The sequence below is a fragment of the Jaculus jaculus genome, chromosome 19 (genome assembly GCF_020740685.1).
Source record: "Jaculus jaculus isolate mJacJac1 chromosome 19, mJacJac1.mat.Y.cur, whole genome shotgun sequence".
In the NCBI taxonomy this organism is placed as follows: domain Eukaryota; kingdom Metazoa; phylum Chordata; class Mammalia; order Rodentia; family Dipodidae; genus Jaculus; species Jaculus jaculus.
This window is the reverse complement of record NC_059120.1, coordinates 37865828-37926775: the sequence shown is the minus strand read 5'-3', so window position 1 is coordinate 37926775 and position 60948 is coordinate 37865828. Positions and strand designations below refer to the sequence as shown.

Sequence of the window (60948 nt, the reverse complement as noted above, 5' to 3'; positions counted from 1 at the left end):
GTCTTGCTGTAGCTCAAGCTGACTTAGAATTCACTGGGTAGTCTCAGGGTGGCCTCATACAGTGATCCTACCTCTACCTCCTAAGTACTTGGATTAAAGGCATGCGCCACCATGCCCAGCTATTATTTGATTTTTCAGTGACTGCCATCCTGATTGGAGAAAAGTAGAATCTCATAGTTATTTTAATTTGCATTTCTCTGATAGTTAAGGATGTTGAACATTTTCTTAGGTGAGTATTACCCATTTGTATTTCTTTTATTTTTTTTGTTTTGTTTTGTTTTTTCGAGGTAGAGTCTCACTCTAGCTCAGGCTGACCTGGAATTCACTATGTAGTCTCAGGGTGGACTTGAACTCACGGTGATCCTCCTACCTCTGCCTCCCGAGGGCTGGGATTAAAGACATGCGCCACCACGCCCAGCCTTAATTTATTTTTTATTATTTTATTTATTTATTATTACTATTTTGGTTTTTCAAGGTAGGGTCTCACTTTGGTCCAGGTTAACCTGGAATTAACTATGTAGTCTCAGGTTGGCCTCGAACTCACAGCTATCCTCCTACCTCTGCCTCCCAAGTGCTGGGAGTAAAGGTGTGCGCCATCATGTCTGGCTATTTTATTTTTTTATTAACAACTTCCATGATTGTAAAAAATATCCCATGGTAATGCCCTCCCTCCTCCCCCCCCACTTTCCCCTTTGATTTATTTATTTATTTATTTATTTTTATTTGAGAGTGACAGACACAGAGAGAAAAACAGATAGAGGGAGAGAGAGAGAATGGGCGTGCCAGGACTTCCAGCCTCTGCAAACGAACTCCAGATGCGTGCGCCCCCTTGTGCATCTGGTTAACGTGGGACCTGGGGAACCGAGCCTCGAACCGGGGTCCTTAGGCTTCACAGGCAAGCACTTAACCGCTAAGCCATCTCTCCAGCCCCCACTCTCCCCTTTGAAACTCCATTCTCTCTTTTTTTTTTTTTTTTGGTTTTTCAAGGTAGGGTCTCACTCTGGTCCAGGCTGACCTGGAATTCACTATGTAGTCTCAGGGTGGCCTTGAACTCATGGTGATCCTCCTACCTCTGCCTCCCGAGTGCTGGGATTAAAGGCGTGCGCCACCACGCCCGGCTATTGAAACTCCATTCTCTATCATATCTCCTCTCCCTCTCTGTCAGTCTCTTTTATTTTGATGTCATGATCTTTTCCTCCTGTTATAATGGTCTTGTGTAGGTGTTGTCAGGAACTGTGAGGTCATGGATATCCAGATCATTTTGTGTCTGGAGGGAGCATGTTGTATGGAGTCCTACCCTTCCTTTGGCTCTGACATTCTTTCTACCACCTTTTCCATAATGGACCCCGAGCCTTGGAAGGTGTGATACAGATATTGCAGTGCTGAGCACTCCTGTCACTTCTTTCTAGCATCATGGTGCCTTTTGAGTCATCCCAAGGTCACTGCCCTCTGAAAAGAGAAGGTTCTCTACCAAAAGTGAGAGTAGCATTAATATATGGGTATGAACATTAATAGAAGTGCTTACTGGGCAGTTTGATGAGCATAGTATATACATTTAGCCAGAAAGCAGCATATGTTACACCCCTAGGGCTCATGAGTACCCCTGTTTTAGGTTTTCAGTATCAGTGATATATTTCCTCCCATGTGGCAGGCCTCCAGTCCAATTAGAGGGCAGTTGGTTTCCACTATGACAGACATGCCTCTATTGCACCAGTTGGCTCATTTGGCCTGGCTGGCCAAATATTTACAATCATTCTTTTTAAATCTTTCTCAGACATTTCCTCTAACTCGTTCTCACTGGAGGTCATTTCTGATGCACTAATACTTTTAGGTGGATTTATATCGTCTTGCTTTTTAGTGTTTCTTGTGTTATAATGTATATATTTTTGCATCTTAGATTAAGTTAATGCTTGGATTTTCTAGCTAGCTGGGTATTCATAGCTGTATCAATTGATTTGATGTTATATATCTTCAGGGTAGGAGCTTAAGGTGTTAGGTGTGGCTTTTAAGACTCTCAGCATATCTACAAATGTGTTCCTAGGGGTTGAGTTTCCCTGCTATGGGAGTATTCAAGCAGGCTGAGTGGAATAAAATACAGGTAGATTCTAAAAGTTAACTAAACACTGTACCCATTCAATCAAAAACAGCCCCAAGTATGTATGCCAGAGTAGTTATTATAACAACCAGATCCTCTATCAACATAGAGGTTACGATTTCTGGTCTGTTGAGGGATCCAAGTCAGCTTGTGACCAAGTGAGACCCTTCCCTGGTGCAATCCCAGTGTTGCAGTCCGGTTCGCATTGCTGGTAGAAATCACCCAACCAAGAGCAGCTTCTGGGAAAAAGAGATTTATTTTGGCTTACAGGCTCGAGGGGAAGCTCCACGATGGCAGGGGAAATCGATGGCATGAGCAGAAGGTGGGCATCACCCCCTGGCCAACATAAGATGGACCACAGCAACAGGAGGGTGTGCCAAACACTGGCAAGGGGAAACTGGCTTTAATACCCATAAGCCCGCCCTCAACAATACACTCCCTCCAGGAGGCATTAATTCCCAAATATGCATCAGCTGGGAACCTAGCATTCAGAACACCTAAGTTTATGGGGGACACCTGAATCAAACCACCACATTCTGCCCCTGGCCCCCATAAACTGATATCCATACATGATGTAAAATACAATGCATTCAGTCTGACTTTAAAAGTCCCCATAGCTTTTATCAATTCCAATGATGTTCATACATCCCCATAGTTCAAGATCTTTTAACTGAGCCTTAATACCAAAAAATAACCTCAAAAAACCCATAATGACACAGAATAAATATTCACACCGCAAAAGATGGCATTGGGCATATTAAAGAAACATTCAACCAATGCAAGATTTGAAACAACCAGGGCAAATTTCAAACTCTGTAGCTTCAAGTCCAGCAACTCTAGCCAGTGACAAATCTTCAAGTCCGATAATTCTAACCAGCAACAAGTCTCTGGCATTCCAATTCCGCCCCTCCAGCTAGGCTACTCACAGTCCTGGAAAACTTCATTGGGGCCGGCAGCTCCTCGGCAGCCATCTCATGGTCCCGGCATCTCCACTGGGTCTCCACTGCAAGCCACGGTTCATCCTCATGGCCCCATGGGGTCTCTATGCAGGTAACCAGCAAACCCGCTTCACACTGCCCATGGCCGTTTCCAAAACACAAGACCGTGTTGCAAACTCAATGACCCTCTTTCCAGCATTTCTTATACTCCACGATACCAGGTAGGTGCCAATTTGTTAATCCAGGGGGGAATAAAGCAGACTTTGAAGAACAGGACACTCCTTGAGCACTCAGGCCCCTTCAAAAGAGTCTATATTCTTCTTGTTGCCCCAGCACAGGTCAGCTAGCCCAGTCTCAAATGTTGTAATCTCTCAGTTGCAGCTGAACAGGCAAGAGTTCACCCAAAGATTTTTCTTTCTGTGCCATATCCCTCTGCACACACCAGTTCATTTCTACGCAAAGCAACCCTGCACAATTTCTCAGGACATGGGCACAAGAGCAAGCTTCTCACACAAACTGCTAGCCCAGTCCAGGCACAGCTCTTTCTCACCCTCATAAGCCAAACCTCACAGTCCATAGTTGTTACTGCCTTTAGGTCTTTCAGCTCTGACCAGGATAGACCATCAAGCTGTACTTACAGCACTGCAAGGCATCTCTTAGGCCAAGGTTTCAAATCCTTCCACATTCCTCTTGAAAATCAGCTCCAAAAGACCAAAGCCACATAGTCAGGTGTCTAGCAGCAATCCCACTCCTCGGTACCACTTTACTGTTGCAGTCCGGTTCGCATTGCTGGTAGAAATCACCCAACCAAGAGCAGCTTCTGGGAAAAAGAGGTTTATTTGGCTTACAGGCTCGAGGGGAAGCTCCACGATGGCAGGGGAAATCGAAGGCATGAGCAGAAGGTGGGCATCACCCCCTGGCCAACATAAGATGGACCACAGCAACAGGAGGGTGTGCCAAACACTGGCAAGGGGAAACTGGCTTTAATACCCATAAGCCCGCCCCCAACAATACACTCCCTCCAGGAGGCATTAATTCCCAAATATGCATCAGCTGGGAACCTAGCATTCAGAACGCCTAAGTTTATGGGGGACACCTGAATCAAACCACCACACCCAGTTACCTTGGATGATTTTGGTCTCAGTCAAGTTGCTGCCTGGGTTGTCGGGCTGCTGTTCTGATTTCTGGAGCTGGCACTGGCTTTTCCTGCGGGGCAAACTAAGCCTGGCAACTGTGGCCCTGTAGATCAGCACCCCTGCTGCTGGAACTGCTACTGCTAAAGGTGCCTCTGCTGGGTCTGTCAGCAGCTGAAGCTGCTGCTGCTGGGCCCACCGCTGCTGCTGCCTCTGCTGCTGCTGCTGCTGTAGCTGCCACTTCTGGACCCACTGCCGCTGCTGCCACTGAAGCTGCTGCTGCTGGGTCTGCTGCTGCTGGGGCCGCTGGTACCGGTGCTGGAGCCGCTGATGTTGCTCCCAGACTCTGCTCCTGCTTGGGTCCCGCTGTCGGCTCAAGTTGGCGTGGCCGGGTCCCGGGACCGCTGCTCTGTTCGCCGGAGCTGGGCTCAGGCGGTAGGGGAGGGGAAGGAGCCGCAGCTGCTCTGGTTCTCTTTCTGCTCCAAGTGTCCTTCTACCTCACAGTCTGCTCCTCCGCTGCTCGCTGCCGCTCTCCCCTCACGTTTCCCGAGTTGCGGAGAGCGCGGTGTGAGGGGAAGCGCCCGCACCTGGCTTTTCCTGCGGCTGGAGCTGAGCCTGGCGGCTTTCTGGTGCACTGCTGCCGTGGTTGGTGGAGCTGCCAGGGGCCGCTTTTGCCGGCCTGTGCGGGCTCTGGTGCTCTGGATCTCTCCTACTTCTTTGCTGCTGCTTCAATTTCCTATATACCTCACTTTTTAGTAAAAGTGTGTATTTTACTGAGTTTTTTTGGTCTCCCCCCCCCCCAGGCTTCTTTGGCATGGTACCTACACTGCCATCTTAACCTGAAGTCCCTAGCTGGCCAAATATAAGGCTTGCAGTGTCCACTGTTGAGTATCTTCACTGGTGTTTTCTCTTTCTCCCATTGAACTGCATGCAGAATGGCTTCTTTCACCTTTCTGTCAGTTGGTCTACATGGAGGAGGTTATCTTTAGTTCCTGTAGGATTTCTCAGTGGCTTTGCAGCCCAAGTATGTGGAATCTTTAGCAGTAGGGTCTTACCACCTATTCCTGGTGGGAAACCAAGGGCCTTGGCAATCATTTGTATGTCTTCCTTTGAGAATTGCCTCATCAGTTCTAAACCCCATTTTTTGAGTGGATTTTTTTGTTGTTGTTGTTGCTTAGTTTGAGTTCTGTGTAGATTCTAGATATTAGTCCTCTGTTAGTGATATAGCTGGCAAAGATTTTCTCCCATTCTGTTGGCTCTGTTCATGGTGTTTGTTTGTACAAAAGGTTTTTGGTTTCATGAGATCCCACTGGGTGAGTGAGTGGTCGTTTAATTTCATGGGTTACTGGGATATTGTTCAGGAAGTCTTTTATCACTCCTATATCATGAAGAATTCCCTCTATTTTTTCATCCAGTGAGAGTTTCTAGACTTATATGTGGGTCTTTAATCCATTTGGAGTTGATTTTTGTGCATGGTAAAAGGAGCAGGTCTAGTTTCATTTTTCTCCATGTGGTTATCTAATTTGTGCAACACCCTTTGTTGAAGATGCTGTCTTTTCTCCAGTCTACATTGTTGTCTCCTTTATTAAAAACCAAGTAGCTCTAGTTATTTGAACTAAGGTCCAGGTCTTCAATTCTGTTCCATTGGTTTATATGTCTGTTTCTAATGCTAGTTCCATGCTGTTTTTGTTACTATGGCTTTGCACTATAGCTTAGATCAGGTATGGCAATACCTCCAGAGCTGTTTCCTTTGCTGAGGATATTTTTGGGTATCTGGGGCCGTGTGTTGTTGCACATGAATTTTAAGAATACTTTCTGTCTGTGAAGAATGATGCTGGGATTTAAAAATTCTGTTTTAAAATATTTTTATTCATGCTGGGCCTGGCGGCACATGTCTTTAATCCCAGGATTTGGAAGGGAGAGGTAGAAGGATCACCATGAGTTCAAGGCCACTGTGGTAGTGTGAATAGATGGCCCACAATATATTCAGTTCTTTATTATTTGCAGATTGCATTTGCAGTTACCTGGCTGGAGGCAATATCACTGGGTGGCTCTTAAGGTGTGGTGGTGGGTTTCAGATTTCAATCTAAAGATATGCACAGTGTGCCTAGCTGGAGTTCCTGAAGTGTGTTGTGCTGTGTGGCTTTTGGCTTATACTTCTCTCTCTGCTTGGTCCTGTGAAGGCAGGCCAGCTTCTTCTGCCATTTATGGAACTTCTCCTGGATCTGTAGGCTTCAATAAATATACCTTCCTCCATAACTGTGTCTGGTCTGAAAGTTCATCTCAGTAAACCTGAAGCTGTCTGCTACAGCTGCCCTAAGACTACACAGTGAATTCCACATCAGCCTGTACTAGAGTGAAATTCTCCCTCAAAAAATAAATTTTTTTAAAATTTGTTTGCAAGCAGAGAGAGATAGAAAGGAGGGGGGGGGGGAAGGGAGGGAGGGAGGGAGGGAGAATGGGTACACTAAGGCTTCCTACCACTGTAAACAAACTCCAGATGCATTCACCACTATGCATCTGGCTTTATGTGGGTAGTGGAAAATTTAACCCAGATCATTAAGCTTTGCAGGCAAGTGCCTTAACCACTAAGCCATCTCTCCAGCCTGATGCTAGGATTTTCATTGGTATTGCATTTAATCTGTATATTGCTTTTGGTAGAATTGCCTTTTTTTTTTTTTTTTTTTTTGGTTTTTCTAGGTAGGGTCTTACTGTAGCCCAGGCTGACCTGGAATTCACTATGTAGTCTCAGGGTGGCCTTGAACTCATGGTGATCCTCCTACCTCTGCCTCCCAAGTGCTGAGATTAAAGGCATGAGCCACCACGCCCAGCACTCCTTTTTTTTTTTTTTTTTTGAATGCATCCTAGTAATGGATGTTTTAGTGGAATGTTTCTAATCCAAAGCATAAGTAACCACAAAGTTAAATCAGAAAAAATCTTATTATGTTTTGGTTTGTTTTGAGGTAGGGTTTCACTGTAGTCCAGGCTGATCTGGAATTCACTATGTAGTCTCAGGATGGCCTCAAACTCATGGTGATCCTCCTACCTCTGCCTCCCAAGTGCTGGGTTTAAAAGCGTGAGCCACCACACCCGGCTCAGAAAAGAACTTTTGAATGGCATGTTATAATGAACTGGCCAACAGTGATCATCAACTAGTACTACTTACAATGATCAGCACATGCAAGAGACTGAGAAAGTAACCCTATGCTGTCTACTTGCCAGACATGAGCCATGTTTAATTCTTTCTATCGGCACTAGTCTTCCCACACACGTTACTTTTTACTTGGAAGAAACAGCTCTTCCTTCTTCACATTCGGAGCAAAGTATAGCAACTTCAGTAGAGATAATCACAATGTTATGTTAGGAAGGCTTATTCCTCAAAATGTAGTTAAAGGATGTCCAAATCTTGAGCATGATCAACCTCAATGGCTTTCTTGACATCTAACTTGGCTTCCCCGTGGCCTTGCTATGGTTCATCCAGAGAGGTCAAGGCCTCGTTTGTTTCATTTGCAAAAGTCTTTCATACTGTATCCTCCTCCTCGTGAAAATTCAGACTTTTTGTAACTTGTTTCACTTTTTTTCTCTCTCTCCAATAGCTGTGTTCTCTTTCTGGCAGCTTTTTTACTTTAGTATTCCTTTTGATTTTCAATGTAGAAAATGTCCTTAATCTGTTCTTCACTGATAATTTCAACAGATTCAGGAAAGCTCTACCTGGTGCTCTCTGACTACCATTCATTATAAAAAGTACGCCATTCTGTTCGACTTCCACGGTTTCCATCAGAAGTTCAATTGCCTTTTTGTTCCCGATTCTTCTCACTACTCAGGCTATCAGATCTTTCCTGTAACCTGAAAGAAATTTCATCAGCCACTTTCTCTTGAGAATTTTCCTCTGATCTCAAATCAACCTTTATAGTTCACTTCTAGTCTGTCCCCTAGACTGTCCTTGACGAGGTGTTTCTGTTTGAGATGCCCTTGCCTATTCTCTTCTTCATTTGATTTTTGGTTTTCTGTCACCAAGCGTATATTCACCTAGCTCTTTGTCTAATTCTTATTTTTTAATTTTTTTGTTTATTTTTATTTATTTGAGAGCAACAGGCAGAGCGAGAAAGGCAGAGAGAGAGAGTGAGAGAGAATGAGCACGCCAGGGCCCCCTTGTGCATCTGACTAACGTGGGTCCTGGGGAATTGAGCCTCGAACCGGAGTCCTTAGGCTTCACAGGCAAGCGCTTAACTGCTAAGCCATCTCTCCAGCCCTGTCTAATTCTTCTGTACACTCTTGATATTCCCTCTTAAGTTTCTTGGCAAGCATATAGTTTCAGGATTCAGATTGCCTGCTTTTGTCAATATCGCCCTCCATCCCCAAGATGCCATGCTCAGTGGCTACTGTATCTTGATTTTGTTCCTGCAGCATAGCACCCCATATGTTGTTCCTCTTCTTTTCTCCAGCAGCAGCTGGTTTCAGAATGTTCTGGCCAAACTGGAAAGGCTCTGGTTTGGGGGAATTAAGGCATTCCTGCCTCTTGTGTTTCCAAAGAGAGCAATCTTCATTTGAATCAGAAAAACTCTCTTGCCCTGAATCCACACTTGAACAGTCTTATGTGACACGGGCAGGGGCTGCTGCTGTTCTCTGGGATAGCCTCTAGCGTCTTCCGCTCCTGCTGCTTTCAGAACTTGCAGCCGTCTATTGCTGGGTACCACCTCCATGTTGGAATCCAGGTCTGAAAGCTGCTCATCTTCCATATCACCAGCTCCCAGCGACACCTAGAACTGCCATTTTCACAATATGAGCATGGAAGGTCTTTCCGCCTTCCCATGTCTTCTTCAGTTTCTTTCTTGAGTGTTTTCTTGTCTTCCTTATATAGGTCTTTCTCTTCTTTGGTTAGTGCTATTCCAAGGTATATTGATTTTTTTTGTGTGACTACTTTAAAAAGGACAGTCTCACTGATGTCTTTTTCTGTATATTTGTCTTTTGCACATAGGAAGGCTATTGATTTTTGTGAATTTTTTTTTATCCTGCCATTTTTCTGAAGGAATTTATCACCTTTAGAAGTTTTAGGTAGAGTCTTTTGGGTCACTTATGTACAGTGTCATGTAATTTACAAATAGGGCTAGTTTGACTGCTTTCTTTCCAATTTATATCCCTTTTCTTTCTTTCTCCTGTCTTACTGCTTGGGCTAGGAGGTCTAGTACTGTGTTGAAGAGCAGTGGTGAGAGTGGGCACCCCTTGTCTTGTTCTCAGTCTTTTTTTTTTTTTTTTTTTTTTTGGTTTTTCGAGGTAGGGTCTCACTCTGGCTCAGGCTGACCTGGAATTCACTATGTAGTCTCAGGGTGGCCTCGAACTCTCAGCGATCCTCCTACCTCTGCCTCCCGAGTGCTGGGATTAAAGGCGTGCGCCACCACGCCCGGCTTGTTCTCAGTCTTAATGGGAACTCCTTGAGTTTTTTCCCATTAAGTTTGATTTGAGCTTTGTATATAGCCTTTATTGTGTTAAGATATAATCCCTCCATGCCTAGCCTCTCCAGTTTTGATCATGAAGTGGTATTGTAATTTTTGTTTTGTTTTGTATTGTTTTTGTCATTCAAGGTAGGGTCTCACTCTGGTCCAGGCTGACCTGGAATTCACTATGTAGTCTCAGGGTGGCCTCGAACTCACAGTGATCCTCCTACCTCTGCCTCCAGAGTGCTGGGATTAAAGGTGTGCACCACCACCCCTGGCTCATGAAGTGGTATTGAATTTTGTTGAAGGCCTTCTCTGCATTGACTGAAATGATCATATGGTTCTTGTGCTTAGGATTACTTATGTGGAGCTGGGCATAGAGCTTGGGCTAGAGTGAGACCCTACCTCAAAAAAACAAAACAAAACAACAACAACAACAAAAAAAAAAAAAAAAAAAAAGGAAAGAAAAGAAAAGAAAAAAATACTTATGTGAGGCTGGAGAGGTGGCTTAGTGGTTAAGGCGTTTGCCTGCAAAAGCCTAAGGACTGTGATTAGATTCCTCAGTACCTACATAAGCCAGATATACAAGGGGGTGCATACATCTGGAGTACTTTTGCAGTGGCTAAAGGCCCTGACATGACCATTTACACACATACTGAATCTCAAATAAATTTTTAAAAATTAAGATTATTTATGTGGTACATTATGTTAATTGATTTCCACATGTTGAGCCATCCCTGTATCCTTGAGATGAAGCCTACTTGATTGAGGTAGATAATGCTTTTAAAGGGTTGAACTCAGTTTGCAAGGATTTTGTTAAGATTTTTGCATCCAAGTTCATCAGGAATATAAGCCTATAGTTTTCTTTTTTGTTGTATCTCTGTCTGGCTTTGGTATTGGGGTGATGCTAGCTTTATAGAAAGATTTGGAGAGAATTCCCTGTTCTCCAATTATATTAAAAAGTTTGAAAAAAAAAAAAAGTTTGAAGCCAGGCATGGTGGCACACACCTTTAATCCCAGCACTTGGGAGGCAGAGGTAGGAGGATCACCGTGAGTTCGAGGCCACCCTGAGACTCCATAGTGAATTCCAGGAGAGCCTGAGCTACAGTGAGACCCTACCTTGAAAAACCAAAAAACAAAAAAAAAAAAGTTTGATAAACTAGGTGTGGTGGCATACAGCTTTAATTCCAGCCCTCAGGAGGCAGAGGTAGGAGGATTGCTGTGAGTTCAAGGTCACCCTGAGAATACAGAGTGAATTCCAGGTCAGCCTGGTACTACAGTGAGACCCTACCTCAAAACACACACACAAAAAAACAACAAACAAAAAGCTTGATTAAAAAAAAAAATGGTTTAAGCCAGGCCTGGTGGTGCATGCCTTTAATCCCAGCATTCGGGAGGCAGAGCTAGGAGAATTGTGAGTTTGAGGCCACCCTGAGAGTACATAATGAATTCCAGATCAGCCTGTGTTAGAGTGAGACCCTACCTTAAAAAAAACAAAACAAGAGCCGGGCGTGGTGGCGCACACCTTTAATCCCAGCACTTGGGAGGCAGAGGTAGGAGGATCACTGGAGAGTTCAAGGCCACCCTGAGACTACATAGTTAATTCCAGGTCAGCCTGTACCAGAGTGAGACCCTACCTCGAAAAACCAAAAACAAAAAATGTTTAAATTCTTCAATGAAGATTTGGTAGAATTTGGCTGAGAATCCATCAGGTCCTGGACCTTTTCTTTTGGGTAATGTTTTTGATTACATTTTCAGTCTTGGTGGTTGCAAAAGGTTTGCTTAGGAGATTTATCTGCTCTGAGTTTAGTTTAGGCAGGTAGAATGTGTCTAGGACTTCATCCATTTATTGCAGGTTTTCCAATGTTGTGAAGTTTTGAAAATGTCCCAATGATTCTTCCAATTTCATTGGTGTCTGTTATGACCTCTCCTTCATTTTTAATTTTGTTGAGACTCCTGTTTTTTTTTGTTTGATCAAATATTCAGGGGTTTATCAATCTTGTTTATTTTTTCAAAGAATCAGCTCTTTGTTTTGACAATTTTCTTAACTGTTTTCTTAGTTTCCAATTCATTAATTTTAGGTCCCTGATCTTAATTATTTTTTTTCCATCTGGAACTCAGGGTTGGATTGTTCTTGTTTTCCCAATGCCTTTATTTTGTTATGAAATCTAAGGACTCAGGTTTGATTCCCCAGTACCTACATAAGCCAGATGCACAAGGAGGTACATGTGTCTGGAGTTCATATACAGTGGCTGCAGGATCTGACATTCCCACTCTCTATCTCTTCCTCTCTCTCTCTCCCTCCCTCTGTCTTTCTCAAATAAATAAGTAATTGTTTTGTTTTGTTTTTACTGGTAGGGTCTCACTCTGGCCCAGGCTGACATGGAACATACTATGTATTCTCAGGATAGCCTCAAACTCATGGCAATCCTCCTACCTCTGCCTCTCAAGTGCTGGGATTAAACCCCACAGTAATTTTTTTTAAGTAATTTTTTGTTCATTTTTTATTTATTTGAAGTGACAGAGAGAGAGGGAGAGAAAGAGACAGATAGAGAGGGAATGGGCATGCCAGGGCTTCCAGCCACTGCAAACAAACTCCAGACACTTGTGCCCCCTTGTGCATCTGGCTAACGTGGGTCCTGGGGAATCAAGCCTTGAACCAGGGTCCTTAGGCTTCACAGGCAAGCACTTAACCACTGAACCATCTCTCCAGCCCCCCACAGTAATTTTTTAAAGGTTTTTTTTTTTTTTTAAAGCCAGGCATAGTGGTATATGACTTTAATCCCAGCATTTAGGAAGCAGAGGTAGAAAGATCATTGTGAGTTGGAGACCAGCCTGAGACTGCATATTCCAGGTCAGCCTGGGGTAGAGTGAAACCCTACCTTGAAAAAACAAACAAAGGGGGAAGGGCTTAGATGGCAGTTTGTTGGACATACTACATGTATTTAATCAGACAACAGCAGGCATTAGTCCCTGAGGGCTCATGATTGCCCCAGCCATAGCCATTTGACCAAGTTTTCAGTATCAGGGAAGTATTCCCTCTCATGGAGCAGGCCTCCAGTCCAATTAGAGAGCAGTTGGTTTCCCCCATAACAGACATGCCACTATTGCATCAGCCCCAATATTTGTTAAAAAAGAAAATTTTCCCCAAAGGAGTGATGATAAAGGTATATTTATGGCATGGGTACATGGGAAAATGTACCTGAGTAACATGGGGACGGATGATACATATTCTGGACTGAGCTGCCTCTGTCCCTCAAATGAAGACACTGAGAAAGATAAAAATTGAATTTGAGGCTGGAGAGATGGCTCAGTGGTTAAAGGCACTTGCCTGCCAAGCCTGACTGCTGAGACTTGGGTACCGAGAACCTACATAAAGCCAGAGAGGCACATGTGTCTGGAGCTCACCTGCATGGCAGGAGGCCCTGGTGTGCCCATTATGTCTCGCTCTCTCATAAATAGCAAATAAATAAGGTTGAAATATTGAACTGTAGCAAGGCACAGTGGCACATGCCTTTAATCCCAGCACTTGGGAGGCAGAGGCACAGGCGCACTCCACATGTCTGGTGGGAAACCCCCTGCAGACACATGGTCCCCAGATATCTAGTGGTGGCCTACCTGATGGACTGGGCTCCCCCTGAGGATTAGGGAGCCATCAATCCTAGTCCTGTTAAAGTGGAAAAGGCCCTGACAAAATTGGAGGGAGGAATCCCACTGACCCATTGGGAGACAACCAGGGTATGGCTGTTTCTGTTTGTATTGAAACAAGTCCAACAGGATGGCCAAGAGTTGCAGGAGCCACTGCTGGCACTGTGGGCAAAGGAGCTGGAACTGAAGGACACTAGGAGGCTGAGAGCAAGTTGCAAGGGCCACCCTTAGAAGAGGACTTTGAGGGAGATGCCATCACAGGAGGTCTGACCCCAGCCAGAGGTTGAAGAAGGAACAGGTCCTGGGCTGAATCCAAGGAGCCAAATCACCTGGCAAACAGCACATATGGCCATGGAATTGTAAGCGCTGACCCAAAATGCAAACAGCAGCTGGGGGAGACGATTCTTACCTAGCTACTGCATTTATGGGGTGATGAAGCTGATAATACACAGCTGACCCCTGAAGAAACAGCAAAGATGGCCAGGATTACTAATATCCCATCCTTAAGAGATATATTACAGGAAGTGTACCCTATAGCTCCTGATGCACAGACGCAGTCCTTGGCAACTGGCCGATGTCAGCTATAGGAGTACTCTGGGAGAATGCTGACGGCGTGTTGGAATAGGGCGGTAATGGACCTGGTGCAATGGATCCAGGAGATGGACATGCGGCTGAATTATAGGAGCCCAGATGAGGAAAGGTTTACCTCTCGGATGAAGGATATGATGTTGGTGTCTGGGCCCTCTGGGACATTTGTGTCACTTTTGGCACTCTTAGCTCCATCTTTAATGCTGTGGTGGCCACAGCCCTGGCCCATCTGAGATGTGTCAAAGTCAAAGATGTCAAAGGCAAGCAGGTATGGCCAATCAAATGTGTGGCCCAGAACCACAAAAGGGGAAGAAAGATGGAAAACCAGTAATTAGATTCCCCAAGGTACAGGCAGGTGAACAGACAAAAGTGATTTGCAGGCAGTTATGGTTTGACCTTTTGGCTGCTGGACATGATGAGGCCAAACTGGATGGCCAGCCGTTGCATGTGCTGTTGGCCTTATGGAAGGAATTGTCTCCCAAACAGCAGTGTGCCCCACTGCCCACATTTCTACAAGCACGACAGGTAAATCTGGCTGGCTGCCTTCCCGACTAGGGCACTGGCCAAGGCATTCAGACTATGGGGAACCTTAGTGACCACAGGCCTTGTGGAATTGACTATTGGACTCTACAGAACGCCCAAAGGGGTAACTGTACTTGTTGACATTGTTGCAGACACTACCTTTATCTTTGGAAATCCTTCCAAATTTAGCAGCCCGGTGGTCACTGTAAAAGGATATGGGGGACAGAAGATAAAGGCCAGGCAAATCCCTTTGACTTTAGAACTAGGATGACTCCCACCTCATTGCTACACTGTGTGCGTGTCACCCATAGCTGATTACATCCTGGGAGTGGGTGTCCTGCAAGGCTTGCAATTTACCACAGTGGGAGGGGACTCTCACCTCCATGAAAATGGTGGTGCAGGCATCCACCCCATGCCCCGGGGCAATTACCACAGATCTCCCAACTGGTGACTGCAAGGCAATATTGACTGCCAGGAGGACATGCAGAAAGTGGGGCTACCATTCTGAACTGGAAGCAGCAGGTATCATCAGGCCTGTCCCTAGCCTCTGCACCTCCACAGAATGACCTGTCCAGAAGCCTGATGATTCCTGGAGAGCAATTGTGGGTTACTGAGGACCGAACAGTCACACCACCGATGCACCCTCCAGTACTGGATATCACAAGCATCGTGGGCCACTTGACCCACGAACTGGAAACTTATTATGTCCTGGATTTAACTAATGCCCTTTTTTTTCCCACTGACATTGCACCTAGAGCCACGATCAATTCGCTTTTACGTGGGCAGACAGACAGTGGACTTCAGTCGTCCTCCCCCAAGGCTAGCTACATAGTCTCACAATATGTCATGGTCTGGTAGCCCAGGACCTGGCCGGTGGGAGCACCCAACATCCGCTCATGTACCTCATTCTGTTGATGACATAATGCTTACTTCTGCTTCTCCCATCAGCCTATTCAACACGGTGGGTGGTGACTGCCAAGATCCTGGTTGTCTGTCAAGTTCTTAGGTGTTATCTGGTCATAGCCTGAGGCCAGTACAGACATACTCAGGCAGGAAACTGTGAAACAATTGCAGGTTTCTTTGTGGGCTTTGTTGGGGTACCCCATTTAGATCAGACAGTACAGCCCTGATACCACCTGACAAAGAAGGGGGAGTCTTGGGGGACATAGAAGCTTCATTCAAGGCAGCCAAATGCTTTGTGGTCCAGACACAAACTTTAATGGTAGTAGAGCCACATGACCCCTTCCAACGAAGTGTCCATGTAGTTGGGGGCTATGGCTGTCCCAAGGGAGGAAGCCAGTCCCTATAGGATTCTGCTCTCAACTATGGAAGGGGATGAAGAACTGATAGGCAACTGGCTGTGGTCTGTGCAGCAGTGCAGTCTGTCACTAGACACTAACCTGTGAGGTACAGACCTCTATCCAGTTGAGGGTGGCATCCAAACACTGAGGACTAACCCTTCTTCAGGAATTGCTCGAGCCCCCACCTTGACTAAGTGGGGTCCTTACTTCAACCAACTGGCATATTTGTCCTCTAGTCCACGGCCCAAGAGTTGCAGGTAGTACTTGGACCTGTGACATATGTCACTAAGGATGAGGGCCAGAATGATCTATGTCCCGAAAAAAATCACAAACCCCAGGCCCATATATACAGGGTTTGGGGACCCCCTCCCCAGGAGGCCTGGGATATGGATGGTTCCTGCAAAGGGAACCCATCCACTTGGGTGGCAGTTACTTCTAGTCTTCTACAGAAACTTTTTGGCATGAGTTGGGATAAGGATGGTCCAGTCAATGGGCAGAGTTATGAGCTATCAGGAAGATGCCCCAGTGGAAATATATATGGCTAGCTGGGCCGTGTATCGTGGTTTGACCCTGTGGCTGCCCCAGTGAGCTTCCTAGGGCTGTGAAATAGGGAGACAACTCTTGTGGGGCAAAAGATATGTGGTAGAAATTATGGGAGATAGGTCCCCCAGAAGGAGACTCCCATTTACCATGTTTCAGGGTGCAAACCCAACCTGTCCTCTGGTTATGATGCAGCAGACGCTCTGGCACAGGTGCAGGTTATTCAACTCCCAATAGGACCCTGGTGACATGGGAAAACGGGCAAGCTGGAATCAAGACTCTGCGGCACGTTGCAGGAGAACGGGGACCACAGCTCATGGCGGAGGGTGCAAGATTAGTTGTGTCACGAGGTCCATGGTGTGCAGGGCAGAGGCCCCACCCAGAGCACAGGATGACCATGTGAAACAAGCTTTGGAGCCCTCTCTGCCTGGCAGACGGGCCATGTCGCTCCCGCTGTCCTCTGCTACTGGTTTGAGGTCCCTCCTCACTGTAGTCCATGCAGCCACCAGATGAGGCTTTGCCTATCCCATTGCTATGCCAGCCCAGTCTACAACCGTCCAAGCCTTACATTATGGGATGCGATGGAGGTCCAAAATGACTGAAGTTTGGCCTTTGTTGGGAAGGACACCCAATCATGGGCCAAGAAACACGGTAGCCAATGGATGTTACGTGTGCCCTATGGGCCCCAGGAAGTAGGTGTGGCTGAAAGCTTTAATGGTCTCGTGAAAATGAAACTTCACACTCCAGCACCCACAGGGTGAGGTTGGCAGCTATTAAATGAACAAGCCGGGAAGATAGAAAGGGTCTCCTGGACAGGTTGTTCTGTGGGTATGTCTGTTGGGTCGTTTTGAAACCAACCAGAGAAGCTGCTATGCAGGTAGGAGAGAACCATTTCATATTATTGGCCCCCACAGCACTGAGTGCTGGTATTATTAGAACCATGGAGGGCAGGACTAGCCCATAATAGACACTTATGCCCCAATATTATGACATGGCCAATAGAAGCAGGTGAGAATTACCAACAACCAGTTCTGCTGTTCTAAAACACACTATGGCCGGGTGTGGTGGCGCACGCCTTTAATCCCAGCACTTGGGAGGCAGAGGTAGGAGGATTGCCATGAGTTCAAGGCCACCCTGAGATGACAGAGTTAATTCCAGGTCAGCCTAGACCAGAGTGAGACCCTACCTCGAAAAACAAAAACAAACAAACAAAAAAATAAAGCACACTGTGCAGCTGGAGAGACGGCTTAGTGGTTAAGCGCTTGCCTGTGAAGCCTAAGGATGCCAGTTCGAGGATTCCCCAGGACCCACATTAGCCAGATGCACAAGGGGACACATGCTTCTGGAGTTCGTTTGCAGTGGCTGGAAGCCCTGGTGCACCCATTCTCTCTCTCTCTACCTCTTTCTCTGTCTGTCACTCTCAAATAAAAATAAACAAAAAAAGCCCTGCACTGTGGTGGCTCCTGCTTGGCCAATACCTCCCCTGCTGGTGGAAGACGTCCCCCTCTACTATCATACGAGGGGCGAAAGTATGGTGCCATCAGCTGGGATAAAAGCTATTTCTGCATACATCCTAACACAAGACAAAACACGTGGCATGCGTATTGCCTAATGGCAAAGATTTACCTTTAGTGGTATCCATAACGGCTCTCATTCCAACTAGGATAGCCCAGGCCAATGTTTAGTCTCTTGGGCTCACACTTTTGCACAGGTCCACAATGTAACTTGATGCTGCATCTGTACAGAGCTTCCCCCATGCCGCAGGAGGACTATCATGGCCCATAGCCCCAGTCACTTCTGACAACTGGATTGCTTAGCAGTGATGGAACACAAATCTTGCTGGTGATGGGACCAAAGAGGCAGTGGATTGAAGCCTTCTTATTGAAGAACCATGACAATGCCTCCCCATTGGGCCATGTGGTATACAATGTGTGGGGATGGATGGAAGCCCTCCATTGGGCCATGTGGTATACAATGTGTGGGGATGGATGGAAGCCCTCCATTGGGACATGCAGTATACAATGTGTGGGGATGGATGGAAGCCCTCCATTGGGACATGCAGTATACAATGTGTGGGGATGGATGGAAGCCCCCCATTGGGACTTACAGTATACAATGGGTGGGGATAGATGGAAGGCCCCCATTGGGACATGCAGTATACAATGGGTGGGGATAGATGGAAGCCCCTCCTTCGTTCAAACATGTGGTGAACAATGGGTGAGAATGGATGGAAAGTCTTTATGTATGATGAGCAGGCATTGACCACTGTGTATGGAACAGCACTAGAGGGACAGTCGTCATTGGGAGGTAGAGTGGATGCCAGTCATGTTCTGTAATGTCACAACGCAGAATAAAAGAACACACAGTGGAATGCTGCCCACTTACAGGTACTAAACCCACCAGCTCACTTCCCCCAGGCCGTATTGGGGTATGTGGCAGATTTGGATGGCCCTACTCCCCCACTCAGCAGACAGAATGATGTACTTGGGGACATCCATCCATACCCGAGCGAGTCCTAACCACTCTCTCATTATGGCCGCATAATTGGGATGTTGTGATACACTATTGGCAGCAAAGCCACGATCAAGCTGCTTGTGCCACCTGGTGGTTTCATCAGACGGTTATGAAGGATTCCGGAACCAGATGGACGCCATGACAGGCTTCAGAGTCCTCAGTAGGCCGAAGTTTCTGTTTCCCGGCAAGGTCTAAGTTTTTATTTTCTGGTAAGGGTGGGTTTCAGTTGCTGGAAAAACCACAAACTGCTTACGCCATACATTCCTGTAGTCATAGATAAGTTTAATTCCCCTAGCCCCTGCCTGCCAACTTTGCCTGCCAAAATCCTAAGCCAATCAGAAGAGTACAAGTGCAGTTACTGTTTAAATCAACCAATCATGTACCCGTCCCCTTCTTTGTTCAAATCCCTGTAAAAGCCCTGCCCTCCTGCTGCTTGGGGCTCTTGTACGGATCCACTGCGCTGGTGAAGTCAAGAGACCGAGCTTAAGCCCGAAATAAAGCTCCTTGCCCTTGCATACGTGTGTGGTTCTCCTTGGTGGTCACTGGGGGCGCCGAGAACTGGGCATAGCAGTTATATTTGTCCCTGGGGTAGGCACAATAGCCATAGAATTACAAGTGGAAACCTCTGCCCAACATGTGACCCAGTCATTGGGGATATAAGTTGGCACGTACTTGGTGGAGGTAGTGTGGGATGGCTTTAGACTCCCTCTCCGCTGCGCTTGCTTCTATCGCCCTCAGCATGGGGTAGAATGTAGAGGCTTGACCTGGCCAAGCATCCAGACTGGCTCTTGCTGGGCATGGTAGCGCACACCTTTAATCCCAGCACTCAGGAGGCAGGGATAGGAGGATGGCCACGAGTTCGAGGCCACCCTGAGACTACATAATGAATTCCAGGTTTGCCTGGGTTAGAGGGAGACCCTACCTAAAAAAAGAAAAAAAGAAAAGAAAAATGGGATAGTTGTTAACTAAATAAGTCATGCATTGCACTCCTGCACAGGTGTCTGCCGTCTACCGATGTCGGCTCCAGGCTTTCCAGCGGGGTCACCTCCTCCCCAGGTTCAGCCTGGCGGACTCTGCTGACTCCCGACGGCAGGATGCAGGCTCAGGAGTCCTACCAGCTGGGCAGGTGTGGAACCAGACAAGTGCTCAGTCCTCAAGGCCAGACACAGGCTGGAGAGTCAAGGGACTTGGTGGCCTCTCAGTCAAGGACAAATGAATGGGAAGTAGCACACACATGGTTGTGAGCAGCCAGGGAAGAAGGACACACTCGAGGGCAGCAGGACAAAGGGAGACGAGTCCTGGTGTTCTCCTGGAGCCGCCTTGAACATGGCCCTCAGCGGACGGGAGGAGGGACTTCCTTGTTCGGTTAATCTTGCCTCAAGATGTGCTCACACACGTTCTCTCTCTCTCTCTCTCTCTCTCTCTCTCTCTCTCTCTCTCTCTCTCCCACACACACACACACACACACACACACACACACACACACCACCCCCATGCCTCTCACTGCATTCCTTTTTTAAAAAATATTTTGTTTATTTTTATTTATTTATTTGAGAGTGACAGATAGACAGAGAGAGAATGGGCGCGCCAGGGCCTCCAGCCACTGCAAATGAACACCTGATGTGTACACCCCCTTGTACATCTGGCTAACATGGGTCCTGGGGAATCGAGTCTCGAATTGGGGTCCTTAGGCATCACAGGCAAGCGCTTAACTGCTAAGCCATCTCTCCAGCCCTTCATTACTATTCTGATTAAACTGACAACAGAATTTAACATTCACAGTCTCCTCTAACTCTTAGAAATTATGCTAGAGTTGTGTTGGTCAATGAACAAAACAAAGACTTCCATGCTAGCCATCCTGAATCACAGGCTCTACCACGAGTGGGAATTGTAAGGAAAGTGAAATATAAAAGCAAAGGAAAACACTGGGCTTGATCTCAACAGACAGAGACTTTATTGACGCACAGCGGGGGCTGCAACTTTCCTGTGGGATGGGAGCCAAAGCACTGAGCTAAACTAGGGTTCAAGCTTATAAGGAGGATCCTAAGAAAAACAGACCAGACCAGAGGCAGGTCCAAGGGACGTAGATAAGGAACTGTATTTATTTGTGTCCTTGTTCAGAATAAGATTTTTTCAGCAAAATTGTCTAGGGAGGATATCCCAGATGATTTCTGTTCCTTCAAGGCTTTCTGAGTTAAGGGAAGTTTGCAAAGGGAGTTGTCAGGCTTGTCTGGGACTGAATTGTCTCCGATGTTTCTTCAAGGCCTTTTAGTCTTAGGAATAGTCATTAACCCTTTAGTTCCCTCTGGTTTTCAGGGAGAGTCATGAATCCTTAAATACTTGAGCTGAAGAGGATTTCAAGATCACAGCTTCAAAAGTTCCCTGGAAGAAATAATTTGTGACATTACATAGTACACTTTTCCATCCAAGAATGTTGACTGGAGAGAAATCCAAGGCCTTGAAACTGTGTACTCCATTGATAGCATGAGAAAATAAATGGATACCTCATTGAACAAGGGAGGACCTGCCGTGGAGAGGAGAAAGGCAATAGACTTCTCTCCATCAATGAAGACAACAGCTCACAATACGACTTGTGTTTGACCAAAAGGCCCAAGGGATAAGAAGTTACAATTACTTACTACAATCTAGACTAATTTATGATATGATAATCTGTTGTGCTTTGAATGAAATGTGATTCCCATAGGTCCAGCTGGTGGCTGTTTGGGAAGGTTGTGGAACCTTAGGAGGTGGAGCCCTGCTGGAGGAAGTGGGTCACTGGGGACAGGCCTTGAGGCTTTGTAGACCAGCCCTGCTCCTGTTTGCCCTCTGCTTCCTGACTGGAAATACAATGTGGCCAGCTCTACTCCTGCTCCAGCCTGCCATTCCTTTCCTACCATGATGGGCTCTCTGCCCTCTGGACTTACAGCTCAAAATAATCACTTCCCTTCCTAAGATGGTGTGGTGGTTTGAATAGATGGCCCCCAATATATTCAGTGTTTTACTTGTTTGTAGTTTGCACCTGCAGCCACCTGGCTAGAGGCAGTGTCACTGGGTGGATCTTAAGGTGTGGTGGTGGGTTTCAGATTTCAATCTAAAGATATGCAAAGTGTGCCTAGCTGGAGTTCCTGATGTGTGCTGTGCTGTGTGGCTTTAGGCTTGTGCTTCTCTCTCTCTCTCTGCTTGGTCCTGTGAAGGCAGGCCAGCTTCTTCTGCCATTTATGGAACTTCCCCTGGATCTGTAAGCTTCAATAAATATCCCTTCCTCCATAACTGTGCCTGGTCTGGAAGTTTACCTCAATGAACCTGGAGCTGTCTGCTACAGATGGTTCTGGCTGGCCTCGAACTCATGGCAATCCTCCTACCCTGCCTTCCAAGTGCTGGGATTAAAGGTGGGTGCCACCATGCCCTTCCTGTTTAGTAAAATTATTATGCCAATTCTTGTCTGGTAAATCCTTTTACACCTAGGCCTTGAGCTCATTGTTCCTGACAGGACACTTACCAAACATGAAAAACCTGAAAAGCTGCTGCCATCAGACTGTCTTCCACTGTTGGCTGCATTACAGATAATTCCTGTGCCCTTGCTTTGTAAGTGGAGAATATCACTATGCATTTTGAAACATTGTATAAATTTGGCTTGTGCAGATTTTGACTCATTGTATGTTTCCATAGAAATTGTATAAGTATTCAAAACTGTCATCAGGTAGTGTTGAGATCAGGCTGGGACCTGCACAAAGTAGCGTGTAAAACTGGCTTTTGAGACCGCTTTGCCCGGAGAGACTCCATTTTACAAGCAGAATTGGACTCCATTTTGAGGATGGAGGAGGACTCTGACCTGGAGGTTACATGACATATGAATGGCATCTGTCTGGCACCACTCATGTGGCACAAACTGATAAATGGCATATTCCTAGGAATCGAAAGGGTGCCACTGTATCAGTTTATCAAAGTTAATTGGGACTATATAGATATTCTAAATTTTTATCAGAAACAACAACAACAACAAAAACAGGCTTGAGAACTTATCAAACAAACCAGATCAAAGAAAGGGTGTAACTCTCACAGCAGGAGCCCATAGAGAGCGCACTTTTATGGAAACCCCACCCTCTGTCATCTCACTGACTACCCCGTGTGTGGGCTGTTCTGTCCCAGGCTCCATCACCAGGCTACCCAGGCTACGTAGCCTACCCAAACTGCCGTCCGTCCATCCTCCCGTTCTTTAGTCTGGGCATGTTGTCCATCCTTCTGCCTGTTCAGCTCCTTTGACAGGCCTCCAGAGAGACCGTATTTGCATTTCTGTCTCTTGCATCTCTTGTCCACCTTTGCCCTGTAATTGTTGGCGGTCATTCTGTAACCTACATATATACACATATATAGACAGATTTCCTGTGTGATATGTAATACATGATTTGAGAGTTAATATTAGCAATTGAGACCAGAATAAAAGAACCTGTGTTTCAGGCCTAAGGAGATGATTCACTGGTTAAAGGCACTTGCTTGCAAAGCCTGCTGGCCCAGGTTCAATTCCCCAGTACCCACATAAAGCCAGATGTATAAACTGGCACTTATGTCTGGAATTCGCTTGCAGTGGCAAGAGGCCCTGATGTGCCATTCTCTCTTCCCCTTTCACTCTGAAATAAATAAAAATATTTAAAAATAAACAACATGTGTTTGGCTTAGCCAAAGGACTATCACGGAAAGTGGGACCACTGGCAAATTCCAGCTAAAGAAACCACTGTATCTTGTGGATTTATATTATTCAATAAATGCTGACATCGTAGAAAGACAAAAATGCATTGGTGTGTATTTCTGAAATAGTGCACTTACAATGTGTGTGTGTGCCCAGATAGATGGCATGAATGAAGGGGGTAACACTGTTCTGAAATCCACTATGGAGTCTCAGGCTGGCCTTGAACTCACGGCAATCCTCCTACCTCTGCTTCCTGAGTGCTGGGATTAAGGGGGTGTGCCACCATAACTGGCTGTCATGTTTTCAAGCCTGGGTCTCTGCTCCCCACAGGACTGGAGTTATAAATGTGTGTGACTATACTCAGATATTTGTGTGGGTGCTAGGAAATTGACTATGGGGGGCCTCAGGCCCACTTAGGCCCTCATGCTTGCATGGGAAATAGTCTTACCTGTTGAGTAATCATTCTATCTCACAACATGTAATCTGAAAAGCTGCAGCTCTTTTTTTTTTTTTTTTTTTAATATTGCATTTATTTGCCAGAACAAAGAGAGGGAGCAAAAAAGAATGGATGTACCAGGGCCTCTAGCCACTGCAAATGAACTCCAGATGCTTGCGCCACCTTGTGCATTTGGCTTTATGTGGACACAGGGGAACAGAACCGAAGTCGTTAGGCATTGCAGGCAAGCACCTTAACCACTGAGGCATCTCTCCAGCCCATCTTTTTTGTTTTGTTTTTCTGAGGTAGGGTCTCACTCTAGCCCAGGCTGACCTGGAATTCACTATGTAGTCTCAGGGTAGCCTGGAAATCACAGCAATCCTCCTACCTCTGCCTCCCAAGCGCGGGGATGAAAGGTGTGCACCACGAAACCCAGATTTCTAGCCCATTGTTTTAAAACAGATTTTTATTATTTGCAAGCAGAGGGAGAAAGAGAGGGAATATGAATGAATGAGAATGGACACACCAGGGCCTCTAGACCCTGCAAATGAATGCTTGTAGCAATTTGTGCATCTGGCTTTATGTGGGAACTTGGAAATCAAATCTGGGCCTTGAGGTTTTTTGTAAGCAAGTGCCTTCAACCACCAAGCAATCTCTTCAGACCCATAAAAAGCTATTTATCTCTTCATGAAGTTCAAGCTGCTGAATGTAATTGCTATAAAACAAGGAGTTAAGGTCCATGGCGAATTAAATCAGTGTCTCTTAAGAGAGGTAAAGAGGTGGAAAAGAGCCAAATTAGGAATCCCCAAGAAAGGTCAAAGCCTATTGATGTTACCCAAAAGCTATTGAAGAGGATGCAATGTTACCCTTTTTGGAATAGAGATTTCTTTTTAAAAAAAATTTCTGTAAATTTTTACAAAAAATAAACTGTAAATAACTACTAGAGAGCGAGCAAGAGAGAGAGAGAAATTGTGGGCCTCCTGCCATTGCAAATGATCCCCAGATGCACGCACCACATTATGTGTCTGGCTTTACATGGGTAACAGCCCCCAGGGACAGATATTTCTAAACAAGTGTCCTTTACCGCTGAGCAACTTCCCCTACCCCAAATTTATTTTTTTTCTTTTTCTTGTTCTTAATGTATGTATGTATGTGTGTGTGTGTGTGTGTATATATATATATATATATATATATATATATATATATATATATATATAGAGAGAGAGAGAGAGAGAGAGAGAGAGAGAGAGAGAGAAAGAAAGAAAGAAAGAAAGAAAACGAAAACGAAAAAGAAAAAAAGAAAAAGATATATATATTGGGGGGGGAGCGGAGGGTGGGTAGGGTCTCACTGTAGCCCAGGCTGACCTGAAACTCACTCTGTAGTCACAGGCTGGTCTTGAGCTCACAGTAATCCTCCTACTTCTGCCTCCCAAGTGTTGGGATTAAAAGCATGTGCCACCCTGCTCCAAATTCTTTTTTTTTTTTTTAATTTAATGATTAGGGAGAAGAGAGAGAATGGACAACAAGGGCCTCTTGCCACTGCAAACACAGTCAAACCAAGAAACAGTATTATGTTCCCCCACCTCCCTGGCTGGGGGAGGGGGAATCCAACTTGCGTGCATCCCTGTGACCCAAGGAAGAGAGGTAGGCAGGCAGAGCAGAGCCAGAAAAGCCGAGCTTGGCCAGGTATGAGTCCTCAGCAGGGAGAAAACAGGCGCCTTTGTAGACAAGGGAAAGACCAGATTGGTTTGTAGAGAACAGGGGTGGATCCTAAAGCCACTCTTTGGGCCATCTATCCAGGTAGTGCTCTAGAGTATGGACAGTAGGGGGCGCTAGAGATCACTCCTGATCAGACATTATTTTCATTTCTGCCAAGAATTCTGTTGTGTCAGAGGGAGGTGTCATGTAGGGGTGGCATCTCCTGGTTCTGTCTTTGGGACTCAGTCTCTAATTAAAACTGCCTAAAAACGCTAGCTTTCTCCTATCTTCCTTCAATAGGAGCTTGATTGACCAAAACTGTAATATAAGGTTTAGTGAAGGACATAGACTGTGTCCAGTAATGCAGTGACTACACTAAGACTTTGATTTGGACAGATAATGTTAAGGTTTGTGGGGCTTGAGAAGGAATAATTAGTTGAGCTAATTGAGTCAGGGATGGAATTTCTTGAAGTAAATGAGAATAAATCATAATATAGATATGCTATATATAATCTGAATCAATAAAAACTGGGCAAACACAAATTCCTTTTATAGTTCAACTAGACTTTCCTAAAATTAAACCAAATCACCCTATAGGGAGAGGCCTCTACAGGCAGAAGATAGCCCATCGCAATAAGGTTATAAATACCTTTGCAAGGGGAGGGGAGGCTCTATGACCACTTGGGAACTTTTTTATTTTTATTTTTTATTTTTACTTTCTTTTTTATCTTTTTTTTGGTTTTTCAAGGAAGGGTCTCACTCTAGCCCAGGCTGACCAGGAATTCACCATGTAGTCTCAGGGTGGCCTTGAACTCACAGTGATCCTACCTCTGCCTCCTGAGTGCTGGGATTAAAGGCATGTGCACCAGAATTCTTTAAAAATACATATATATATATATATTATAAATTATACATATATATTATATATAAATATATATTATATATATATTATATTTATATATACATTTATTTATTTATTTATATTATATATATAAATTTATGTATTTTTATATATAATATATTTATATATATTTATTTATTTATAAATTTATATATATTTTATGTTATATATTTATATTTATTTATTTATAAATTTATATATTTTATATATAATATATTTTTATTTATTTATAAATTTATATATTTGTATGTTATATAATATACAATATTTTTTATTTTTTATTTTTTAATTTTTATTAACATTTTCCATGATTATAAAATATATCCCATGGTAATTCCTTCCCTCCCCACCCCCACACTTTCCCATTTGAAATTCCATTCTCCATCATATTACCTCCCCATTACAATCATTGTAATTACATATATACAATATCAACCTATTAAGTATCCTCCTCCCTTCCTTTCTCTACCCTTTATGTCTCCTTTTTACCTTACTGGCCTCTGCTACTAAGTATTTTCATTCTCAGGCAGAAGCCCAGTCATCTGTAGGTAGGATCCACATATGAGAACATGTGGCGCTTGGCTTTCTGGGCCTGGGTTACCTCACTTAGTATAATACTTTCCAGGTCCATCCATTTTTCTGCAAATTTCATAACTTTCATTTTTCTTTACCGCTGAGTAGAACTCCATTGTATAAATGTGCCACATCTTCATTATCCACTCATCTGTTGAGGAACATCTAGGCTGGTTCCATTTCCCAGCTATTATAAATTGAGCAGCAATAAACATGGTTGAGCATGTACTTCTAAGGAAATGAGATGAGTCCTTTGGATATATGCCTAGGAGTGCTATAGCTGGGTCATATGGTAGATCAATCTCTAGCTGTTTTAGGAACCTCCACACTGTTTTCCACAATGGCTGGACCAGATTGCATTCCCACCAGCAGTGTAGAAGGGTTCCTTTTTTTCCACATCCCCGCCAACATTTATGATCATTTGTTTTCATGATGGTGGCCAATCTGACAGGAGTGAGATGGAATCTCAATGTAGTTTTAATCTGCATTTCCCTGATGACTATTTATATATATATATATATATATATATATATATACACACACACACACACACACACACACACACACACACACACAGTTTATTCAGTTTATTTGAGATAGAGAATGGGTGCACCAGGGCTTCTAGCCACTGCAAATGAACTCCAGACTGGCTTACTATCTACTGGGGAATTGAACCTGGGTCCTTGGGCTTTAGCTGCCCTTAACCACTAAGCTATCTCCAGTCCCACAAGGCATTCTTTATCAAATTTAGATCAGCATTGATTTTACCAGTGAAAGCCTTTTTACATTTAGGACATATTTTATGGGGGAAGTTTTTACAGATTGAAATGGGCTAGGATCTTTATGGTTTTTAAAAATATTTTTACTGGGCAAGAGAGATGGCTTAGCAGTTAAGTTGCTTGCCTGTAAAGCTGAAGGGTGCAGGCTTGATTTCCTAGATCCCATGTAAGCCAGCTGTGTAACATGGTGCTAATGTAACGGGGAAACTGGGGTTCTGGGTGCTTCCTGGAACCCCAAGCCCTGAGTTCATATCTGCAAACTAACCAAAGAATTGGCAATTCCAGATGCAGGGGAATGATTTTTAAAATACCAGGCCCGGGTAGGGGGAAGAGAGGGTATTACCATGGGATATTTTTTATAATCATGGAAAATGTTAATAAAATTTGTGAAAAGAAAAATAAATAAATAAAATGTACCCTTAAAAAAAAAATACCAGGGGCTGGAGAGATGGCTTAGCAGTTAAGTGCTGCCTGTGAAGCCTAAGGATCCTGGTTCAAGGCTCGATTCCCCAGGACCCACGTTAGCCAAATGCACAAGGGGGCACATACATCTGGAGTTCGTCTGCAGTGGGTGGAGGCCCTGGTGAGCCCATTCTCTCTATCTCTGCCTCTTTCTTTCTATCTGTCTGTAAAATAAATAAAATAACAACAAAAAAAATTAAAAAAAAAATACCAGGCCCAGCAGAGGGAAAAGCTTACCCACAGCTGGAAGCTCCCAAGTGATGAGAGAAACAGAAAGGGGGGAGGGGGCTAATGGAGGGAACCTGACCTCTCCTAGCAAAAGTATTTATAACCTTAGGATGTTGGGCTGTCTTTGGCCCAGGTGAACCAGAGGGCCAGCTGGTTGGTTAGGGCTAGGGGCTGTCTCTGGAAGAGATTAGCTCTGGCACCAAGTTCCAGGGGCTGAACTTGACCAACCACAATGTTTAAATCCTATGAAAGACCTCCCTCCTAGGAAGGGTCCTGACTGTTTGGAAAAACAGGCAAAAGATAAGAATTTAGATCATCTTGGATTTCTGGAAAGTGCAAACTTTCCTGCCCTTTTTACCTTAGAGGTCCAGTCACCCTAACTCTACCCCTCTTCACTAAGGGTCCAGGAAAGTCTTTGAACCCCAAACCCTAGGTTCATTTCTAATTTTAATCAAAGAATTTAATTAAAAAACTGAGGAGGATAATTATTAAGTTATTATATTTATTTAGGGAAGTAGAGCCAAGGAAAAGCACCCACAAGGCTAGAGAGGGGAGAGGAGGAGGAGGGAGGGAGGGAGGGAGGGAGAGAGAGGCAGAGGCTGCCTTCCCCTTGCAAAGGTATTTATAACTTTTTAGTGGAGGTAGACTGTCTTTTGGGTGAACCAGAGGGCCAGCTGGTTGGTTAGGGCTAGGGGCCGTCTCAGGAAGAGATTAGCCCTGGCACCAAGTTCCAGGGAATGAACTTGACCAACCACAAAGTTTAAATCCTATGAAAGACCTCCCTCCTAGGAGGGTTCCTGTTGCAGTCAGGTTTGCATTTCTGGCAAAAATCACCTGACCAAGAGCAGCTTGGGGGTGGGGGGGAAGGTTTATTTTGGCTTACAGGCTCAACACGGAAGCTCCATGATGGCAAGGAGCAGAGGGTAGACATCACCCCCTGGTCCACAAAAGGTGAACAACAGGAACAGGAGAGTGTACCAAACACTGGTAAAGAGGAGCTGGCTATAACACTCATAATCCTGCCCCTAACAATACACCGCCTCCAGGAGGCTCTAATTCCAATTGCCATCAGCTGGGGAACCTAGCATCCAGAACACCTAAGTTTATAGGGGACACCTGAATCAAACCACCACATTCTGCCCCTGGCCCCCATAAACTAATAACTATATATGATGTAAAATGCAATGTATTTATCAACTTTAAAAGTCTTCATAGGGGCTAGAGAGATGGCTTAGCGGTTAAGCACTTGCCTGTGAAGCCTAAGGACCCCGGTTCAAGGCTCAATTCCCCAGGACCCACGTTAGCCAGATGCACAAGGGAGCACATGTGTCTGGAGTTTATTTCCAGTGGCTGGAGGCCCTGGTGCACCCATTCCCTCCCCCCTCTTTCTCTCTCGCTGTCTGTTGCTTTCAAATAAATAAATAAATAAAAATTAAAAATAAATAAAGAATAAAAGTCCTCATAGTTTTTATCAATCCCAATGATGTCCTGGCCAACGGGGAGTTGAACAAGGACACAAGGGGAAATTAACCTGAATGAGAAAAGGCAAACAGACACAAGAAGGAGACCATGCTAGATGTTTGTCAAGGCCTCAGAGTTTTTATTTTTTACACAGTGGTTATATAGGGGAAGAAAAGTGGGGGAATAAGCTGGCTGACGTGATTTAGGGCTTTGGAATTGTCAGGAAACCTCGAGAGGATGTAATTAGGTGTTCATCTAATCTTGCCTCAATGGCTTAACATCCTGACTGCACCAGGCTTCACATCCTGACCATAAACTGGCCTTTTGCAAAAGATAAGATTCTGTAAGCAGTCTGCTGACTGACGTTCCAGAAGTACCTAACAGAAAGCTGGATGGACCATATTTCTGAGTAATGAGTCAGCTTATGAGCAGGCCCAGGCAAAATGGAGGGGCTTTTGCTCTATGGCTCCTGACTCAATGATGTTCAAACATCCCCATAGTCCAAGATCTTTTAACTGAGCCAAAAAAACAAAAAATAACCTCAAAAATCCCATAATGGGGGCTGGAGAGATGGCTTAGTAGTTAAGCGTTTGCCTGTGAAGCCTAAGGACCTGGGTTCTGTTCGATTCCCCAGGACCTACGTTAGCAAGATGCACAAGGGGGTACACGCATCTGGAGTTCATTTGCAGTGGCTGGAGGTCCTACTGCACCCATTTTCTCTCTCTGCCTCTTTCTCTGTCACTCTCACATAAATAAATTTAAATATACATATACATATATATATTAAAAAACCCATAATTGCCAGGCGTGGTGGCACACGCCTTTAACCCCAGCACTCGGGAGGCAGAGGTAGGAGGATCACCATGAGTTCAAGGCCACCCTGAGACTACAGAGTTAATTCCAGGTCAGCCTGGACCAGAGTGAGACCCTACCTCAAAAAACCAAAAAAACCCATAATGGCACAGAATAAACATTCACACTGCAAAAGATAGCACTGGGCATAGCAAAGAAACATTCAGCCAATACAAGATTTCAAACAACCAGGGCAAACATCAAACTCTGTAGCTTCAAGTCCAACAACTCTAGCCAGTGACAAATCTCCAAGTCCGATAATTCTAACCACCAACAAGTCTCTGGAGTTCCAAATCCAGCCCTCCAGCAAGGCTACTCACAGTTCTGGAAAACTTCATCGGGGCCAGCAGCTCTCCAAAGCATCAATCTCATGGTCCTGGCATCTCCACTGGGTCTCCACTGCAACCCACAGTCCATCCTCATGGCTCCATGGGGTCTCCATGCAGGCATCCAGCAAACCTGCTTCTCATTGCCCATGGCCGTTTCCTAAACACAAGACCATGTTGCAAATTCAATGACCAACCACACTGTTTAAATCCTATGAAAGACCTCCCTCCCGGGAAGGGTGCTGTTGCAGTCAGGTATGCATTGGTGATAGAAATCACCTGACCAAGAACAGCTTGGGGGGGGGAGATTTATTTAGGCTTACAGGCTCAAGGAGGAAGCTCCATGCTGGCAGGGGAAACGATGGCATGAGCAGAGGGTGGTCAACCCCTAGCCAACATCAGGTGGACAACAGGAACAGGAGAGTGTACCAAACATTGGAAAGGGGGAGCTGGCTATAACACTCATAAGCCAGCCCCCAACAATACACTGCCTCCAGGAGGCTTTAATTTCCAATTGCCATCAGCTGGGGGAACACCTAAATTTATGGGGGCACCTGAATCAAACCACCACAGGTCCTGACTGTGTAAAAACACTTCTATGGAAGTAGGCAAGAGAGACAGATAAGAAATCAGATCATCTTGGATTTGTAGCAAGTACAAACTTTCCTGCACTTTTCACCTTCAGGGGTCCAGTCACCCTAACTCTACCCCCGTCTGAGATGCACGAGGTGGTGCATAAGTCTGGAGTGCATTTTCAATGGCTAGAACCCATAGTCTCTCTCTCCCTTTCTCTTTCTCTATCACTATATCTCTCTAATAAATAAATAAATTTTAAAAAAGAAAAAATGTTTTAAAATATTTTTACTTATATACAAGCAGAGAGAGAGAGAAAAAGACAGCGCAAATGAACTCCAAACACGTGCACCACTTTGTCCATCTGGCTTTATATGGTAACTGGGGAATGAAACCAGGTTGCTAGGTTTTGCAGGAACACACCTTAACCATTGAGCCATCTATCCAGCTCTGCAATGTTATTTTTTAAATTTTTCTTTTGTTTACTTATTTATTTGAGAGCAACAGACAGAGAGAGAAAGAGGCAGACACACAGAGACAGAATGGGCGCGCCAGGGCCTCCAGCCACTGCAAAGGAACTCCAGATGCCTGCGTCCCCTTGTGCATCTGGCTAACGTGGGACCTGGGGAACCGAGCCTCGAACCGGGGTCCTTAGGCTTCACAGGCAAGCTCTTAACCACTAAGCCATCTCTCCAGCCCTGCAATGTTATTTCTGAAATGGCCCTCCGCTCCACAGTTAAAGAAAGTAGGGCGCCATAGGGGTGCTGTCAGAATCAGAGCCTTGTTTACTCTGTGCAGACATTCTGACACATTTCAATCATGTCAGCAGTCGTGTAAGAGGGAGTTGTCATTACAGAATGCAGAAGTGTTTTGCCAGGTGTGGTGGCGCACGCCTTTAATCCCAGCAGAGATAGGAGGATCGCTGTGAATTTGAGGCCACCCTGAGACTACATAGTGAATTCCAGATCAACCTGGGCTAAAGTGAGACCCTACTTTTTTTTGGCTAAATTGGTGTTTTCATATGTTAATGAAGAGATAAGGGTTTAGCCCCAATTCCTTTAAGCAAAACTAATCTCACACTGTGTGTGTGTGTGTGTGTGTGTGTGTGTGTGTGTGTGTGTGTGTGTGCGCGCGCGCGCGCGCGGTTCCCATAATGAAAGCAGAAAACAAAAGCAAATTGACTTGACAAAATTGCAAGACTAGAGCTTCAAACAATTCCCTTCTTTACTGGAGATTTTTACGGTGCCAGTCTGTGGAGGTCATTAGAAGTTCCTCAAATGGGGCAGCAGTGTCTGAAATAAAGAAAATGACTCTTGGAGTCATTTAAACCAAGAATGAACCCACTGCTCTCGAGCAAGCACATACCTTGTCTATTAAATGAACAGCAAAATCTGTGATACTTAAGAAACTAACAAGTAATATTGTCTTAAAAAATTCTTTAACCAGCCGGGCGTGGTGGTGCACGCCTTTAATCCCAGCACTCGGGAAGCAGAGGTAGGAGGATTGCTGTGAGTTCAAGGCCACCCTGAGACTCCATAGTGAATTCCAGGTCAGCCTGCATTAGAGTGAGACCCTTGAAAAAAAAAAAAAAAAGAAAAAAGAAAAAAATTCTTTAACCATTATTCAAAGAAAGGGGTATAAGGGCAGGGTCTATGGACCTCTATAACCTAGAATACACACACATGCACCATTCACCATTCACGTATGTCGTCAGTCTAAACCCACATGTGCTTTCAGCGTTTGTGTGGGTAATTCATTGCTTCCAACAGAGCTGCTTCCAGTGGTGGTCCTAGATCTAACTGTAAGGTTCCAGAGTGACCAAGACCTCGGAGACCACTGAGGCAAAGACGGAAGCTTTTATTCCGGAAAAACATGAGCTGCCGGGACTGACTCTCAAGAGTGGAGCGGTCACCTTGGGGTTACAGATAGTGGGCTTTATAGAGCGCTTCAGTTGGGGGAAGGTGAGGAAGGAGGAAGTAAAAGAGAGGTTTCTTCAGGGGAGATCTAAGATACCCAGAGTGTGACATCAGACCAGTAGTATCCTGGTGTCCTGAGAGATAAGAGGCAGGACACCCAGACCTGGGGCGTTGTTAGGTGAGGAAGGGATGATGGCTGGGTGGTTCCTTGGGGAATGTGGATGACCCACTCCCTGGTATCTACCCTCTTGCTGTCCTCTGTGACTCCATTTTGTCCTGACCTAACACTAACTGCATATTATACGTGCACATGTGCGCACACACACTGCTCTGGGCCTGGTCACAGGGGAGATTAAAGAGCACATTAGCATGACCATATTCCTCATAAATATTGAAGGTCTAGGCTGTATAAGACATAGGCAGTCTAAACTATAGTAAATCTATGCTGAGTACATGCTTTAAGAACACAGTATATAGTTTTGAATGGCTTCAAAATGTATGATTAACTTGTTACAGGGTCGATCAAGAGGTTATCAAAAAAGGCTGCCCATGGGTTGGAGAGATGGCTTAGCGGTTAAGCACTTGCCTGTGAAGCCTAAGGACCCCGGTTCGAGGCTCGATTCCTCAGGACCCACATAAGCCAGATCCACAAGGGGGCGCACACGTCTGAAGTTCGTTTGCAGTGGCTGGCGGCCCTGGCGTGCCCATTCTCTCTCTGTCTATCTCTCTCTGCCTCTTTCTCTGCCTGTCGCTCTCAAATAAATAAATAAAAATAACCACAAATTAAATTTAAAAAAGGCTGCCCATAAAAGTATTCCCAAAAAAGTTATTTGTAAGGTCCATAAGAAGTATTCCCACAATTGTCAAAGATGGGTTTGCTGAGATTATATAATTATCCTAATAAAAAATTATCAAAATTAAAATATCCTTAAATTATATAAATTAAAAATACTTTTATTAAGCTGGGCATGGTGGTGCACACCTTTAATCCCAGCACTTGGGAGGCAGAGGTAGGAGGATCACCATGAGTTTGAGGCCACCCTGAGACTATATAGTGAATTCCAGGTCAGCTTGGGCTAGAGTGAGACCCTGCCTGGAAAACAAACAAAAAAACAAACAAACAAAAACTTTTATTATATTATTGCTATGGGGTTCTTTGCTTTTTCAGTAGTGCTCATATGCATATATAGATGATAAATATGATTTAACTTTTTTTTTTTGCTGTGTGTGTAGAACGTGTAGTGCACGTGTACACACTCCCCACATGCTCTTTGGGGAGTCTCAGGGGCTGTCTCAGCAAGAGGCTAGTTCTGACAACAAGTTCTAGGGACTGAACTTGACCAACCACAATGTTTAAATCCTATGAAAGACCTCCCTCCCAGAAGGGCTCCTGGTTATTCGTGGAAAAACAGGTCTGTGGAACTAGGCAACAGAGATAAGAAACCAGATCGTCTTTGACTTCCTGCAAGTGCAAACTTTCCTGCCTTTTTTGCTTCCAAGGATGCAGTCATCCTAACTGTACTCCCTCTCCCTTAGGCCTTACAGGCAAGCACCTTAACCACTGAGCAATCTCTCTAGCCCTTGTCAATAACTTTTATGTTAAATTTTCTCTTCATGATGGGACTGTTTTTATATTTCTCTGTAGTAGGAAAAAAGACTATATAATTAGTTTTTGACAAGAAAAGTGGTAATATCTTACATTTAAAGGTTACTTATTTATTTATTTATTCTGAGATAGAGTCTCACTCTAGCCCAGGCTGACCTGGGATTCATTCTGTATTCCTAGCACTCTGGAGACAGAGGTAGGAGAATCCTTGTGAGTTCAAGCCCAGCCTGGGACTACAGAATGAGTTCCAAATCAGCCTGGGCTAGAGTGAGATCCTATCTTGAAAAAAACAAAACAAAAATAAATAGATAAGTAAATAATAAAAGATGGGGCTGGGAAGAATTCTAAGCAGTTAAGATTTCTTGGGAAGTCTGCTGAATTGGGTCTAATTCCCAAGCTACCCAGGTAAACAAAACACAAAAAATGGTGCAAGTGTCTGGTGTTCATTTGCAGAGGCAAGGGTATATATACACACACACACACACACACACACAAATAAATAGATAAATAAAAGTTAAAAATTAAGAGAGCCTGTAGTGGTGGCTCATGCTTGTAATTCCAGCACTTGGGAGGCAGAGGTAGGAGGAACGTGGTGAGTGTGAAGCCAGCCTAGGCTACAGAGTTAGTTCTGAAACAACCTCTGCTGAGCAGGCCTAAGGGAAGCCATGTTAGCCATTCATTCATCTGGACATTCTCCAGGAGCCATAAGAAATTAAAGACTAATCCAGAGCCATAACTACACGCCTGAGGGCATGATTCCAGTAAAGACATTTGAGGTTAGTTTTGCCCTGAGGTCAAGGTGGCCTGGTTCTCCATACAACTTTCATCTGATGTTTGGTCTTGCCCTTATCTAGAGCTCCGTCTGCCCAAATTCTGCTTTTGTAACTGGTGCTTGCTTGCTCTTGCAAAGGATAATTCGGGTGTGGGGGATGACCGAAAAGTAAGGGGTAGGAGCCAGGCGTGGTGGCGCACACCTTTAATCCCAGCACTTGGGAGGCAGAGGTAGGAGGATCGCTGTGAGTTCAAGGCCACCCTGAGACTACATAGTGAATTCCAGGTCAGTCTGGGCTAGAGTGAGACCCTACCTCAAAAAACCAAAAAAAAAAAAAAAAAAAAAAAAAAAAAGAAAAGTAAGGTGTAGGTTATTGTAAAGGAATGTGGTTTTTGCCTTTAAAAACTCACTGTAAAAGTAGAATGGGGCTGCTCTCCTCCTTGCTGTAAGGGTACAGATGCCAGCCAGCTTAACAAAGACTCTCCTTTTTAATTTTAATTTTAATTTATTTATTTATTGGTTTTCCGAGGTAGGGTTTCACTCTGGCCCAGGCTGACCTGGAATTAACTATGTAGTCTCAGGGTAGCCTCGAACTCACAGTGATCCTCCTTCCGCTGTCTCCTGAGTGCTAGGATTAAAGGCGTGCACCACCATGCCCGGAAATTTTTGTTTATTTTTATTTGTTTATTTGAGAGCGACAGAGAAAGAAGCAGAGAGAGAGAGAGAGAGAGAGAGAGAGAGAATGGGTGCACTAGGGCCTCCAGCCACTGCAAATGAACTCCAGATGCATGCGCCTCCTTGTGCATCTGGCTAACGTGGGTTCTAGGGAATTGAGCCTTGAACCAGGGTCCTTGGGCTTCACAGGCAAGCGCTTAACCGCTAAGCCATCTCTCCAGCCCTCCTTTTTAATTTTTATTCAGGTGGTCTTCTGTTTATTTCTGATTTGGGACTTGCTACATTTGGAGGCCCCAGCGAGATATTATATTGTTCCCAGTAAGCTGACCCCCCAATCTAGTCTCACAGAGTCTTGATTTCTTGGAACTGTACTCTGACTGTAGGTTGGAGATTCTGGGGGTGGGACACGTTCCTCAGCCCCAGGGACATTCTCCAGGCTCTGGAAGGAAGGAGTGGCAATCAGAGGACATCAACCCCACCATGAGTGGAGAGTCATCTGGCCTGAAAACCTCCAGAGGTGAGGGGGATCCCGTGGAAGGCTGGATGCAGCCCTACTTCCCAAATCCCAGGCGGTGGTGAGACGTCGCCCCATTCCCTGGTCTGACTGTGTATGGCCATGTGTCCTTGTTTTTCTGCTTAGTGTATGTTTTGTCCTTTTGTGCTTATCAGTTTTGGATCCTCCTAGGAAACCAGCCGCACCATCATGTCATGGTACAGACAAGCTGCACAGCTGGCCCATTGCAAGTTTTCCTTCTCCCAACAGCAGGCATCTGACTTAGCTGCTATGTGAGATGCCTTTTCTTTTCTTTCTTTCTTTCTTTTTTTTCAAGGTAGGGTTTCACTTTAGCCCAGGCTGACCTAGAATTCACTATGTAGTCTCAGGGCAGGCTTGAACACATGGTGATCCTCCTATCTCTGACTTCCAGCGACATGCCTTTTCTTCCCCCCCCCCCAGCTAAATATTTTTACTTATTTATGAGAGAGGGAGGGAGAAAACAGGCACACCAGGGTGTCCAGCCACTGCAAATGAATTCCAGACACATGCACCACCTTATGCATCTGGCTTACATGGATCCTGGGGAATCAAACCTGGGTCCTTTGGCTTTGCAGGCAAGCACTTTAACCTCTAAGCCTTAAGGTGAGATTCTTGAAACCCTTGACAAGAACTCTCAGTGGAAAAGAAGGGAACAGCTAGATCTGAGAACCCATCAAGTCTGTGGCTCCCTGGTCCAAGGAACACCCTGGAAGGGATTTCCTCCTGTCCCACACTCACTGGAGGCCCACAGCTTTCCGATGTTGCGTTATATGAAAACCTAAGCAGCCTTCCGGTGTGACTCCCTGAGCTCCGCCACTTCCTCGTGTCAGTTCATGTTGCCTGTTGGCGCAGCTCGTGTATCATCAGTCCCTTCCTTAGCAACAATAGTGGACGTGACTGAGGTTGGTACATGCATATGTTGTATGTGTAGGTGGTGTGTCCTCACTTCTGGATATGTGCTTTGTGCTTTCTGTCAAGGGCGTCTTCCTTTTCTGAACCCTCTCTCCTTCCTGTCTCGCTTCCTGCCACAGCTCAAAGAAGGCTCGGGCAGACTCTGTCCTTTCTCTCTTCCAGTTGATATCCAAATGCTGGAACTCTTGAGCAAAATACTTGCTCACACTCTTTAAAAAAAGGGGGGTGGCTGGAGAGATGGCTTAGCGGTTAAGCTCTTGCCTGTGAAGCCTAAGGACCCCGGTTCGAGGCTCAATTCCCCAGGACCCACGTTAGCCAGACGCACAAAGGGACGCACGCGTCTGGAGTTCGTTTGCAGTGGCTGGAGGCCCTGGTGCGCCCATTCTTTCCCTCTCTCTCTTTCTCTCTTCCTCTCTCTCTCTCTCTTGCTCTCAAATAAATAAATAAATAAACTTTTAAAGATTTTATTTTTATTTATTTATTTATTAGAGACAGAGAGGGAGAGTGAGAATGGCCACGTCAGGGTCTCTAGCCACTGCAAATAAACTCCATGTGTCACCAGCGACATGCCTTTTCTTTGAGGAAGTTCTGTAAATTTTACTGGCAGACATCCTTTGCTGTAGGATGGCCACCAGAGGGAATCTTCGACCTCTCAGTTGTCAAACAGGTCATCCTTGGGCAACATGGACACCCTGACCACCCTGGGGGAAATTGAAAATTGGAATTGAGACTAGTCAAATTTTGGTTTTGGAAAGTCCTCAATGTGAGATCTGAAATTATATTCAAAGTAATTTCAAGGTTTGTTTTTGGCCTTTGGAGTTGTAAATGGAAAAGGACTTAAAATGGGAATGCATAGCATTCCCATTTATTCATTGAATGAATAAATGAATGAATGAATGTGTGAAGGAGAGATAGTTATCTATTGAAAAGTGCACTTAAAATGAATGTGTGTGTATGAATACGTATGTGGCTCACAGCCCTGTGGCTGCAGAGTGATTTCTGTTCTGAGCAGTGCCATTTCATTGTGGGGGATGTCCTCCACCAAGCCCACTGTCCTAGAGTGCATGGCCTACTTTTAGTGGTGAGTGTCCCCCAGAAGGAACACTGAAAGTAATTAAGATCATAGGCAAGGAAAAATGCAAGATTCTTCTACTTTTAAAGAGTTGTAATATGGGGTTGGAGGGATGGCTTAGCAGTTAAGGTGTTTGCCTGCAAAGCCAAAGGACCCAGATTCGATTCCCCAGGACCCACATTAGCCAGATGCACAAGGGGACACACATGTTCGTTTGCAGTGGCTGGAGAACCTGGTGCGCCCATTATCTTTTCTCTCTCTCTCTCTCTCTCTCTCTCTCTCTCTCCCCTCTTTCTCTGTCAAATGAATAAATAAATTAAATATTTTTTAAAAAGAAATAAGGAGTTGTAAATTGACAGTATTAGAAAGCTGCCTTGTAGGGCTGGAGAGCTAGCTTAATAGTTAAGGCACTTGCCTGCAAAGACAAAGGACCCAGGTTCAGGTCCCAGTACCCACGTAAGCTAGATGCACAAAGGTGGCACATGCATCTGGAGTTTATTTGCAGCAGCTGGAGGCCCTGGCATGCCCATTCTTTCCCTCTCTTTCTCTCAAATAAAGAAGTAAATAAAAATATTAAAAAAGAAAGAAAAAGAAAGCTGCCTTGTAGTTCTGAGGGAAATCCAAAACTGCCCTTGGAATTTAGGAAGAAAACAAAGAGGGGGTTTCAGCCAGGCGTGGTGGCGCATGGCTTTAATCCCAGCACTTGAGAGGCAGAGGTAGGAGGATCACCGTGAGTGCAAGGCTACCCTGAGACTACAGAGTGATTTCCAGGTCAGCTTGAGCTAGAGTGAGAACCTACCTCGGAAAAAAAAAAAAAAAAAGAGGGGGTTAATCTGTCCCACCGTATTCCCCAGGGGTAAGAAGTAGATCTGGCAGTGTTAAGTTCTAGGCCAGTCCAGGCAGATGCACCTGCAATGTGTCACTCAGTGCTTTCCCCCCAAGGGCTTGATCTGCAGAAAGCCAGGTGGCCTGGGAAGAAGAGGGGAGTCTCATTGCTAGACAGAGAGACAAGTCACAGAGCTCTCTGGGGTTTATGCTGCCCCAGGAGAATCCCTGATGGCTCTTTCTCAGCTGCCCTGCCTTGCAGAGCCAGGGGCTGCAGGCACAGAGAATCTCAGGATCTTGGCCCCAGCACGGTGATGGGTGAACCCAAGCTGCTGCAAACAGATGGGGACTTCTTATAAGAATGTTGTAACTGTTTTTAAGTTTACTTTATCTTTCTGTGCTTCTATGGAAGTACTAACAGACAACAGCCTCTCAAGATTTATGTTTAAATTTAGAAGTACTCAATATTGAGTTTGTCAGAAAATTTCTAAATATTCTAGTAATGTTCGAATCTGCTTTCATAGTTTTTTTTAAAAAAAAGTGTTTCAGGAAAGTTATAAGAAAAGAAGTTCCAAAATCAACAAATGATAAAAATCTATATGTATAGTCTGGGTAAATAGCATAAATCAAGTCTAGTCTACTCTTTTATAAAAAGTTTATTTCAAGCCAGGCGTGGTGGTGCACACCTTTAATCCCGGGACATGGGAGGCAGAGGTAGGTGGATCACCATGAGTTCGAGGCCACCCTGAGACTACAGAGTGAATTCCAGGTCAGTCTGGGCTAGAGTGAGACCCTACCTCGAAAAACCAAAAAAAAAAAAAAAAAAAAAAAAGGTTATTTCAAAAGAGGGCCTTTTGAGGACACACACACAAAAATAAAATAAAATAAAAATTAAATGGTCATATAAAATTCTTATGATGGGCTGGAGAGATGGCTTAGCAGTTAAGCGCTTGTCTGTGAGGCCTAAGGACCCCGGTTCAAGGCTCGATTCTCCAGGACCCACGTTAGCCAGATGCACAAGGGAGCGCATGCATCTGGAGCTTGTTTGCAGTGGCTGGAGGCCCTGGTGCACCCATTCTCTCTCTCTCTATCTGCCTTTCTCTCTGGTCTGTCACTCTCAAATAAATAAAAATAAAAGATGAATAAAAGTCTTATGGTAAGGACAATGAAAGTTTTTGTTGGTAGTTATGAGATGAACTGACTAAGGAAGATAAGCTGGAGAGGAAACTTTAAATGTTGGATGTTAAGTGTTTGGTGAAAAAGATTGCTACAGATTGGTTACATAGATTGTAAGGTGAAAGTGTGTCAATGAAGGTATGAGTAAGCTTAAACAGGTTAGACACAAAGTTAAGTCTTAAAGTACTTGATCAGATTACAGACTCCTTGAGGACATAAAATGATTATTAGTCTTGGGTTTACATCAGACTAACAACCTTGCTTTCAGCAGGCTGCTATGGTATTCAGGTTGTAAATTTAAAACTTTTAACTTCACGATGTGGTCATTATAATGGGTGTGAAAGACTGACTTTAGAATACTCAACCAATTTAGCTATGTTCCTCTATTTGTCAAGTTTTTAACTAAATCTTAAGGTTAAAATTTGCTCATTAGTATTTAATAAGGTTATTATATCTAAAACTCTGCCTCAAAAAAAAAATCTCACAGAGGAATTATTTACTCTCTTTACCTATTTTGTAAGCAGACCACATTGGAGACGCTAAACACATTTATCTGAGTGCTGGGGTTAAAGGCGTGCACCACCACGCCCTGCGCGGATCTCCTTTCATGAGATCGTGGCAGTGTAGTCCAGTTCCTCTACTCTTTGGGTATGCTAGATATAGCTGAATTAATTTCAGAAACTGATTTACAGTTTGGGTGGTCATCATTTTTAGCTTTTAAAAGTGCTGAATCTCCTCATAAAGAAAAAAATATATAAGAAAATACTTTATAAAGGTATCCCGATTCTGATGAGCTTTAAAAATTGTAAAGTATTTCATGTTTAAGCCAAAAATGTTACTATATAATATAGATTTCTTGTTTATTTTGAATTCTGTTAGCATATCTTTTGCTCATAGTTTACTCTTTGCAGCCTCATGTGCCTTAAATATATGAACTCTACTCTTTGCCAATATCAGACTTTTCCAGCTATCAGAATATTGTAATTTGGTTTATACAAAGTCCATGATGTTTGGCTATCATTAAACAAAGCTAGTCAGCTGAACCAATCAGTAGCGATAGAATATAAAAGAGAAGCCGGGTGTGGTGGCGCACGCCTGTAATCCCAGCACTCTGGGAGGCAGAGGTAGGAGGATCATGAGTTCAAGGCCACTCTGAAACTATATAGTGAATTTCAGGTCAGCCTGGACTAGAGTGAGACTCTACCTCAAAAAACAAAAAAGAGAATGAAAACTTTAGATCTTATGTTTTGTTTGCTTAACATTATTTTTGGCCAATCAGATCACTGAAAAACCTTGAAAGCTATCTAAAGTGTTTCTTAATCTTTTTTTTTTTTTTTTCCAAGAGAAGTTAGAGGCTAGGGTAATTTTTATTTATTTATTTTCTTTCAAGGAAGGGTCTCCCTCTAGCCCAAGCTGACCTGGAGTTCAGTATGTAGTCTCAGGGTGGCCTTGAACTCACAGAGATCCTCCTACCTCTGCCTCCCAGAGTGCTGGGATTACAGGCATGCGCCACCACACCCAGCTTCACTTTGTTCCATGTATGGTTTTCTTCTGAGCTGTGGGCCCTTCGCGCTCTGTTCTTTCAGCTCTCTTCCTCTGTACAAAGGTGAAGGGCATGTGTTTTCATGCCTTACCTCCTGTGTGTGTGTTTATTCTGAATCTTTTGGCCTGGGCTCTCATGTTCTTCATCACATGTATGTGTGTGTCATTTCCATGGGCTTCTCCCCTGGAGATTTCTCTATCTCTCCATTCTCCCATTTCCCTTTCCAGACAGGCAAGGAGGGGAATTCCTTTGTGACCTGAGTCTGTCTAGCTTTCCCCTGGTTTTCAATTCTCCCTAAATAAAACCCATAATTGGTGATTTATCCTTCTTCGGATCTGTTTTCTTAGTTTATTATTTATTTATTCATATATCTATTTATTTATTTATGAGAGACAGACACAGAGAGAAAGAGGCAGAGAGAGAGAGAGAGAGAGTGAATGGGTGCATCAGGGCCTCCAGCCACTGCAGAACTCTAGATGCGTGCACCCCCTTGTGCATCTGGCTAACGTGGGTCCTGGGGAATTGAGCCTTGAACTGGGGTCCTTAAGCTTCACAGGCAAGTGCTTAACTACTAAGTCATCTCTCCAGCCCTGTTTTCTTAGCTTTTTTTTTTTTGTTGTTGTTGTTAAAATGGGTAAGAACCTAAAATTGAGGTTCACAGGATAGAGGAGCCCCCTCTGAACCTGAAAACCCCATATCCAATATCCAATAGTCTCATAGCAAAAGGGAGGAGCACACAAATCACTTTAGAATATACCTTATATATATTTTTTATTAAGGAGTACTCAAATGAGCAAGTGTTAGAAATGAGATTTGAGGCTGAAGAGATGGCTCAGCAGCTAAAGGCACTTGCTTGCAAAACCTAAGGTCTGAGTTCAATTCCCCATCGCCCACATAGAGCCAGATGCACAAAGTAGCTTATGCATCTGGACTTTGTTTGCTGTGGCAAGAAGCTCTGGTGTGTACACACACACACACACACACTCGCTCTCAAATAAATATAAAAATAGTTTTCAAATTAGATTTGGGTGTTCAGCAGGTAATGTGCTTGCTGTGCATGAAGACCTGAGTTTGAAGCCCTAGCATCTGTGTAAAATGCTGAGTACGTTGGCATCTGCCTATAATTCCAGCCCAGGAGAGGCAGCGACAAGAGGATCCTGAGGGCTGGCTAGTAAGCTTCACTAGCCAAAGTAAGGAGTTCGGGGTTTACTAAAAATTAAGGTGGAGGGCTGGAGAGATGCTTAGTGGTTAAGGTGTTTGCCTGCAAAGCCTTATGACTCATGTTCGACTCTCCAGGTCCCACGTAAACCAGATGCACAGCAATGCAAGTGCACAAGGTCACACATGCACACAAGGTCACACATGTGCACAAGGGAATGCACATATCTGGAGTTCAAGTGCAGTGGCTGGTGGTCCTGGTATGCCAATTCTCTCTCTTCTCTCTCTTACACACACTTTTGTATTAAAAAAAAAAAAAAGGCAGTCTCTTCGGCTTGCCTCAAAAAAAAAAAAAAAAAGCTTCTTTTTCCTGGAACCTCTTTATACATAGGGTGCCACCAAAAGGGCTGCCATTCTTGTGGGGACGGTCATTTCCTCTAGTTGACTCTTCCTGGAAATGTCCTCACAGACCTAAGAGGTGTGTTTCTTGATTCTTGATTCTTGATTCCTGATCTGAATGAAATTGACAATAGTGATTTAATCGTCACACTACTTATTGAGATTATCTTTGTTTATATATACAAATAATATAATATAAATATAGTATAAAATCTTTTATTATAGTATATATAAGTCATGTTTGACATCTTTTTTTTTTTCTTTTTTCTTTTTGGTTTTTCAAGGTAGGTTCTCACTCTAAGCCAGGCTGACCTGGAATTCACTATGTAGTCTCAGGCCTCGAATTCACAATGATCCTTCTACTTTGGCTTCCAAAGTAGTGCTGGGATTAAAGGCGTGCACCACCATGCCTGGCTCACTTTTTAATTTTTATATTTTGCTTTCTTCACTGTTGTTTTAAGGATGAGCATCCTTGCATCTGTAAAATTGGTTTTCCTCTTCTGCTTGCATTGTGCTTTAATATCTTGCTTTTATATCCTCTCCCTCAGCATTTTAGATTTATGTCTTATTTATTTATTTTAAATATCTTATTTTCCCCTTTGGTGTTAAAAGTGAAATTTATTACAATGCAATAAAAGCTGGTGTCATAATTAAAAATGCTAGTTAAAATGATAAGTATCTAAATTTTTCTAATGTAAAACTAGAAGTAAGAACTTTAATAATTCTGTATGTACACAGAATATTGAAAACTTAAGGTCATACACAAGGCCAAAATAAACATTGCACATTGTCCTTTTTTCTGCTGGTGCCAATATGACACCAGTGTGTGAAAGATGCTCTGGTTACTTGGGTCACAAACCTCAGGCTGGGAGTATCATCATACACTAATGCTTCCATCGAATGTATTTTGATCAAGTGTTTCTTTTCTCAAATTCTGTTTATCAATAAGTCTTAAACAAAAAGAACAGCTAGAAGCACTGATTGTAGGAACCAACGTGACCTGGCTTCTCAGTGACTCACACCAAGGCGACATGAAGGTCAATATGAAGGACAGGCATAGATCTCCCATGTAAGGCCAATGAAGCAGATCACCCTCTGTTTGCTTACTGGGCTCTCCTTTCCCTCAGAAGGAGAAGTCATCTACATGTAAGGCCAAATCAAAAACCCCAAGTAGGAGCTGGAAAGATGGTTTAGCACTTAAGGTGCTTGCCTGCAAAGCCAAAGGACCCAGGTTCAATTCCCCAGGGCCCACATAAGCCAGATGCACAAGGGGGCACATGTGTTGGGAGTTTGTTTACAGCAGCTGAAGGTCCTGGCATGCCCATTCTCTCTCTTTTCTCTGCCTCTTTCTATAAAATAAAATAAAATAAAATAAAATAAAATAAAATAAAATAAAATAAAAGTTTTTTTTTTAAGGGCTGGGGAGAAGTGTAGGATTTTAAAGGGAAATTCAAAACATATCATCTATTCTTCCCTCCTCTTACAGAAGACTGGCTGCAGCCCAACCTCCACCCCAGAGGGGCTCTTGGGTTATTTTATACTGCACTCTCAAATTGCCGCTCAATGTCTTTCAGATCATGTGATTTGTATATGCTTCCTATTAAGACGTTTCCAAAAATATGAGAAACAGCCCAGATTGTAAGTGTTCAACATCTCAGAACCACCAGAGTCTGAAGCCGTTCTCACTGTGAGAGGGAGAAGAAAAATAATTTTTTTTTTTTTTTAACCCGTAAGCAGGTTAACACCCACAGAGGTCAAGTGGTAGCAAGGAGGAAACAGGAAGATGGGTGTGACGTATGCTTCTCTGTGGCAACGCTTCTCCAACTTCATGTGATAAACCTGGAAACTCATCAAAGTTCCCTGCACCTGAGGTGGGGCTTCAGACTGCTCCTAGGAGAAATGCATGCACTTGGTCATGGACCACATTTTGAAAAAAAAGGGTCTAAAGCACACAGAATTCCAACTCTGTTTCCGGGCTATAAGACCTGCCTCAGTGTCTTTTGCTTACCTAAGCACAAGCCAGACAAATGATGTAGAAGCCCTGCATAAGTGGCCACCTATGAGGCTGTTTTAATACATTGTATGAGTGCAGCACTATGTGCACAGCCAAACCTACAATAAATCCAACTTGAGTAAATGCTGGGAATAGAACTCATCTTTTGCTTAGGACATCTTCCTTAAAATGGTCATGATATGAAGGTATAAAAACTCAGCACATTAAATATAAACGTGGGCATGTACATACCATACAAACCACCAGAAGCAAGTGCTACCACTGCTCCCAGCTGAAATCATCTCCTCTTCCAAATACCAGGAAAAAGCCTTGAATCGTGAGGAAGATCACAGCATTGCCTGCCAGCACAAGACCACAGGCCCCCCATTTGATCACAGCCACATGGGCAAGAATTACAGGCAGTCCAAAGGCAGAGACAACAACCCCAGTAGTGAAGAAATATGCCAGTTCCCGACAGGCATTACTGGTCGCATCAGAATCATATGGGACTCTTTTGGCGATGCAGTGGGGGCTGGGGAGACGGCATGGAAAATCAGGACGAACAAGGGCAGTAAACGCCACAGTCTTCCCATGCACCTCCTAGCATAAGAAAAGCAAGCACCCCCTCCCCCCCAAAAAAGAAAAGCAAGCCCGATGGCTCCGCTGAAGGACAGCGCCGCAAGAGCCGTGTCTCTGGAGCTGGGGCCTCCACTGCTTCCTCTGGCTTGCTCTCTAGGCCGCCCCCATTCCTCCAAGCCTCAAGCCACCGCACCTTATTTTAAATATCTTTATTTATTTATCTGAGAGAGAGAGACTGAGGCAGACTGAAAAGAGTCATGATGGGCACCAAGGCCTCACAACAAGTGAACTGGAGACACATGCTCCGCTTTGTGCATCTGCCTTTAAATAGTCTAAATAAATTCTTTCCTTCCCTTAGCTGCTTCTGCTTGGGTATTTTGTTGTTTTTGGTTTTGGTTTTTTGAGGTGGGTCTCACTCTTGCACAGGCTGACCTGGAATTCACTATGTAGTCTCAGGGTGGCCTTGAACTCATGGTGATCCTCCTTCCTCTGCCTCCCAAGTGCTGGGATTAAAGGCATGCACCACCATGCCGGGCTTGCTTGGGTATTTTTTGTCCAGCACTGAGATAGTAACTTAGAAGATTGGTACCAGCAAGTGGTTTCCATTATTGTGATAAACCTGATCATGTGGTTGTTAGTGTTTTGGAGCTGATTTGTGGGAAGAATGTGGAAGGATTTAGACCTTTAGACTAGACAAGCCTTACAATACTGTCAGCAGAGCTTAACAGGGCACTCTGGTGGGAATTGGAAACCAGAAGCCAAGAGAAATGCAGACCATGGAAGCTTGGCCCAGAGGCTGTTCAATGTGATATTCTGGCAAAGAAACTGGTCACAGTTTGTCCTGAGAACTTGAGAAAATTTTAATTTATAAGTAATGGACTACTGTGGTAGAGGAAATTTCTAGGCAGAATAGCAGCACTTAATATGTGCCAGTCACCATCCCACGCACTTTCTGCACGTTAGCAGGTGACCTAGGGTGCAGGTGGCATTAGAGGGAGCTCTCAGTCATCCTCGTCTTCCACCTTTAACATTTTTTTTTAAATTTATTTTTCATTTTTTATTGACAACTTCAATGATTGTAAACAGTATCCCATGGTAATGCCCTCCCTCCTCTCACTTTCCCCTTTGAAACTCCACTCTCCATCATATCCCCTCCTCATCTCAATCAGTCTCTCTTTTATTTTGATGTCATGATCTTTTCCTCCTATTATGATGGTCTTGTGTAGGTAGTGTCAGGCACTGTGAGGTCATGGATATCCAGGCCATTTTGTGTCTGGAGGAGCACATTGTAAGGAGTCTACCCTTCCTTTGGCTCTTGCATTCTTTCCGCCACCTCTTCCACAATGCACCCTGAGCCTTGGTCTTCCACCTTCTTTGAGACAGGTCTCCTGCCACTGCCAATGCCGGTCTAGCTGGCCTGAGTTTCAGGTTCCCCTGGCTCCCCCTCCCATTGTGTTCATGTTTCACACAGGAAAGAGACTTGGAACAGTAAATAAATTTAAGTTCACATAATAACTAAGTGATAATCAAGATTTTCAAGGTGGGCATGGTGGTGCATGCCTTTAAGCCTTTAATCTCGCCCTTGGGAGGCAGAGGTAGGAAGATCATTGTAAGTTCAAGGCCAGCCTGAGACTACATACTGAATTCTAGGTAAGTCCTACCTCAAAAAACAAAAACAAAAACAACAACAAAAAAATCTGCTTTTCTCTTAAAAGCTTTGCAAACCTTTTTTTTTTTTTTAATTTATGCCTGTGCTAGGGATTTAACACAGGACTTCATTCATGCTGAGCCAGTGTTCTGCCACTGAGCTACCTCAACTCTAGTTATTTAGATTTTGTTTCCCAGGCTGGCCTTATGCTCCTGATCCTTCTGTGTCCACCTCTTTAGCAATTTCCTAACAACGTGCACCACACTTTTTTGCAGTACTAGGGATTGACTTCGGGCCCTCATGCATGCTAGGCCGGTAGTCTATCACTGAACCATGCTCCTAGTACTGTTTAGATTTAGTCATGGGTGATGAAGAACCAAAAATGATTTTATTTATTTATTTATTTATTTATTTGAGAGCGACAGACACAGAGAGAAAGACAGATAGAGGGAGAGAGAGAATGTGCGCGCCAGGGCTTCCAGCCTCTGCAAACGAACTCCAGACGCGTGCGCCCCCTTGTGCATCTGGCTAACGTGGGACCTGGGGAACTGAGCCTCGAACCAGGGACCTTAGGCTTCACAGGCAAGCGCTTAACCGCTAAGCCATCTCTCCAGCCCCAAAAAATGATTTTTAAAATTATTTATTTTTATTTAAGCACGTGCGAGAGAGAGAGAATGGGCATGCCAGTGCCTCCAGCAAATGAACTCTAGACACATGCACCACCATGTTCTTCTGGCTTATGTGGGTCCTGGGGAATCAAACCTGGATTTTTAGGTTTTGCAGACAAGTGCCTTAACTGCTAAGCCATCTCTCCAGCGCCTCCCCGACCCAAATAATTTTTAAACAAATGAACTACCATATTAGATTATGTTTAAGGGGAAGGAAGCTTACCTTGGAAAAACTAAGTATAAAACAAATGGCAAAAAATAAATAAATAAATAAACAAATAAACTTACCAAACTTATAGGGCAAAAGCTATTCCTAGGGCTGGAGAGATGGCTTAGTGGTTAAGCACTTGCCTGTGAAGCCTAAGGATCCCGGTTCGAGGCTTGATTCCCCAGGACCCACATTAGCCAGATGCACAAGGGGGCGCACGTGTCTGGAGTTCGTTTGCAGTGGCTGGAAGCCCTGGCGCGCCCATTCTTTCTCTCTCTCTCTACCTCTTTCTCTGTCTGTCGCTCTCAAATAAATAAGTAAAAATAAACCAAAAATAAATTTAAAAAAATAAAAGCTATTCCTAAACTGGGTGTGGTGGCACACACCTTTAGTCCCAGCACTCGGGAGGCAGAGGTAGGAGGATTGCCATGAGTTCGAGGCCACCCTGAGACACCATAGTGAATTCCAGCCTGAGCTAGAGTGAGACTGTACCTCGAAAAACCAAAAAAAAAAAAAAAAAGCTATTCCTGAAATGATGTGTTAATAAGGACCTGACTTTGTCACAAACGTTAATGAACAGATATCAGCCTCCTGTAGCATTTCCAGAATGAAAGTTATGGCTTGATTTGGTGACCAGTTAAAATACTGGAAGGAGGAACCAAAGACCCCTGGAGTCTAAGCATCTGCTGGACACTGAGGTGGAAATGTCACTTGTAACACTGCTGGACAAAGATACAGGGAAGCGAGTCACTGACTGTAATGGTGGCTCCTGATGCCTGGGGAGATGGGTGGTTTAGACGGCTGATCAAGGCAAAGCCTTAGGGAACACCAGCATTCACGCACTGAGCAGAAGAGAAGCCGCCTATAGAACCACATAGGTCGCAGCGCAGGCCGGAAGACCACGGCAGCACAAAGTAGACAGCAATGAACGGAAGATGGACAGCAATGTAGGTGTTTGGAGAAAGATTTCAACTTCATATTTCTGAGTCTCTCTCCAAACTCATCTGTAAAATGAGGCTGGATCAAAATGATCTCTGGAGTCCTTTTTGTTTTCTAAAACTTCTCAGTCTATTCAGAGCTTGTCATGGGCTCATTACCATGGCAGATGCTGTGTTGCTGTAGGAAGATATAAGGCGCAGCCTCTTCTCCACAGTAGCTTTCATGTTACTGAGGAGCCTAGTGTACCACACACACACACACACACACACACACACACACACATACACACACACACTGGAGATGGAGATGATTTATAACTAAAGGGTGACTTTTTTTGCATGTAAAATATGTTTTAGTGTTCTTTTTTTATTTTTTTTCTTTTTTGTTTGTTTTAGTGTTCTTTAAGAGGGTTCAGAGTTGGGTTTTTTTAGTATATTTTTTGTTCATTTTTATTTATGTATTTGAGAGTGACAGACAGAGGGGGAGAGAAAGAGAGATAGAGAGAATGGGTGCGCCAGGGCTTCCAGCCACTGCAAGCGAACTCCAGACTCATACGCCCCCTTGTGCATCTGGCTAAAGTGGGTCCTGGGGAATCAAGCCTCGGACTGGGGTCCTTAAGCTTCACAGGCAAGCACTTAACCACTAAGCCATCTCTCCAGCCCTTTTTAAAAAAAAATATTTTTTGCAGGGTTTGGTTTTAAATCAGGCTGCACACCATTCATCAGTCTGACATCTCTCACCGTGTCAAACTGGCATCAGCTAGCAATACTTCGTTAAACACAAAAGAAGAAAATGTTTTAGTTTTGAGAAAAAAGTCCAGTTCTGAGAACAATAAACATTAGTCTAATTTAAAACAAATGGGGCTGTTTCATGTTTCTTTGCATACCCTCCTCCTACAGAACCAGGAATGTAATTCTCCCAACTCAGTCAGGCATTGGTATTGATGGACACTGCATGCATGCACTAAAGGGTGAATTTTGAGGCATGGTCTGTGGGCTGCAAATCCAAAGAAGAGAGCAGAGCAACTGCTCAGTGGAAAGGAGAACAGATGTGGGTTGATTAGACAAAGAAGGACAGTGTGGGCAGATGTTTAAAGGTCCAAGTTGGACTGGAGAGGTGGTTTAGCAGTTAAGACATTTGCCTGCAATGCCTAAGGACCCAGGTTTGATTCCCCAGTACCCACATAAGCCAGGTGCACACGATGGCACATGTATCTGGAGCTTGTTTGCAGTGGCTGGAAGCCCTGGTGTACCCATTCTCTCTCACTTTCTCCCCCAAATAAATAAATAAATTATTAAAAAGAAAATAGCCGGGCATGGTGGGTCAAACCTTTAATCCCAGCACTAGGTAGGAAGAGGTAGGAGGACTGCCATTGAGTTTGAGGCAACCCTGAGACTACATAGTGAATTCCAGGTAGGGTCTCATTCTAGCTTACCTGGAATTCGATATTATGTAGTCTCAGGGTGGCTTCAAACTCATAGCAATCCTCCTACCTCTGCCTCCCGAGTGCTGGGATTAAAGGAGTGTGCTACCAGCTACCATGTCCGGCTCTCCCCTATTTCTTTCTGTCTCTTTTTTTTTCTTTTGGTTTTTCGAGGTAGGGTCTCACTCTAGCCCAGGCTGACCTGGAATTCACTATGGAGTCTCAGGTTGGCCTTGAACTCCCAGAAATCCTCCTACCTCTGCCTCCTGAGTATTGGGATTAAAAGCGTGCGCCACTGCGTTCAGCTCTCCTCTGCTTCTTTCATTGGTTCTTTTGTTTCTTTGAGGCAAGGTCTCACTCTAGCCCAGGCTGACCTGAAACTCATGAGTATCCTCCTACTTTGGCCTCCCAAGTGCAAGGATTATAGATGTGACCCACTATGTTTGGTTACATTACTTTGTTTTACTTTAAAAGCTCAGTGACTGTTAGCTGTGGCGGTACACATCTGTAATTCCAGCACTCAGGAGGTTGAGGCAGGTGGGTCATGAGTTTGAAGACAGCTTGGGTTACACTAGTGAGACCCTGTCTTGAACACAAACCACAAAAAGGTCATAAACAATAGAAATTAAAACTGAATAAAAATGGCCAACAGCAAGGCTCAGGGAAAGAATATGAAAACCAAAGGCTTTGCAATGCTGTCTTCCAGACACAAAGTGGCTGTAGCATTCATGACCTCACAGTGGTGGATTCTATCTACACAAGAACCACGTAATATGAGGGTAACAAAAGAAGGTTGACATGAAAATAGAGGAGGGACTAGCTGGAAAGAAGGAGGTCAGTGGAGCGGAGCTCGGGAGGGGGTAGAGGAGGGTTTTGGGAGGGGATTATGACCCAGTACCTTGTGCATATATATAGAGGCAGTCAATGGGACAGAACGCTGCCTTTCTAAAGGTGGTAATGTGGTCAGTGCTCTTGGAAAGGATACTTCAAAGACCCGGCTAAGATGGCTGATGCAGCTTTTCAGAGGGAAAGAAGGGGGTGGAAGTGGGGAAGCTGATCATGGACATTGCCAATGGCCTATGCTAATTTGTTTGTCCTTTTGATATCTTGTTTTTTAAATGTTCTTTCCTCAAAAAGATTAATAGATGCAATTTAGAGACAAATAATATTCAGTGCTCACAGATTATCAGATTTTCAACACTGAAGTAATGGATTTACATTGCGTTCTTTATAATACGTATCAATTTTGTACAGGGAAACATCCATTGAAGATGCTGGGTCTGCAACTGACATGCTGCCAAAGAATAAATTATATCCTGTGCTGTAATTATGCTTTCAGCAATAATGAATGCTAGAAGAAAATAGCAATGTAATAATTACACCAATTACAATTGATTAGTAGCATTAACATGAAAAGATGCTCTCTACATTATGCTCCTGTACACAAGAAGGCAGTGATGTACGCAAGAACGATATGATATTTGATTTTCCTTTAAAATATTTCTGTAATTGATTCAATTCAGTGAATTTGGAAGGATACTTGGGAGTTGTAATTCATGGCAACATTTATTTTTTAACTAAGTTTTAAGATTTTATTTATTTATTTGGGGGGGGGCAGCGGAAGGCGGCCGGGCACGACTGGGCCGGTTGGGCCGCGCCCGGACGCTGGGCGGGCCGGGCAGGCTGGCGCGAGCGGCGGGGGAGAGCAGCGAGGCGCCGGGCTGGGTTCACGGCCCGGGCCGACACCGCGCTGCCCGCCCCGAGGCCCCCTGCACCCCGCAAGCCGTGCCGAGAACCTCCGCCATCGCCCGGGCGCCCAGGATGCGGGATGGGATGGTCCTTGCTAGGACCAGGGCTGGGATTTAAAATAAATCCTAGGGACCGGGGAATCGTAGTTCCTTCGGGGTTGGCGCCCTCGACCCGCTTGTCTCGTCATTGCAAAGAGGAAAAATAACCCCAGGGTTTTATTTGTAGTCCAAAATGGTTTTCATCCAGCAGTAATAAGTTTCCAAAGAAACCTATGACTAAACACATTCGATTTTTTAGAGACCAGCTATCCAAATTGTAAAGCTCTACACCCAGAAGCGAAAAATTTAGACAGAGAAATGGGGGATTATGGAAAGAACTTCCTTCCTGAATCAGGGGGGAAAAAAAAAAAAAGGCTGTTTATAAGGCTGACTGCGGGGTATACAAGGAAGAGCTGGGCAGCTCCAAGTCAGAAAGAAGCTTTTGAAAAAAAAAAAAATCCTGGGCTAGGGAGGTGGCTTAGTGGTTAAGGCATTTGCTTGTGAAGCCAGAGGACTCAGGTTCGAGGATCCACCATAAACCAGATGAACAAGGTGGCACATGTGTTTGGAGTTTGTTTGCAGTGACTAGAGGCCCTGGCATGCCCATTCTCTGTCTCCTCTTTATTCTCTCTCTCGCAAATAAATAAAAAGGGAATATGAGAATGTTTCCTGTTTTTTTTTTTTTTTTAAAGAAAACAAATCCTGCAAAAACATTTTTAAAAGTATGTGCTAAACCAGGCATGGTGGTGCACACCTTTAATCCCAGCACTGGGAGGCAGAGGTAGGAGGATTGCTGAATTGAGGCCACCATGAGGCTACATAGTGAATTCAAGGTCAGCCTGGGCCAGAGTGAGACCCTACCTCGAAAAACCAAAAAATAAAAATAATAAAAATAAAAGCTTGTGCTAGCAAAAAAGGAGAAAATTAATAATGCTTGGGACGCCACATGTTCTCCCTCATATGTGGATCCTAGCTACAGATGATTGGGCTTCTGCATGAAAAGGAAAGTACTTAGTAGCAGAGGCCAGTAAGTTAAAAAGGAGATATAAAGGGAAGAGAAAGGAAGGGAGGAGGGTACTTAATAGGTTGATATTGTATATATGTAAGTACAATGATTGAGAAGGGGAGGTAATATGATGGAGAATGGAATTTCAAAGGGGAAAGTGTGTGGGGGGGGGAGGGAGGGAATTACCATGGGATTTTTTTTTTATAATCATGGAAAATGTTAATAAAAATTAAAAAAAAATAATGCTTGGGAAACCAAAAAGAGCTCACTCAGCTTATAACATTTATATGTCTGAAAAGATCAAGAAGCTCTGGGTGACACGTTATAGGAAAAGATGAAGTCTGGCTGGGCAGGTAGGGCATTCCTTTAATCCCAGCACTGGGAGGCAGAGACAGGTGAGTTCAAGGCCACCCTGAAACTACATAGGAATCCCAGGTCAGCCTGGGCTAGAGTGGAGCCCTACTTGAAAAACAAAACTAAACTAAACAAAACAACACAACACAACAAAAAAAGATAAAGTTTGTATATGAGGCCTGGAAAATTCTGCCTTCCTCTCAAAAGCAAGTATATGTTCAACTTTCTAATGATGACAGAATTACAGAATTCGTTGTGCTAATGACATCCAGTCTTGGGAAAAACAAATGGCTGAAGTTGGACGAACTGATCTCTTATGTTCGTGGAAGAAGAAACAAAGAGATGACACTGAGGATTACAGTGAAGACTGAGCTCTATTTGAAGGACTCAGGAACCAGACAGACGCCATGACAGGCTTCAGAGTCCTCAGTAGGCCTAAGTTTCTGTTTCCTGGCAAGGTCTAAGGTATTTTCTGGTAAGGGTGGGTTTAACAGTTACTGGAAACTGATTATGCCATACATTCCTGTAGTCATAGATAAATTCAATTCCCCTAGCCCCAGCCTGCCAACTTTGCCCACCAAAATCCTAAGCCAATCAGAAGAGTACAAGTGCAGTTACTGTTTAAATCAGCCAATCATGTACCCATCCCCTTCTTCTATGTTCAGATCCCTATAAAAACCCTGCCCTCCACTGCTCGGGGCTCTTGTACGGATCCACTGCGCTGGTGAAGTCAAGAGACCGAGCTTAAGCCCGAAATAAAGCTCCTTGCCCTTGCATACGTGTGTGGTTCTCCTTGGTGGTCGCTGGGGGCGCTGAGAACTGGGCATAACATATTCATAATGGTTAGGCACAAGACACCCATTAAGTCTCAACTCCTGAAATTGTAAAATGGGTGAGGCTAGAGATGGTGACCATTTTATATTGAAATCCTTTTTTTTTTTTACCCACACACTTGCCAGTACAGTACATTTTTTTAAAAGTTTTTTGAGATAGGTCACTGTAGCTCAGGCTGACCTGGAATTCACTATGTAGTCTCAGGGTGGCCTTGAACTCACAATGATCCTCCTACCTCTGCCTCCCAAGTGCTGGGATTAAAGGCGTGTGCCACCATGCACGGCTTAGAGTGCATTTTTAGTATCTTAAAGTCTGAAACAGGTGGAAGTTCCTACAAATTGTATCTTGTGTTTAAGAACAGCTGGAGGTGAAGATCTCTGTAGATGCAGCAGAGCACACATTACCTTTGATAAAGGCACTGAGAGGACGAAGGTTTTTATACTGTGTGACGATTATGGACTGGGTCTTCTGGTTTTCCGCGTATCATGGAGGCATGGTTTCTTTTCACATGTCCTAGGATCTCAGGGTGCAATTGTAGAGAAGCAGTCAGAGCTCATGCAGGTGGTCTGATTCCTAGGTATAAGTCATATGCTTAGGCCTTGGTAGCTGCTCATGCACGTGATTACTGGTTCAGTGTTTTTTACGTAAGGAACTGAGATTCATAAACCCTTTTTCATTGTTTCTTTTTCCTGAGGTAAATCGAAGTAATTATGTACCAAATATATGCATATTGTTTTATATCACATAGAATACAACTTCTAATTTCCTATTAAAAAGAGAAAAAGAGGCAGAGAGAATGGGCCACTGCAAACAAATTTTGGATGCATGCGCCACTTTGTGCATCTGGCTTACGTGGCACTAGGGAATCAAACCTGGGTCCTCAGGCTTCTCAGGCAAGTGCTTTAACTGCGAAGCCATCTCTCCAGAGCCTAATATTTAATTTTCATCGGCTAGGTTATTTATTCGTTTATTTTTAAAATTTCTTTTTGTGAATGGGAAAATAGTTTTATTTTTGTTTGGGGAGTCAGCCGGCATTCAGCCTCAGAACTTCTGGAACTGCTTCTTGGTGCCAGCAGCCTTGGTGACTTTGAACACAGTCTTGCTCAGAGGCCGGCACTCACCCACTGTCAGGATGTCACCAATCTGCACATCCCTGAAGCAAGGGCACAGATGCACAGACATGTTCTTGTGGCGCTTCTCGAACCGGTTGTACTTGCGGATGTAATGGAGATAGTCCCGGCGGATGACAATGGTCCTCTGCATCTTCATCTTGGTGACCATACCAGACAGGATTCGCCCTCGGATGGAGACATTACCAGTGAAGGGGCATTTCTTGTCTATGTAGGTGCCTTCGATGGCCTCTTTGGGCGTCTTGAGGCCTAGACCGATGTTCTCGTAGTAACGGGAGAGCTTCTCCGTGCCAGTTTCTCCCAGAAGCACTCTCTTCTTGTTTTGAAAGACGGTAGGCTGCTTTTGGTGAGCTCGCTCAGTCTGAATGTTCACCATCTTCCTGGCAAGCTGAGGAAAAGAGACACTAGTTTATTTATTTTTTTGTTCATTATTTATTTATTTGAGAGTGACAGACAAAGCAAGGCAGGCAGATAGAGGCAGAGATAGCGGGCAAGCGAGCAAGAGAGAGAGAGAATGGGCGCGCCAGGGCTTCCAGCCACTGCAAATGAATTTCAGACACGTGCGCCCCCTTGTGCATCTGGCTAACGTGGGTCCTGGGGAATCGAGCCTCGGCCGGGGTCCATAGGCTTCACTATGTAGTCTCAGAGTGGCCTCAAGCTCACAGCAACCCTCCTACCTCTGCCTCCCAAGTGCTGAGATTAAAGGTGTGCACCACCACACCCAGCTTTTATTTATTTATTTTTAATTTTTATTTATTTATTTGAGAATAACAGAGAAAGAGGGAGAGAGAAAAGGGGGAGAGAATGAGTGCACCAGGGCCTTCAGCCACAGTATGTGAACTCCAGAAGCATGCACCCCCTTGTGCATCTGGCTTATGTGGGTACTAGGGAATCAAACCTTGAATCCGAGTCCTTAGGCTTCACAAGCAAGTGCTTAACTGCTAAATCATCTTTCTAGCCCTATTTTTATTTTTTATTTTTGGTTTTTTGAGGCTGGGTTTTGCTCTAGCCCAGGCTGACCTGGAATTTACTATGTAGCTTCAGGGTGGCCTTGAACTCATGGCAACCCTGTTTCCCAAGTGCTGGGACTAAAGGCATGTGCCACCATGCCAGGCTCTTTTAATTTTTTATTTTGCTTTATTATATTTTACTTGCTTGACAGAAAAAGAGGGAGGGAGAAAGAGAATGGGTGTGCCAGGGCTTCCAGCTACTGCAACCAAACTCCAGATGCGTGAGCCACCTTGTGCATCTGGCTAGTGTGGGTCCTGGGAAACTGAACTGGGGTCCTTTGGCTTTGTAGGCAAACACCTTAACTGCTAAGCCATCCCTCTAGCCCTTAATTTTTTTCTTCTATGTTTTAACTTAAAAACACTATTTCTTTATCAGAGAGAGTGAGAGCCGGCACACTAGGGCTTGCAGCCACTGCAGCTGACCTCCAGATGAGTGTGCACGTGCATGCAGGAAGCGAATAAAAACGTAGGAGCTACAAATGCAGACTGAAAGGAAGACTTTTGCCTCAGTGAAAAGTATGGGATAATATGAAAAAAGTCAAAGGACATTTAAGTGTAGCTAATGAAGGACTCAGGAACCAGATAGACGCCATGACAGACTTCAGAGTACTCAGTAGGCCTAAGGTTTCTGTTTCCCAGCAAGGTTTAAGTTTTTATTTTCTGGTAAGGGTGGGCTTAACAGTTACTGGAAACTGATTTACACCATACATTCCTGTAGTCATAGATAAGTTCAATTGCCCTAGCCCCTGCCCGCCAACTTTGCCCTCCAAAATCCTAAGCCAATCAGAAGAGTACAAGTGCAGTTACTGTTTAAATCAACCAATCATGTACCCGTCCCCTTCTTCTATGTTCAGATCCCTATAAAAACCCTGCCCTCCTGCTGCTTGGGGCTCTTGTACGGATAGACTGCTTTCGTGAAGTCAAGAGACCGAGCTTAAGCCTGAAATAAAGCTCCCTGACTTTGCATGCGTGTTTGGTTCTCCTTGGTGGTCACTGGGGGTGCCGTGGGCATAACAGTTAGTATACAGCAAAATCCCACCTTAATGAATTTGAATGGCTATGCCATATCCAAATCTCACAAAATAGAGTTACCATTCTTTTGCATATTCATTTAATATAAATATGGCAATCCACTTACCTTTGCCTCCCGAGTGCTGGGATTAAAGACGTGCACCACCACACTCGGCTTTCTGCTTGGTAATCTTGACCACAGTAATCAGAGGTCCTCCTATTTCATTCAAATCTTTTCTTTAACATTTTTTTTTTGCATGTATTTATTTATTTGAGAGAGAGAAAGAGAATTGGTGGGCCAGGGCCAGATGCATGCACCCCTTGTGCATCTGGCTTATATGGGTACTGGAGAGTTGAACTTGGATCCTTAGACTTAGCAGGCAAATACCTTAACTGCTAAACCATCTCTCTAGCTCTCCCTCCATTCAAATCTTAAACACTAATATCAGCAGCTGTCATATCACACATCACATGTCACGCACTGATAAGTACTGTGTGTGTGTGTGTGTGTGTGTGTGGTGTGCAATGATAGAAAATCTAAGGTTTAAAGTGGCCCCAGGGATCAAGGGACCTCAGGGAAGGCAAAGGCAGAGAGCTGAGACAGACACGAAGAGCCACGCAGAGTTAGGTGAAGATGAGTTCACGGAACGCAGTTACAGAGCTGTTATGGTGCACAGTTGTCAAACTGTAGCCAAGCCCAGGTCAAGCTTGAAGACGGCACTGAGCTGAAGTCCCAGCCAGGGATGGAATGGGAGTTCATCCCTCGGATGCATGCAGCATATGCTCAGAGGGAGCCATGGCCCAGTGTCAGGCGCCCCTCACACTACATGATCTAGGGGAGGAGGCTGGTGTGTCAGATACAATTTTGAAATACTCATGTGCCTATGTGTTCTTGTTTTAATTTGATATGTCACAAGTGGTAATTTTCTTATTTTCATTAATAAAAAAAACCTTATCAGTCTGCTCCTTATGGTTTGTGCTGGACAGATAGTGTTGTTTGCTCGCACAAACAAGAAGCACAGTCATTTTGCCTTGGCACTTGCATTCAGAAGACAGCCAACTGTCACTTTACAAAATGGAGTCAGTCAGGGCAAGGCACTGCCTGAAAACCACCATCGTGACATAACTCAGAACAGGACACAGTCTGACTTTCACAACTCTGTGGTAATTCACGATTATTATCTACACGCAAGACTCCTGGTTGGAAAACGTGGAAATTAAGGCCAAAACCTACAAGCCGCATACATCACTTCGGTGTCTTCCTCACGGTTCACAACCAGTTACATGCCATAAGTAAATGGCTGGATGGAAAACTGGGAAATTAGCTTTTAGGCACACATGTCCAACTGAACTTTTATTATTATAGAGGTGACATAAAATATAGAGGCAAGCAGTCCCCAACACAATTAGTCACCAAGACAGTAAGCTCTGGATTTATCCATTACCTCTCAAAGACACAACCACGTGAGAGACATTATTACAGGATAATTTTGAATCTTTAAAGCATAATTTTTCTTTTTTAAAAAATTTATAATGAACATAAATTTGTTGGCTCATGGTTCTGGAGGCTGGGGACTTCAAGGCCAAGGGTTTGGCATCTGGAGAGGGCCATCTTGCTGCGTCATCCCAGGGGAGAATGCAAAGAGAGAGGAGAAAAGAGGGAGGGAGAGAGAAAGAGAGTATTAAAAACTGCACATCTTGGGAAAGAGGTATAGCTCAGTGGTAGAGTCTAAGATATTTGCCTAACATGTCTGAGGCCATGGGTTCAATTCTTAGCACCTCAGCCCAGTCCCCGACCTTAACTTACTGTTAATAATTAATTACTTGTTTCTCTTAAGAGCTCTTTATGTTATGCTGAAGAGCTATTGGCTTCTGGCTATTTTCTAGGTCAAACGATATATTGGACCATTAAAAACATCCTTGTTTTCCACCATAGAGGTTATCCTATAATAAATGTAACATATGTCTTACATTTCTCTCCCAAGGAAATGAAAATAAAAACCATGCAATACAGGGTGAGCAGCTTATCCTTGTGGGCCAGCTGAGTGGAAGGGGTTATCTCTTGATCCAGGGAAGATC

General features: G+C 44.3%; 2 protein-coding genes and 1 pseudogene across 2 annotated transcripts in view; all 3 read right to left on the bottom strand.

Moving 5' to 3' along the window:
• Positions 1 to 7554: 7554 nt before the first annotated feature.
• Positions 7555 to 23058, bottom strand: LOC101614810 (annotated as a pseudogene).
• Positions 23059 to 56727: 33669 nt separating this feature from the next.
• Positions 56728 to 57228, bottom strand: LOC101614531 (40S ribosomal protein S11-like). Its single transcript, XM_012950935.2, has one exon. It carries the CDS (start codon positions 57222 to 57224, stop codon positions 56760 to 56762), a length of 465 nt encoding a protein of 154 aa, XP_012806389.2. The 5' UTR covers positions 57225 to 57228; the 3' UTR covers positions 56728 to 56759.
• A 2982-nt stretch (positions 57229 to 60210) lies between these two features.
• The window catches only part of Bcas2 (BCAS2 pre-mRNA processing factor), a 41595-nt gene continuing 40857 nt past the window's right edge, over positions 60211 to 60948 (bottom strand). Inside the window, exon 8 of the mRNA XM_045138339.1 lies at positions 60211 to 60485. The gene's annotated coding sequence lies outside the window, so the exon portion shown is untranslated. The remainder of the gene's footprint in view (positions 60486 to 60948) is intronic.

Bases quoted from the DNA above. Each gene is read 5' to 3' on its own strand.
- LOC101614531 (XM_012950935.2), bottom strand. From the start codon at position 57,224: ATGGTGAACATTCAGACTGAGCGAGCTCACCAAAAGCAGCCTACCGTC.